General features: G+C 36.0%; 10 protein-coding genes across 13 annotated transcripts in view; 4 read left to right on the top strand and 6 right to left on the bottom strand.

Annotated features, from left to right (window-relative positions):
* The window catches only part of LOC108975258 (xanthine dehydrogenase), an 8834-nt gene extending 496 nt beyond the window's left edge, over positions 1-8338 (bottom strand). The window contains exons 1-6 of one of the 3 annotated variants that reach the window (XM_018943616.1): positions 8323-8338; positions 8004-8236; positions 1369-3969; positions 1041-1309; positions 99-975; positions 1-16 (exon numbers count right to left, since the gene is read on the bottom strand). The exon at positions 1-16 is cut by the window's left edge and continues 152 nt beyond it. In XM_018943616.1, the coding sequence (XP_018799161.1) occupies positions 1-16; positions 99-975; positions 1041-1309; positions 1369-3969; positions 8004-8111 (3871 nt within the window). In that variant the 5' untranslated portion in view covers positions 8112-8236; positions 8323-8338. Of the gene's footprint in view, positions 17-98; positions 976-1040; positions 1310-1368; positions 3970-8003 lie in introns of those variants that run through there. The other 2 variants (XM_018943615.1, XM_018943617.1) reach the window with 2 other exon arrangements.
* A 5245-nt stretch (positions 8339-13583) lies between these two features.
* On the bottom strand, positions 13584-23435 carry LOC108975259 (gelsolin). The gene is made up of 11 exons (XM_018943618.1): positions 23314-23435; positions 19485-19683; positions 19110-19278; positions 16954-17028; positions 16556-16748; positions 15935-16228; positions 14803-15854; positions 14491-14736; positions 14306-14416; positions 14110-14235; positions 13584-13761 (listed from the first exon to the last, which is right to left on the bottom strand). The coding sequence occupies exons 2-11, from the start codon at positions 19511-19513 to the stop codon at positions 13687-13689; spliced, it is 2370 nt and encodes a 789-aa protein (XP_018799163.1). The 5' UTR covers positions 19514-19683; positions 23314-23435; the 3' UTR covers positions 13584-13686.
* Positions 23436-23926: 491 nt separating this feature from the next.
* LOC108975257 (ATP-dependent RNA helicase abstrakt) lies at positions 23927-26171 on the bottom strand. The gene is made up of 3 exons (XM_018943614.1): positions 25254-26171; positions 24658-25189; positions 23927-24583 (listed from the first exon to the last, which is right to left on the bottom strand). Exons 1-3 carry the CDS (start codon positions 26085-26087, stop codon positions 24081-24083), a joined length of 1869 nt encoding a protein of 622 aa, XP_018799159.1. The 5' UTR covers positions 26088-26171; the 3' UTR covers positions 23927-24080.
* A 958-nt stretch (positions 26172-27129) lies between these two features.
* LOC108975289 (pre-mRNA-splicing factor RBM22) lies at positions 27130-28600 on the top strand. Its single transcript, XM_018943664.1, has one exon. The coding sequence runs from the start codon at positions 27254-27256 to the stop codon at positions 28511-28513; it is 1260 nt and encodes a 419-aa protein (XP_018799209.1). The 5' UTR covers positions 27130-27253; the 3' UTR covers positions 28514-28600.
* LOC108975288 (NF-kappa-B-repressing factor) lies at positions 28592-30392 on the bottom strand. Its single transcript, XM_018943663.1, has 6 exons — positions 30374-30392; positions 29911-30304; positions 29557-29779; positions 29376-29502; positions 28963-29321; positions 28592-28905 (listed from the first exon to the last, which is right to left on the bottom strand). The coding sequence occupies exons 2-6, from the start codon at positions 30245-30247 to the stop codon at positions 28689-28691; spliced, it is 1263 nt and encodes a 420-aa protein (XP_018799208.1). The 5' UTR covers positions 30248-30304; positions 30374-30392; the 3' UTR covers positions 28592-28688.
* Positions 30393-31156: 764 nt separating this feature from the next.
* Positions 31157-32616, top strand: LOC108975291 (zinc finger protein 860). The gene is made up of 2 exons (XM_018943666.1): positions 31157-31415; positions 31483-32616. The coding sequence occupies exons 1-2, from the start codon at positions 31347-31349 to the stop codon at positions 32494-32496; spliced, it is 1083 nt and encodes a 360-aa protein (XP_018799211.1). The 5' UTR covers positions 31157-31346; the 3' UTR covers positions 32497-32616.
* LOC108975290 (28S ribosomal protein S22, mitochondrial) lies at positions 32601-34020 on the bottom strand. Its single transcript, XM_018943665.1, has one exon. The coding sequence runs from the start codon at positions 33885-33887 to the stop codon at positions 32718-32720; it is 1170 nt and encodes a 389-aa protein (XP_018799210.1). The 5' UTR covers positions 33888-34020; the 3' UTR covers positions 32601-32717.
* Positions 34021-34373: 353 nt separating this feature from the next.
* On the top strand, positions 34374-37303 carry LOC108975226. The gene is made up of 5 exons (XM_018943575.1): positions 34374-34798; positions 34869-35139; positions 35580-35702; positions 35761-35922; positions 35993-37303. Exons 1-5 carry the CDS (start codon positions 34524-34526, stop codon positions 37019-37021), a joined length of 1860 nt encoding a protein of 619 aa, XP_018799120.1. The 5' UTR covers positions 34374-34523; the 3' UTR covers positions 37022-37303.
* Positions 37148-39361, bottom strand: LOC108975227 (nucleosome assembly protein 1-like 1). The gene is made up of 6 exons (XM_018943576.1): positions 39199-39361; positions 38202-38368; positions 38004-38127; positions 37702-37933; positions 37558-37637; positions 37148-37501 (listed from the first exon to the last, which is right to left on the bottom strand). The coding sequence occupies exons 1-6, from the start codon at positions 39283-39285 to the stop codon at positions 37301-37303; spliced, it is 891 nt and encodes a 296-aa protein (XP_018799121.1). The 5' UTR covers positions 39286-39361; the 3' UTR covers positions 37148-37300.
* A 26612-nt stretch (positions 39362-65973) lies between these two features.
* The window catches only part of LOC108975285 (hemicentin-1), a 449942-nt gene continuing 445591 nt past the window's right edge, over positions 65974-70324 (top strand). For both annotated transcript variants that reach the window (XM_018943659.1, XM_018943658.1), the window contains exon 1: positions 65974-66338. The gene's annotated coding sequence lies outside the window, so the exon portion shown is untranslated. The remainder of the gene's footprint in view (positions 66339-70324) is intronic.

Here is a 70324-nt window from a genome sequence, read left to right as displayed (position 1 = left end):
GTGGCTCTCCAACGGCCTACATAAGAGTTATATTAATATATATTTTTAAGAAGTATTTGTTATAATCAGATATACATATGTATATGAACAATTAGTACCTTTGAAGAATAAACAGCTCTAGGATTAGGCGCACCAGTTAAAAGGCTCACATTGAACTCGCTTGGTATGTCAGCGAATCCTGGTAGTTTATACATGCCAGGTCCGCGCGAATAAAGCGCACCTTGCGGCGAATAAATAAGTTCTTCCAATACAAATAAGCCATAACCTTGCATAAATGCGCCTTCGATCTGTCCAATATCGATAGCTGGATTCAAACTAGAGCCAATATCCATGACGATGTCTGTGCTCAACACTTGATGATCACCGGTTAAGCAATCAATTTCAACCACTGATACTCCAACACCATTGGTATAATAATTATAACAACGCGCATTTGGATTTGTCTTTGGATCGTCACCAACATCGAGCATTTTATAGAATCCACTTGCTGAGAGCCCTATTCGCGCAAAATATGCTTTACTGATCCATTCTTGCCACGTATCTTTCGGATTGGCGTCCTTAATTGGTTTCAGACGCTCATTTAGCTTCTCACAGGCATTCAATACAGCCATACCATTTATATCTGAACCTACACTAGCTGCCGTTGGTGATGTGTTTGGTACCTTGTCGGTTGCCGTTTCGGCAATATGAATTAGCTCCGGTGGTATGGCTAACGCTCGCGCGCAGCATTGTATCATTTTCGTGTGTAGACCCTGTCCGATCTCGACGCCGCCATGCGAAAGCAATACCGACCCATCACCATATATATTTACTAGGGCACCGGCTTGATTCAGATGCATGGCACCAAAAGCAATACCATATTTGGTGGGCACCAGAGAGATACCGCGCTTGCGCCACCGATTGCTTTTGTTGAATTCTGCTATTTCTGCACGTTTCTCGTGGAATTTCGACTGATCTAAGCAATCTCTGAAACACCTTTAGGAAAAGTAAGAAGTTAATTTCAAATCGTCAAAAGGTTTGAGTGAGACCTATGTACTTACTTTTCAATGGGAAAGTTTTCCAACTTTTGATTGTAGTGTGTATAATCACCAGTTTTATAAAAATTCAACTGCATAACATCCAAGTAATCTTTGCCAACTATACGCGCCACATCGCGTACTATATGCTCAGCTGCAAACATGCCCTGAGGACCGCCAAATCCTCTAAACGCTGTATTGGATGGTAAATTCGTTTTGCAGACCCAACCACCAACTTTGACATTTGGTATGCGATAACAATTCTCGAAATGATTCATAGCACGATCAAGAACCTAAAGAAAAGAAAATGGCTTTAGTAATGTAGTAAAATCCGCAAGTGGAGAGAAATTACGGAAAAAGAGAGATCCATTGTACAGCCGGCATTAGTATAGCACTCAATGTCACATGCCGTTATCAGACCTTCTTTGGTAAAGCCAATTTTGTATTTAAAGAGAAAAGGATGTCTTGTGCCGGTTGTCATCATATCTTCATCCCGATCAAGCATGCAGCGCACCGGTCTTCTGAGACGATAACTGGCTAATGCAACTGGAAGTGCTAAGATAATTGAGCGCGACTCTTTGCCACCAAACCCACCACCCAAGCGTTTAGATCGGCATACCACCTTGTGCCACGGCACAGATAACACATGAGCCACTAGTTTTTGTATTTCCGTGGGATTTTGGGTTGAACAAAATAATTCAATTTCATCACTATCTCGCGGCGTTGCCACACAAGCGTGCGTTTCCAAATAGAAATGTTCTTGACCACCCATCCGGCAGCTACCTTCATAAACGTGGTCAGCCTGCTCGAAACCTTTTTGCACATCACCCTTTTCAATATATTGTGGATAATTGGGAAAATATGATTTATGTGCGATGGCCTGTTCAATTGTTACAATTATGGGTGTTAGCTCCTCGTACTTGATATGCACGAGACGCGCCGCACGTTGTGCCAAAACTTGACTATCCGCGACAATTGCACCGATCACCTGCCCCTGGCAATAAACGACTTCCGAAGCAAAGACTTCCTCATCGTGAAACACGGTACCAACCTTATTTTCGTATTCACTCAAATCTTTGCTGGAATAAAATGCGTGTACACCCTGCTGTTTGAGCGCGTCGCTGGCATCAACAGATGTAATCTTTGCGTGTGCTTTGGTACTAAGTACAAGTGCGAGATACAATTCATTTTCATGACGCGGGATGTCATCGCAGTAAATTGCTTCACCTGTTGCCTGTTTCAGCGCAGATGCGTGTACCTTTGGTCTACCGATGGGATCACATGTTGGTTGTTCGACACATACCCTCTCAAAGAGCTGCGCGCTCTTCAAAATCGGTGTGTGGAAGGTATCAGCGCCGCTTAGCTCTCTCTCTGGTATTGTATCATCCTCAATGATACCAGATTTAATTAGTTCTTGACTTATGGCTAAATATGCCTTAAAGAATAAACTAACTACTAATGAACGACGATAGGCGATCATACCACCCGGTGCAGATGGAGCCAATGGCAATTCGGCACATAAGCTTTCAGTCACACGTTCGACTAATACCCGATTCCATTTTTGTTTTGCCATGATTTGTGATGTTTTCGGTGCCATGATCGTTGTGGGCGCCATACCGCCAAAAGCCATATGAATTTGTTGGATTATATTGTTATTTGGTTCGAAGGTCACATTTATAACAGCATTCACGATTGCAATATCATCATCTCTACGGCGCGCTTGCTTAAATGCCACAAAGTGCTGATCTTTTGAGCTTTTCGGAAAGTATATACCCACCAATACTTCATGGGGCAGAATTGTATTCTTGCGATATCCAGTAAAGAATCCAGGACCCATATACACATATCGAGTTTCTACTTTCCCATCAACTAAACTACACACTTTAAGCTTGGCACACGCTGCAGTCAAAATAGGGTTCATATCGGAGATCGGACTTCCAGTCATGATGTTTCCGCCGAGCGATGCCACGTTCCGTATCTGTTTGCCCGCGAAGTAATGCAACATTTTTACAGCACAACGGAAGAAACGTGTTTCGTGCTCCGGCAATTTTTCTATAAGTTCGCGTAAGTACTCATCAATGTCCATTAAGGTAACGGCCGAACCAAATAAAATGCTACCCTCTAATTCTCTTATCTCATTCAACTCCGGTACCTTTATGGGGTTGATGTGTACGGTGTATAGAAACTGCTTAAATTTCATTTCAACACCAACTTCCGTGTTGCCAACAATGATTTTACCATGCGGGTGCTCCGCTTTCAGCTTCAGTAAGTCTAACAGTTCCACTGGACGGTACCATGTCGAGCGCGGGCCTTTGAATAAAAGATTTTCCGCATCGTATTGTGAATTTAAATGCAATTCTGGTGGAAATATGGGTTCCTGACTGGGATCGAAGGGTAAAAATTCACTCTTTTCAAATAATTTTTGCTCTTCATTGTCGTCATTTTGTATTTTATTACCATTTAACTTGCAGCATTTGTCACCCATGGCACAGGCAAATTCCTTTGTGAAAGTCTTGTATCCCTCCAAAATAGGTCGATAACCCGTACAACGGCATAGGTTGCCTTGAAACGCCACTTCTAAATCCTTCATCGATGGTAGAGGCAGGCTTCGAAGTAGTGCGTACATAGACATAACTATGCCCGGTGTGCAAAAGCCACATTGACTGCCATGAGCTTTCGCCAGACGCTCCTGTACAGGATGAAGACGGGTGCGTGTGCTTCCAATCCCCTCTATGGTGGTTACAGCACAGCCATGCATCGCGCATACTGGCATCAGACAGGCGTTGACAGCCAAGTGTTTGACACTGTTGGTTGCGCGATCGACTCGCGAAAGCATAACAGTACAAGCACCACAACCACCTTCCCCGCATCCCAATTTGGTGCCACATAGCCGCAGTTTGTCGCGCAGATATGTGAGTAGAGTACATTCTGGATCTGGTGTCGGATCAACGAGCTGGGCAATAGACAAGATATTAAAAAAAAAAAAATTAAATATGGGAATACATTTTAGAAAGTCAATATTCTTTATTTTAAAATCGATAAAATCTTACGCTTACATCATTCCTGAAGTCACAATGTAATAAATGTTTTATCAAACTGTCTGTGAACTATGTCATACAGCAATTAGCTTAGATTAGGTTAAAAGGTTGATGCAAAACAAAACGGATCCCACTTGGACAGTTGAGAACGTGGATTTACTGTGATACTTAATAGTCCTAAGTATTTATTGAAAATAAACTCAAAAATCGTTTTGATTTTCTTTAGAACCGACGTTTTATACTTATGTAACGAAAGATCTTATTAAACAAATTCGAATATTCCAAACGAGTTTTATGTAAGATACAGAAAAAAATTTTTATATTAGGCTAAGGGAAGTATTAACCCGATTCAACCCATTTATACTATCAGGAATTCTCTCTGAATTTTAATTATATACCTCTCAGGTCTCGAGAGATGTTTTTTCATCACACCGGCTTTCGTTAAGCAATTTTATACCATTTTGGTGGTAAAATTTAATGTATCTGGCGTATTTAGTTTTTGATTTACCGCGTTTTTAGTAGTTTTTACCAGTACCGTTATATGGGAAGTGAGTGGGGTTATCATCCGATTTCATCCATTTTCACACTGTCGGTAGGAGTTCTTACAAAATTTGCGCTTTGCACGCCTACTTTTTCAAAAATGTTTGCCTACAGGTGCCACTTGCTACTGCGATCCTTTTTGACAAATTAAAGTTTTATATCATAATTTAGTGGTTGTATGGCACTTTATACGTTTTCGGTTAATGGCGTTTTACGGGCGTGGCCCGATTACGCCTATCTACTATGGAATGTGCATACCATGTTTCATCGTGATATCTTAATTTTTAATCAAGTTACACCTTGCACAGACGGACGGACGGACAGACAGACAGTCCTCGGATTTTAACTCGTCTCTTCATCCTGTTCATTTATATACACATACATCTGTCTCTTATACACATCTAGATGTGTATAAGAGACAGAAGTTACACCTTGCACAGACGGACGGACGGACAGACAGACAGTCCTCGGATTTTAACTCGTCTCTTCATCCTGTTCATTTATATACACATACATATAATATATTATATTAAAATCTAGCAACATATTGCAAGAGTATAAACACACTGCTAAAAATAAGTTGTTTTGAATCCAATTCTAGAGATGATAACAATTATTTAAACGTCAGATGTTTACATTTTAGTAATAATAACCTTTCATGTTCATTCAATATACATACATATAGTATACGTTAATGGTGCAATAAGGACTCATAAATAACCCTGTGAGAATATACCGCTCATTCCCTACCTGAGGCATAATAAAGAAAAGGTAACAAAACAAAAATATTTACTTTACTATATTTACTTTCAATTTGAACAATTTTGATTTTATATCGCATATCTCTGCCTAAGTCGAATATCGATTAATATGTTAACAATTTCCAAGGGAAACAGAAAAGTATTTCCTTAGCTTATATTAAAAGAAGGCGCTGAATAATTGTGAACTTAAGCGCTTTCCTGCCGGTCTTAGACATACTATACATACAGGTATGTTCTTATGTATTTAATTGTTATTATTTGTGATTGTAGGTCGACGAATTTTAAATGGAAAGCTTATCTACACAATAAGTGTTCGTGTACCCATACAATTGTATGATGATTGTATATATGGTATGCACGTATAGCGATATGTATATACATATGTATACGTACATTTTGTATTTCGATTTAGCATAAAATGTCAGTCACTAAATCATGCTTATCACAAATGCAATAAGTTCTTATTTACATTTGACTTTTAGAAATATTCATTAATATTAGCAAATAAGAGCACTGTTAAGCGCATTCGCACCATAACACATTGATTTCATAATTCACATCCATAAATTGTAAGGAGTGGGTTTCCTTGGGTAAAGAACAGTATTTTTTCAACAATTTTTTTCTCATATAAAAAATGAAATATTTCATCAGAATTTTTTAGGGTTATCAAAGAAATTATAAAATTGTTGGAAAAAAAATTTTAAACTCGGAAAAATATGCACCCACGTTGGTGGAATAACTCCTTACAAGATCGTCTAAAGTGAGAGACACGTGTTTTAGTTAAACTGGAGGATGAAGGATGAGCGATGATATTGATATCATCGGCCTCAACACCCGCGCCGTTAGTTCTGCTTTCTCCAGACTGGATAAGGAAGCAAAGCAAATGGGTTTAGCAAAGAACGAGGGTAGAACTAAATATCTTTTTGTCATCAAATACAGTCGTCTCACTCGAACTTTGAACTTGTAGATAATTTCGTCTATTGGGAATCAGCATAAACAGCAACGACAATGTCGAAATTCAAAATATCTCTTGCCAACAGGTGCTACTTCGAATTAAGTCGACAATTGAGAAGTAAAGTCCTCTCTCAACAAACAAAAACAAAACTCTATAAGTCGCTCATTATTCTCGTCCTGCTATATGGTGCAGAGGCATGGACAACGTCAGATGAGTCGCCGTTAGGAGTGTTCGACAGAAAGGTTCTGCGAAAGATTTATGGTTCTTTGCGCATTGGCCACGACGAATACCGCATTCGATGAGACGATGAGCTGTATAAAATATTTACATATGTATATGACGACATTGACATAGTTCAGCTCTGAAAGTATTAGACGCAGTACCCGCTGCGGGAAGCAGAGGAAGACCTTCACTCCATTGGAAAGACCAGGTAGAGAAGGACCTGGCTTCGCTTGGAATTTTCAATTGCCGCCACTTTGCGAAAAGAGGAAACAACCGGCGCGCTGTTGTTGACTCGGCTATAATAATTTTTTTAGTTGTAATTGAAAAAAATTCTTCGTCCAAATCTTTAAAAGTGGATTCTTAAAGACCTGTGTAAAATTTCATGAAGATCGGTTGAGTAGTTCTCGAGAAATCTTGCCAACCGATTCCTAAAACACAGCTTCGAGAAAAGCGCGTTTAAAGACGGCGCACTTAGTCTAGTTAGCCTCAAGCGCACAAGTTCTCTAGGCTGTATTTCCGAAACTATTATTTGTATTAACTTGAAAGTTTCTTTCAATATTCTAGAGGGTTGTAAAATTTAATAAAACCATACAAAAAATCGATTTTTTGAAGCCCGTAAACTCATGTAATATCTTTGAAATATTTTGTATAATTTTTATGTCAAAGATGACATTTAAAAATATAAAAATGTGCACACACATACATATTTTTATAACACGTTTACGTTTTCGAAGATTGCAATCATCGGAATTCTGAAGATCAAAAGTCACCGAGCCAAGTAGCGGCGCTTTTTAAGTAGGTGTGTCCACGTAAACACAACGACTGAGTAAAGACTATTTTAAATATAATATAAAAGTTATGAGAGCTATAACTTGTAGTTATAGAGAACATTTTTGATTTCAAGAATATTAATTGTCTTTTGAACTTGGATTGTACGAAAAAATGTATTTTGTTCTAAATAAATGCAATAAATCTATAATCTAATTTACACTTTCATGAACAATAACTTCCATGTAACCAATTATTCCAAACTTCGGTCTTTTTACGCACTGTGGGTACATTCGACATCTGATATATGTACATACACACATAAGTAAGTAGAATAAAATTTAAACTGAATATGCTTTCATTCATAAACAGTAAAACACGTATTTACGTATTTATTATTATTGCCGGCCCCGGAGGCCAAAACAGGTCATGCATGTTCTCAGTAGAAGAACATCTAGTCATATTATCACATAGCTTAGCTATTGATAAATAAATTGGCACATTCGGAGAACATAATTGGTCAACAACAGGTTTCTATTCTCTTTTATTTGTTATGTCGTTTCGAACACATAGCGAGCACCTCACACATTTTTTCTTGCTCGCTCTTTGCTCTATATAAAATACTGTTGATAGGTACTCACTGACCGGTCCACTATTCATTCTTTATAGTTTTGAGTTTGATTACAGGTATGTATCTACGCACCTTTTTGCCATTCACGAAAAATATTAACGGCGACTCTTTTTCAATAGGAAGTTTTGACGCGTTTCCATTTACCGCCATGATATGAGCAACGGAATTAGTTTGCGACATTTAATTGTACCTGTTTGTTTAAAAAATTTTCAAAAATTCTGGGAAATGTTTTACTTTACGCTGAATACTTCCACTTCATAACACTTTTTAAGGTTAATGTTCTCAGCTGTCAAACAATTTTTTATCTGTAAAGATAATTCTGTTAAAATGCTGTTAAATGCAATTGCACGTAGTTTTTTGAACTCAAAATTAAAAGCAAAATTGTACACACAACCAGCCAATAGGACTGTCGAAAGCGAACTGAATTCACAAGTGTTTCCACTGTATCGCCAGTGGTGACAACTTGCACATGCCCCTTTCTATGAATATAAACATGTTTGTGAATACAGCTGCCGTTTTGAATGAGACTCGCTCGTGACTCCTCTAGAACCAGTCTTTTGTTAACCAGAATTAGTTTGCGGGTAACCCCTCCAACTGCTAGGAGGCTAAAAGTGATTTTTCAACTTAACAAAAAGTTACTTTGCTCTAGAACACATCAATTTTGTTAAAACAGTCTTAAATTTCCGCGATGCAAGATTAAGAAGCATTATTATTTTTATTATTTTTATTTATTTGGAATTTATCTTATTATTAAAATGACAATAACTAAATTTGCTGACAAAAACATTGATATTGGTGTACAATGGGGAATACTTTTCTGTGATGAAGGTGAATCAATAGAATCGAAAGGGGAGATCTAACTGTTTAGTCTCCTACATTATTGAATATTGTTCAGCAGTTAGTTTGCTGATGGTTCTCGAATCGAAAAAGGCAACGACTACTAAATTCTTCTATAATTTATTTTACAGTGGAGATTTTGAAGTCTCGACGAAGAATGTCACCTTTAATATGAAATGCTACACCCACTAAAAAGAACTTTTGAAGGGCTTGAATTACTTTACAATATGAACCAGATGAGCTCGAATTAAATACGATCAAAGCGGTTTGAGTATTGCCTAATGTTTAGCATAAGCAGCTTGTTCTTTAGACAAACCTTAACCTCAGCTGCATTCTCTTGTGTTTTTTTTTTAAATTTCGATGACAAATTATTTTCTCAGGCACTTTTTAAACTCTGAAGCCCTAATAAAATATACCCTTAGTTTGTCGAGAAGTTTATTATACCCAGAAGGAAACGTTGGCTATTTATATTAAATATAGCCCATTTTGCCATGTCCATATATATGTATATACACGAACTAACCACTAAATTTTTGAGATATCACTCTGAAATTTTTCACAAATCTTTTTCACTCAAAGAAACTGCTCAATTTTTGGAACTGTCTATCATATAAACGGAATTATCAAAATTCGAAATGAAGCTCTTCAAGAATCTTTTGTATTTATGAAAGGTATTTCGTCTTCGGTTAACGTTTTTACTTTCTTTTTTAATTTGCTCCTATAACTATCAACTGTTTACAACCCTGAATAATTGACATAGTGAGAAAAGCGCCAAATGGAGGAGATCATAAAAAATAATTTTGTAGAACAGAACGAAAACGTTTAATTAAAGTAACTTTCCCAAAATAAAATATTTTTTTAAAACTGTGAACTTTTCAATTATATTTAAGTATATTAGTACATATTATGATTAAAGGTATTCGTTTGCAACATTGGTTCACTCCATATTCGTTTTGGACTAGTTAAAAACAGTTACAAGTTGTTTGTTCACACAAATGATGAGAAAAATTCTCAATCTCCTGATTTCTCACCACCTCTACTCAAAGTCTCCCAGCGCAGCTTATCAACTGCTATGGAAACCGTTACTCTTCTTTCCACAAACTAAAAAAAATTTTTTATCAAAATTTAAATTGTTATTATTCCATTTGATACTAAATTATATGCTCACACACTTGTAGATACAGAAGTTGTAGGGCCTTAATCTTATAATCAATGTACAAAGTACTTACTTAAACTCAAATATTGCCAAGATGATAACCACATGCATAAATACATATATATGCATCTAGTATACGCCACGCATACATTTTAAGTTCTGATAATTTACTACATCAATATAATTCAAACAACAATAACAACCTTTCGCACCACCTCGCCACGCATACATTTTAAGTTCTGATAATTTACTACATCAATATAATTCAAACAACAATAATAACCTTTCGCACCACCTTCTTCGGATGCAAAGAAGCTCATTAATATTTGACAAACTATAAAACCACGAGGTTAGCAATTCGACTGATATTTCCTTTAGATTTTATTCACACCTTTATATGTCATTTATTTTTCTTGTTTAAATGATCATTTCGTTTTCTATCCGAAAAACCCATTAGTGATAAAGAATAATTCAGAAGCACTGATGGAAGCTATAGGAAGCTCCACTTTTATATCAATCATAAATCAATCATGCATCACAAACTTGATCTACGACAATCTCAACAAGTACTATATAATCCTCGTAGCACTTCAAGAATTAAATTACTTACAAGAGTTCAATTAGGAAACGTTGCTTTCCGCTAATGCTTAATTTGACGATTATAAAAATATAGAGTATTATTATATATTTATCTATAAGTACCTACAACCTCAATTGGTATTGATATAAGAAAGATAACTTTATCGCAACAACCTATATTTTGAATCTGATCTGGAAGCACTTGGTAATGGGGCACAGTTTTGCTAATTTTTTATTTCATTAATAAAAATAATTCCTAGTCATTGCAAGCTGATTATATATGTATACGAATACACTTCAAAGGAGAGTATTCTTTAATACCTCTTTTGTACACGCGTTGCGTTCGTATGGTAACCTAGTAGTAAAATCAATTCGGTCTGATATGTGGCATTGATGCTTTACCTATTGTTCTTCCAGATTCCACAGCGATACCCGTAAACTGAGGAAGGAGTTGCTAACCGTAAGTCTCTCAGATAAGAAAAGAAAGTCGAGTGGCAATATCGAACTGGGTGATCATGTATCCTGGTTTCGAAAATGTAATGATCCAAGTCGATGTTTTGTATACATCTTTTACACGAGCAGGATTTAGCTCTTCGCTTTTGTATTCGGAGAAAACCATAAAGCTCGTTGTATATTCTTGTGCTGAAAACTGCTGTTTTCTGTTTTAGGGGTTGGAGTTTAAATTTTGTAACATTTTCAAAAAAGAAAATTCTATAGAAAGTTTTCTCTTCATCAGAAAATAAAATTGCACACCTTAATATAGTTGACAAATATTTCAAGCGCGTATAACATGCATACTTATATATTTTTCTAGGAAAAGCTTACATTTGAAGAGCTTTCTGTGCTCCATAAGTCCATATTGGTTTCAGCACTGGCTTGAGAAAACTTTCTGTTAGAAATATATACAGTGAAATTCCCTATTACAAACAACCCTTATAACCGGACACCTCCCAAAAGCGGTCACGTTTCATGACACAACGTTTTCATTAATATTTGCATACAAAATCAATTCCTATAACCGGAAAATTTTATACAATTTAGCTTCCGTTTTTTAATTCTTGGAATGATAGTCATTCATTCACTCCTACCTAACATTGGTTCGCATTTATTAGCTTAGTAGAAATACAGTTCTGAGTTTCAGCTTCTGACTTCAAGAATACATTTTAAACACACGTTTTTGCCACGCCTCCATATGTGGACAGCTCCCATGCTCCTACTGCTGGAACAGAAGTACAAGAATTTCAAATTAGTCTTTATTTTCATTCATAAGTCCTAAGTACTAATCATGCAAACCACTTTGATTGTTTTTAAATAAATTTAACTGAATATATCACAAAAGCTTAAAAAGCTTAGTGGAAATATTACGAATAGTCTATAAAAGTAGCACTCTGTAGGTATTCCGTTACCTACGATATTTACGTCAAACGAAATTACAGTTTTATAGGACTTATACGATATATAATAAACGATATACCTTAATTACGATAATACCGAACGAAAATGGTCGAAATGTTAACGGAACTAAGCTATTCATATTCCATAAAAATATTTTTAAGTTGAGAGGAAAAATTTCGGCCAAAAGCTTATTAACTCATATCGTCTCAAAAGTAAACTTAATATTTAAACAAAAAAGTAAAAGCTAAACTAATTTAACGCTAAGAACTTAATCGACATGCCAAAAAATAGGAAGACGCAAATAATATGTACAGATATACTTTTAAACTGTTTGCCCACTATTGCGGTTATCTCCAGCTATGAATGAAAAATTGGCAAAATCGAGTATATATCTATGTAGACTCGCCTTGAAGTTATTTAATTCCTTGACCGATTTTTTTGACCTCATTCCATTCATGAGATGTTCTTTTGACATTTCTCTTCAGTAAGGTTAGCCATTTCATCATGGAAAGATATACGATCCAACAAAGAATCGAAATTATTAAAATTTACTACCGGTATTCGAAGTCAGTTGCCTCAACTTTAAGAGCACTACGTCCAATTCATGGTCGTCATAATCGTCCTGAAATCCACAGGCACGGTACAAAATGTTCCATGCTAGTGAGACAAAGAAATACACGTAGTATCAATTGAGAAAGACCCAAATTAGTCTCTCACACGTCATTCTCAAGTGTTGGGCATCTCTGTTACGTCGTTGTAGCGAATTTTGCGAAAAGATCTTGGCCTACACCCAAAAAATATGTGGTATGTTTGTGAATCAGGCTAAGCAACAACTTGAAAATGAGCCTGGTATTCATCGAAAAATCATCATTACGATGAGGCTCATTTTTGGGTGAATGGTTGGTTTATTGGCCGGGGGCGTCATTGGGCCGTACTTCTTCAGTGACGAACAAGAGCGGCACATTACTGTGAAAGAGAATCGCTACCGTTCGGATGATATGGACTTGGACAAAATGTGGTTCTAACAGGACGGCGCCACAAGCCACACAGTGAATGTCACAATCGATTTATTGAAAACCAAGTATTTTGAAATGGCCCAGCCAATTGGGCGCCTCGGTCGTATAATTTGACACATTTAGACTATTTCCTGTGGAGCTAAGTGAAGTCTATAGTCTATGCCAATAAGTGTGCGCCGATTGATGAACTTCGTACGAATAAAACGTAACGTAAAATTGCAGCAGTATCGGTCGACTTATGCTTGAAAGCCGTCGAAAATTGGGTTCAGACTTTCTTCTGGACTTCTGCAAGCGTTCCCATGATGGCCATGCAAAAGAAATCGAGTTCAATACACAATGGTATCCCAAATCGTTTTATTTAAACAAACATTTGTAGCGCTCTTATTGAAAACTCCGTTACTTTACTTTTTCGAAGTTATCGACTTTTCAAGAGTGAATACACATGGCATGATTTTAACGTCTCCGAAGTTCCAAATCAGACCCCTATTTTATATTTTTCCAATGAAACTGGAAAACAACTGGTTTTTCCGCTTTTCTTGTGGTCTTGTGGTGACGAATAAAAGTACTACAAATGTTCACCTTATTATAGATTTTTATAGATATGTATATGTATATCAGGTAAAAAATTTATAAATAGATAACTAAGGTTAACAAATAAAAGACATCTTGTCATTCAATTTAAAAATAAATTCGATGTATTTATTGGGTAAAGTTAATTGTTCATTGCTTATTCATAAGGTATTCGAGACGTTATGTGAGGTTAGAAACGCTGTTAAAGCTCATTGGAGTCGAAGATGTCGTTGCTTTCCAAAATTTGCTTCCTAAGGTCTTCAAACGAAGGCGTGGCCTATTACATAAGTAAAAATAAATGAAGTAGACAAAAATATATAAAGTCAAAAATTATTTATAGAAAAGTATAGGGGTTTTAGATTAGTAATATTTATAATATAAAGAGTGAGATTAATTTTGAAGTATAAGAAAAATTATAATCTACGTGTAAGGAATGAATATTTCGTGAGTTACTACAGTTCGATATAGAATTAATAAAATATTTAGGATAAGTACATATGTATATATTATTTATTCTTTTTTGTAACCATGAGTGTACTAATGTGAATGTTTGTTTGTAAATTTGGGAAAAAAACTTGTTAAAAAATATGAATATTGAAGTTATTTCAGGCTAATTGCTACTGACCTGCCAGTAATTAGCTTCCCAGGTCGGGAACATGCGAGTGAAGGCGCGAGGTTCGTGGCTCTGCTCAATGCGTATGACAGTGGTAGTATCGATTGTGCGTTCTGTGGGCTCATCCTTAATATATTTCTAAAATAAAAATAAAAAATATTTAAATAAAGCTAAAATATAAACTCCTTTCAAGTTATAGTATAGAAACCTTTGCCAAATCGAGAATTCTGCCGTTTTCCTCGGCTGTGGCGCCTGTGCCGACCCACATATAGACTTCATCACCGGCATCCAATAGCATAATGTCATTTGTGTCCAGATCCTTTATACATAAGATGAAAGAAATAATAATTTTGAAAGTAAAAACTAATTAAGAGATTATCTAGAAACACCTACAGCTTGTTCGAAGTGTGCAATCTCCTCCACCTGCAAGCGTTCGCCATTCAAACGGCAGTGGAATAGCCTTGGCTCTAGGAGAGGCTTAGTGGCCTCATTCATGCTGCGATCGTAGATGCCCTCACCGTGCAAAAGCTCCCAAAAGTTATCGGGTTCAGCGCCCTCCTCAACCACTTCGACAACAGCATCAGACCAATACTTTGAAAAACGCTCGATGGCCATATCCTTCTCGAACTTGCTAGCGGCCTGCATTTTTGCAACAATTTAATTAAAATTGTAAATTATGAATATCAAAAAAGGTGTAATATTTACCAAGCCAACCCATATATAGACCTTATGCGGGTTCATTGTAGTCAAAGCAAAGACATCATTTGAGGCTAGTGACGATGAGTCCGCTACCACTTCGCTAGCATGCACATCGCTGGCATCAGTGCCGCGTATGCGATATAGTTGTGGATGGATCGGTACAGCAGTGTAAGATGTAACCAATTTTCCTTTGAATAATTTGAGAAAATGGCGGGGTTCATTGTTCTGTGTGGTACGCACCAATATTCCATCGAGCTCCAGCGCCAAGGCCAAGCCATCCTCGAACGCACGTTCCTTTACAACTTCTGTAGCTTTAACACCTTCCCACACGTAGATAATCGTGCCTGATTCGCCGTTCTTGTTATTATACTTGTAAACAATTACATAAGCGGCGAATCCCAACAACGGCATTTTCGGTGTCAGTGAAATAGCATTTCGTAATGTGTCTCCACGTCCGCGATTACTAACATATTGTACCGCTTCTACAATGTCATTTTCACCGTTATCGGGCATAAAGCCAATAGCACTACCTCCGCTCTTTTTGAGTTCTTCAACATCGGTAAGTTCGCTTAATTCCGAGTCGTCTGAGTCATAACCCATGGCAGAGCGCACCAAACGTGTGTGCGACATACCTACATCGCGCCAAGTGGCGAAATATTGTTTGAATGGCGCAGATTCAGCGCCTTCGACCACGCGATGAACTTGTGTCCAAGCGGGGTATTTTTTGGTGCTTAAAAATTCTTGTGCCTTGCTCAAGGCATCCGTTTTTTCTTTTGGTGTCGAGCGACGGCCCACCCAAACGTAAATGCCGGAACCAGTATCCAAAATAAAACAGTCGTTGGTGTCTAGCATTTCTTGACGCAAAGGCTTTGTGGCAATGGGATCGATTTTCAACCCACCACGTGCATCTGATACTTTATATAAAGACACCGAGTTCGCATCGGCCGTCTCAAAAGCACCGTCCTCTTGCTCAGCAGCCTCGTCCGGTACTTGGTTTGGTGCGCCTGAGCCTAAAACTTCAAAAAAGTGCTGCTTGTCCAAATCCGAGCTGAATTCATCTAAAAAAAAAACAATGTTTACATATATAATATATTTAATAATTAGATATGAAATTTTACGGATGAATAATAATGCTTACCTGTTATTTCAACCCTGGCACGTCCGTTATGATCTTGATCGCGAATTTGATTCGCTGCGCTGATCGCTTTCAATTTCTCCACTCGCTTCGCTTGTGGTCCGACATAAACGAGAATCTCATTGCCGGCATCTAAAATGAAGCAATCACCTTTGTTCATCGACGACACGGACAGATTCACTTGACGAACACGCACGTTACGCTTGCCCTTCACCTGGAAGAGACGCTTCTCGCCGACTGCATTAGTCTCCACATGCTTGAAGCCGGTTCCAACGCCACCTTGCTCATAACGCACACCTGAAGACGACATAAGAGAATACAAATAAGATTTTTTAAGTTCATAGATGTGCGATATATGATGATGTAGTGACGAAAATATATATGATATATAATATTACAGATCTCAGAGCTTATAAATACTATATGCAAGTATTCTATTTGTTTATGCTCGCTTTGAAGTTAGTGCGGACCGAAACGAATACATCGTATATTTGTATCAATTATACTAGTGCATAAAAAGTTTTGCAGTAAATCAACGGGCAACTGTGGGGACCTACATAGGCACTCAGTGCTTGCATCCATTCCTTACATTCTTTACATGCGAGCATAGTTGTCTGTACTCACCGTTTCTGAAGTAACTGAGAAATAGCTGTGATTCGTGATCCTGAACTTCACGGTGCTGCACCGGTGCGCCATTAAGCTGGTCATCCAGCTGCACAGCATAAATAGCAGCAGCACCAGCCTCGTCGGTCGATGTTTCCGAACCCAACCAAAAGTGAATATCCCAGGAGAGTTTTTTGTCTTTGCGTTCGATTGTCTGGTAAATGAAGAGAAATTCCAAAGTAAAATAAATAAGTAGAAGCAAACAACTAGAGAAAGAAATATTGTAAAGAAGGGAGAAATGTATGAAATGTTATGGGAATGCTTTGCAGCTTTAGCCACCCAATGGACGATAGATGCCTGCAATATTTAATGTCTAGAAAAACTTTCTTAATTGTGGATTAATAGTTTTATTAACTTACATTTAGTACAATAAATGAGTCTCCGGTATAAAATTTACCATAGTTATTTTTGGGGTAAGCCACAGGTTCAAAGTTCTGAAAACAATGTAATATTTTAGTAAGCTCTTTTCGCCATAGATATTGGGTTAGAAAAGTGCAATAAAAAAAGTATTAGAACTCTCAGCGATACACTAAAAAAAATTTTTTTTTTTGAAGATTACTGGACGTCCTAACCAATTAGGTACCAGGAATTGTTCTAGAAAAAGTTAAGGTATTGAAACATATATGTAATTATTATTTCTATACAGTTAAGCTGTATAGATATTAATCTCCTACAGATAAGACAAAACCCTGCCTAGGTATTTAACTGATCTCTTATAAAATATGACGGTTTCAGTACATCTTGGATAATCTCATCGCCCATGTGATTCATACTATCTGAAATAAGTCCAATCGTTCTTATACTGCCTCTGTTTGGAGTAGACTGCATTTATCTTTCTTACAACTTCAGCTCAATAATGAATAGCTCAGCATAGGAAAAGTAGTTTTACCGGTTATGAGGACTTGCATTCCAAGTAACATTAATTTATTAAAGAAGGTTATGTCGGTTTTTATTATATATTTGAAACCTATAAAAATTACCGCTAATCAGCGGCCAGCATATGGTATAGTTGTAAGGGGGTTTTCAATAAGAGAGCTACAAAAACGGTTCGGGATATCAATGAAATTCTTTATTCCGGATAAAGTATATTCGATGCCATTAAGTATGGTACTCGATTTATTTTGCAGAAATCTTCACTGGCTTGTTGACATAGACCATAGACCATAGACAGGGCGCAGGCCCACAGGAAATAGTCTAACGGTGTCAAATCGCCGACCGGGGCAACCAAGTGACTAGGTCATTTCGTGAGATAATACATTCAACTTCCTTTCCAATGATTTCCAATAAATCGATTGTGACATTCGCTGTGTGGCTTGTGGCGCCGTCCAGTTGGAATCATATATTTCCCTAGTCCGTATCATCCAATTTAGGCCAAAAATATTCGATTATCATTGAGCGGTAAATGAGCGGTAAAATAGCGGAAATGAACCTCCTCGCTGAAGAACATTTTTCGATGAAAAGGCCAAGATCTTTTCGCAAAATTCGTGACAACGACGTCACGGAGATATCCAACACTTGAAAACGACGTGTGAGAGACTGATTTGGTTCTTCCTCAATTGATGCTACGAGCACTTCTTTATCTCACTGGCAGGGGAACATTTTGAATTGTGCCTGTGGATTCAAATTGTCCACTGGTCGCTCAATTGTTGATCTGACAGGGTGATTATAACAACTATAAAATGAATCTAACGCTGTTAAAGTTGAGGCCACTGACTACGCATTTCGGTAGTAAATTTCAATAATTTCGACTCGTTCTTGGTTCGTTCATCTCTCCATGATGAAATGGCAAACCGTGTTGAAGAGAATTGTCAAAAGAGCGTGGAAAAATATGGTGTCGTTTGCTGTTCCTATCGGTCTACTTTTGTAACGTCCTTATTGAAAAACCCTTTACCACGAAGTGACTTTTATATACGAAATGAACTACGACGAGATGAATAAAAGTTTTAGTAGAAGGATTGGATATAGTTTTCTTGTAAATTATATTATTTCCTTCGACAATGCATTCAGAATTTTGACCATCTTTTTTCTCCAATTTTTTTTATACACATGTATTTGTACATATTTATATGTATATATCACACAAGAAATGTTTAATAACATCGCATGAAATATTTTGATCACTCAAGCGAAATGTTTTGATTGAAAAACTTAATGAAGATGTTTTACAGTAAAAACCGCTTTCCGGTCATGAACTTATTTCATCAGTAGGTACTTTCTTTGAAGAAATCTTGTTGCATTTTTGATTGATCTTTTGCGGTTGTAATTCGCTTATCAGCAAAAACCAACATTGCCGATGATTCAAGAGCGTATTGCGTGTTGTTCATATTTTGCATAAACAAATCACTTTTAAAATTTTTTAACAAGCCGCGAAACACGCAACAAAACACAAAAACCGTGAAATAAATAAATCCGTACCGTTAAGTGTTATATGTATCAACACAAACACACATATATGCAAACATTCATAGCATAATTTTTGGGCTGAAACCCCTTTAACCGCCTAATGGTAACTCACCTCAATGCGCCAAATCTCCAAACCAGGCGCTCGGCCGGCATTGGCGAACGCACGATGCATGACGCTGCGACTGGGCGCGAATTTGTCACTTTGTGCCGGGGGCTGTATCACGGACGACTGCGAGCGGAAGGCTGGAGCGCCGGGCAGCAGAATGAACACAGCCAAAATGCTGGAAAATATTATTTATTATTGCAACAAAATGTGGCACGTATAAAACAGTTGTTGAAACTAATTACGACACATTAACAAACATTTCAATAAATTAAACCTATTTTTAAAATTGTAAGTTTCTTAAGTCACTTTGTTTTTGCATAGACTTTATTTCTTTCAATAATGTCGGAAAAATGAGAAAAACGAACTAGTCGACTGAATTACCTGCAGATTACTGCCATCTTCGCTACCATTTTCGCAGCTCCTACCAAACGTAGCCTCAGTTACCGTTAAACCAGAGCTTGAATTTGATTTGTTTTAAAATGAATGATTTTCTGTTGTTGTAATTATATAAATGCTCTCTTTTCGGCACGCTCCACAATGCGATCACGCGATGCTTAATTAATTATTATCTCGGATATACCTGTAATGAGATGTAGATAACAAATTAAAAAGTAAGGAAGGGCTAAGCTCGGAAATAACCGAACATTTGATACTCCTGCAACTAGCAAGGATTAAAGCATATGGCGAATTTTCACCCGATTTTATTCATTCTATTCAGAAATATGCACCGTTATAAGAAATGAACTCTCTCAATTTTATTAAGATAACTCACATATTGGCCGATATATGCAGTATAAAGTCACCTGGAAACTCGAAATTAGTTGTATTAGGTATATGGTATCTAAGGGATGTATTCAAACCATTTTTTACACAGAGATATTCTACCATTAGAAAAGGATTCAATGTGAATCTCAATTATATGTCTGACAAATTGACCGAAGTTTTTTATCCGACATATATTTTCAGATAGGAGCGCATTTGTAGGAATTTTTTAATAGTAATTGACTCCCAAAATTTTAATCTTGATTTTCTCGAAACTTCGTTTTCAGAGTCACCGAGGAAAATTTTTCCGGAACGGGTGGACCTATCGGATTAAATTTTGACGAACCTTTTTTTGAGTGTTACGAAAAAATCAACCTTTTGGCTGGTCCTTCGATTATGTATTTATCTATTGCAATAATTCTTTTGGTTTTTGGATTTAAGGTAATTTCTAGCACAAAAATCTGCATCAACCTCAGACATACATACATATGTATGTGTTCTTAAGAAAAATCACAAAAGAAGTACTTTTTCTGACTTGCAAATGGATATATGTATATATGTAACTGCTTAACATAGAGTCACTTGATAACGACAAAGGGTCTAAGCCGAGGGGGGTTTCAAACTAATTGTTTCTCCTATCTTCATACATAAAATAAATCATTTAATGAAGTGCGATATTTTTCAATATCTTTCCTTAGCTTCCTTTTAATTTATTTAATGATGTATTTGTTTACATTTTTTTTATTTCCATCAAGCTTTTTTGTATGTGTCATTTGAAAAAAAAAAAAGATAAACATATGTTATTCTTTGTTTAAATAACATGTTTTTTGTTTGCTTATATTGCAATTTGTGCTTTGAACATATAATATGAAAAAGTGTGTGTAAAGTTTATTTTTCGTTGACTGACATCACTTCTCGCAAATATAAAACTTATATTTGACTATTTTCTTAAAAACATTGACATTCTTGTACACATATTTTATTGAGAATAGCATCCCTCATAGATATACATACATACATAWGTATAAGATATTGCGAACTGACACCGCAAAGTTATGAAATACGTGTGAACTTCGTCTAATTGTTTTGAAATTTTTATCTTTGTACCAAACTAATTTTTCTATTTCGTCTGCTGCCTATTCATCCCTCCGCCTTAATATTTAAAATAGCCTTGCGCTAAACAAAAAGGTAAGCAATAAGCACGTAAATTATTTAGCAGTTAAGAAATTGAAACAAGGCTTGGTAATACCTTGTAAGCACTGAGCCGTGAGTGAGCTCGTCAATCATCTTTAAGAAACAAAAGAGCAAGCATAACATAGATATGTACATATGTATATCATTGGAAAAATCAGAAACCGAAAGAAAGCGAACTTGTCAAAATTTGTAGCCGCATAACAAGCGTCATAAACAAAGCTTAATAATTTCAATGCTCATGTTTTTATTTGTACTACATATTACAGAGACGACTATTCATGAAACCGATGTCAACGTATACCGCAAAGCATTTACTACGTACTTGGCACTGACACTGTCCTCCAGTGTACATACGAGCTCATACACATATTAGGTCATGCCAGTAGTTGACTAATCATATGTACAGCACTGTCGTTTTACAATTTCTTGCCGGCAATTGAAAATAATAAAATATACGCTAAATAAATATATATAGTATACTAATCATTGCATATGCATGTAAATGTACATAAATATTCCAATGTACATAAATATTCCAATGTACATAAATGCCTACATACATACATAATTTTAATATATAATGAGCATTCTTATTTATAATTAAAAATTTTAAATATTTTTATTTTTTCATATGTACGTATATATTTATATGTATGTAAGTATGTAGATTTAATTTCATTCAAATTAAAAAATAAGAAATATTTAAATTGCAGGATCACGACCCTAAGATTATTTTCGAGTTAGTCCGCGATAAGTCTAGTTCTGGAAAAGTATTGAATTTGGTGCGTCAACAATCCAAAAAAACAAGATTAACTACTAAACAGTCTTAATGAAATAATATACAAAATTAAATATTGAAAGAAAATAGTGTGCTCTGAGTAAAATATAGTAAAAATATTAACTTTTATCTCAATTGCGAATGCAAATCTTAGATATAAATACTTAAAACATAGTATGATTTACCGTAAGCAGGGCTCTAAAGCGCAGAATATGTTTTTCTAGAGGCAAACTAAGAGTTGAAATTCGCTATGCAGTATTAAAAAGCTACGAGTATTGTCTAAAGTACAAACACACAAGCAATAAATATGCAAATACTTTCACCACACACAGAAAGAAATGCATAATTTAACTCTTTCTTTGTTTGATAGCAAACAATTTAGGATTTTTGATGTGCCTTCATATTTATACATACTTATATGTGGCTACGTGTGATTTATTTGTATGTACATACAATATAATTCACTTATTTACATTTATATTTAAGAGCATAGTCTAATGAAGTCGAACTCATATACAAATGTTTCGGCAATAGTTCTCTACATCGAAGTATATTAATTTCACTTTGATTAGCAATGAATCACTACAAAGTGGCATTTGCAATTATTACAAAGAATTTTATATGTATATCGCATTTGTTATTATTTTTCAAACTTCGAAGTGAAGTAAAAAAATTACGTACGCAAGTAAAGCCAATTACTGTCACTCAAGCAGGAAACCGCATAAGATTTACCGGTGGCAGTCTCTGCTGCTGAACGACTTATTTTGTATACATACATATGTATATTGAAAAACAATTGAAAGTTGTCTCAATTAAACCTCTACAGTATTATTTTTTCCTATTAAATTTATTTTCCCCCATATTTCAACTTCATTGCGTTCTTGATATTCCGACATTTCATACTACATATGTAGGTATGTACAAACAATCAATTAAAATTTTAAATAAGCGCAAATCGAACAAAAGTCTTTCTAAGTTCTCCAAGTGTGCGGCATAATTACTTCCAAAGAAAATTGTTCAATTTGCGCCAGAATGAGTATAAATTGCTCACACCCTCAATCCTTTGCTTTACATACCTACATATATTATATACATAAGTATGGACTTGGCTACTATTTTTTTATTTATTGTAAGTTCTATTAGCTTTTATTGAGCTGACAAGTGGTGATCTGTACAATAAGCAAAAAAAAACTTTGCTAAATGCGCAAAACCAATATTTTTTTTTAAAGACGGGTTCAATTACTCTTCACTATAGTATACGGTACAACTTAAAGCATTGCAGATAGATTCTAAAATATTCGTATTCGCTTATTTTATTAGCTTAAACCATTTGTTTATATAGATGAATTATGTATTATGTACGCATATTGATAGGCACCAACAGATTTCTTCCGGGCATAATTAGCGTACATAAATAATCGTCAATAATACATGCTAAAACTTCTTTAAATCACAACACACATCTCAAATATATACCTTTTCCTACAAACGGTTCCCACAAAGCACTCGCGATTTTTCGTCTATTTTAAAATCGTGTTGTATTTCTTTGGTATTAAAAAAATTGACTTTTACCTCTGGCTGATAACGAGGTACTGAACTGTTTATATACTCTGTAGCTGTTTATATTCAATTTTGAAATTCGCCTATTTTAAAGCTATTCTCTCTCTCTCGCTCAATCAATGCGTGCTTTAAATTAAATTCATTTATATGGATTTAACTTCAAACAAATGGAATCTCTTTATGCGGAGAACTTTTAGCGCTAGTAGATGAATCTTGCCTTAAGCGAGACTCAGTGGTGATAACAAAAAATCATCATCTGAGAGCAAAATACGCTTATCAATCGCGCTGCGATGACTTATTATTTCTGAGAACCTACGGATTGATATGAACTTTCATATATTCAGTTAATTATTGTTGTATTTATGTACATACATATTTCCCCTCCGCCGAACCGTAAACCACTCTTGGTCTGTTGACAAACAAAGACGTTTTCTAAGAATTGTTATTAATTCACACGGCTTTCTTATCAATTAATTCAATTTGACACAGGAATGTCCCATACGTCCTATAGATATTTTTAGTAGAGGAATTTCCGGCAACATAGTTAATGAGCTATGTGCTAATATATTTATAAGTACCACTTACATACACTATATTTATATAATAAATTTAATAGTCAAAACTGTATATAAAAGTATACATTTATAAAACCATCAGTTCGAAACCGAGCCACTGTGTGAAACTTAATAATCTGCAGCAGTATTTGATAAATAATCCCTGCGTCCAATATTTGAAGCTTGTTTGCTTTGCACAGCTTCTAGCTTTGGACATTCAGTGATACGATGACCCAAACCTCCACAATAACTGCAACCATGTGAATCGCCAAGATCCAAGTAGTTTTCTGCCTCTGGGCACAGCTCATTGAGAAATTCGGGTACTTTTTGCTTAGCTTCGATTAATAGATGTTTCAAATCCAGTAACACAGATTGTTCGGCAGTTTTATTGATGAATGTGGTGGCAAGTCCTTTCGTATTCGAACGTCCTGTACGACCAATGCGATGCACATAGTTTTCTACGTCGTCGGGCATATCATAGTTGATGACATGTTGCACATTTGGGAAATCTAAACCTTTTGAGGCAACATCGGTAGCAACCAGCACGTCCTTTTTACCCTCACGATAAGCCTCGACTGCACGTGAACGCTCTTCTTGATCCTTACCACCATGAATTGCTACAGCTTCAACGCCTAAAAAATACCCATTATTATTGTATAGTTTACCGTCATACAAAATAGCAAAAAAGAAAATCATTGAAAATTACCTTTCAGCAGAAGATATTCATGTATGCAATCGACATCCTGTTTCTTCTCAGCAAATATAAGCACTGGTGGTGCAGTTTTCTGCAGACAATCCAGCAGGTGTACCACTTTCGCCTCTTGTTTAACATACTCTACTTCCTGTGTCACATTCATCGAAGCCGCACCGGCACGTCCCACATTGATAGTTACCGGTTTTACTAAAGCTGAGCGGGCAAAATTTTGTATTTTCTTTGGCATAGTAGCGGAGAAGAGTAGTGTTTGACGTTGTCCACGGAAGAAAGAAAATATAGTACGTACGTCTTCTTCGAAACCCATGTCTATCATACGATCAGCTTCATCCATACATAAATAACGGCATATATCTAGAGTGGCCATTTTCTTTTCCAGCATGTCCATTAGACGACCTGGTGTCGCAACCATAATGTGCACACCTCTTTGTATAACTTCCATTGCGCTTGAAACTGGTAACCCGCCAATAGCCAAACAAGCACGTATTTCCGGCATACCACATTGTTGTAAGTGTTTACTGTAGTGCTGCAATATTATTAGAAAATATAAATTAGTATTCATTTCGTTATATATAATCATATGGACATACCATAATAATATCGTACGTTTGTTTCGCCAATTCGCGAGATGGACAAATTATAAGCCCATAAGGACCCTCATTTCTTTCGAAAGGCAGTCGATATTCTTGCTCTAATGCAAACATTATAATAGGCAACACAAAAACTAGTGTCTTTCCTGAGCCAGTAAAAGCGATACCAATTAAATCGCGACCAGAAAGTACGGCCGGAATGCCTTGAACTTGAATTGGCGTCGGCTTTTTAATGCCCTTTGCAGACAACCCGTTTAGAATGCCTTTAGGAAATTTCATTTCACGAAAACTGCGTATGGGTGGTGCTACATCATCACCTTCAACAAGTATTCTTAAACGTTTACGTATCGCATTTCGGCGCTCTTCTGTCATAACCGCCAGATAACGTGGTGGACGCCAACTAGTTTTGATAGGGTCTTCATACTGAATACCTTTAGCCAATTCAGCAACACCCATTAAAGCTTTTTGTTGTGTCACACTCTCCAAAATCTTCTCCTCTTCCTTAAGCTGTTTTTCCACAGCGCTTATCTTCTTTGCCTCAGCGATTTTTTTTAATTCCGTATGTTGATCCAGTAAACTGATATTATACTTACGCCCCCATAACTCGGCTTCATTAGCACCTTGGGACTCTTCGTCCCCTTCATTTTCACTGGAGGATTTCGGTTGTGTTGATGCTTCCGAGGCGAGCTGTACAATTCTGCCAAGTTTCATTAACTGCTGTTTTTTACGCTCTTTAACAGGAACATAAGGTACATAAGCATCGTCTTCGTCATTATCTGAATTGTTTTCATTTTCCTCGTGACGATATCGTTTAGTTTGTGGAACTTCTGTCATTTCTCCAACTTGTTTACAAATTTTTTAACATAAATGTTATTCTGAGCAGATATTTTTAGATTTTATACTTTGCGAAATTCGCGTCTTCACTTTGACATCTATTAACGGTGATGCCAGATATATTTTATCTAGAGGGTTACCAAGTCATCGAATTTTAAAACCTGTTCCCAGTACACGTAGTAAACTTATATCTTAATGTTGTCTAGATACAAGTTTACTAATAGCCCTGACAGACGACAGCGACAATATGCATTAGTGGGCTTAATTTACATTTACTTGCGCAATTGACCCATCTTAATGTAAGTTTGTAATGAACAAGATTTTCGTGCATTTAGCTGAATTTACCAAATTCGAGTAGGCAACACTGCTCAAAAATGGTAAATTTTTGCTATTTTTTGACAGATGTCACTTGAAGTCTACTGACTCTTTGCGTTTACAGCATCAGAAGTAAGCAGTTTTATATTTATATTTATTATTATTAATATTTGCTTTTAATTTCACTCTATTATATTTGGATGGAGTTAATAATAAACTAATTTTTTCGTTAAATTGATAAGGATTTTCGAAAATACCAAAATTTCTATTAATAATTTATCGTTTTTGTTTTACTGTTTTTTTTTTTAAATAAACACATTTCACTATCAGCTGTCTAAATGCCATAAAATTTCAATGCGCATTAGTGTTGCTTAAGGCGCATTAATTTTGCTCGTTTGCCAGGGCTATAGACGGTTTCTCCTGAATCGATTAAAAACAACTAGCTATTTTTGATGTACATATATTAATAAAAATTAGCAGTCCCTAAAAAAGTTTTGTGAGCATATTGAAAAATAGTTCAGATTTTTTCAAATATATATTTAAGAATTCACAACTCAAAAAGTAGCCACTATTGCAGTAAAGCCATAACCTACATTATGTTGTGACATGTGTTGCCACTTAAAGCAATTATCCTTACGAAATGTAAAACAATAATTTCGCTAAATATGGCAGCTTTGAAGGATGTGTAGTTTGGCATTTCATTTCACACATACTTCATAAATTTTTTTATTTGCTTTGTGCATCGTGTTGATAAAGATTTTTTCCGCGGTATAAATATTTCGTTTTTCCAGTAAAATATACATTAATTACTTTTATCTCCGTGATTATACATCAAAAAATAAAGATCCAAAATGGCTATGTCAAAAACAACAAATACCTATAACAGGCAAAATTGGGAGGATGCTGAATTTCCAATTCTGTGTCAGACATGCCTTGGCGACAATCCTTATGTGCGGATGATCAAAGAACGTTTTGGTAAGGAGTGCAAGATTTGCACGCGACCCTTTACTATATTTCGATGGTGCCCTGGAGCGCGTATGCGTTTTAAGAAAACAGAAATTTGTCAAACATGCGCTCGTCTGAAAAATGTATGCCAGACATGTCTGCTGGACTTGGAATACGGACTGCCGATACAAGTTCGTGATGCTGCACTTAAAGTAGCCGATACCATTCCGCAGAGTGATGTAAACAAGGAATACTATATACAAAATATAGATCGCGATTTAGCCGATGGTGATGGTACTGAGGCTGCAGGTGCTGTTGGTCGTTCATTGGCCGCAAACGAGATGTTGGCAAAACTTGCACGTACTGCTCCATATTATAAACGCAATAGACCACATATTTGTTCATTCTGGGTCAAAGGTGAATGCAAACGTGGCGAAGAGTGCCCATATCGTCATGACAAACCAAACGAACCCGATGATCCACTTTGTGAACAGAACATAAAAGATCGCTATTATGGGCGTAACGATCCGGTTGCTGAAAAAATTATGAAACGGGCAGCTACTTTGCCCACACTGGAACCACCAGAAGATCGAAATATCACAACTTTATATGTGGGTAATTTGCCCGAAGAAATAACAGAACCCGAATTGCGTGACCACTTCTATCAGTATGGCGAGATTCGATCTATTGCTTTAGTGCCACGCCAACAATGTGCATTCGTTCAGTATACGAAGCGTGGAGCAGCCGAACTAGCAGCTGAACGTACTTTTAACAAATTAGTGTTGCACGGACGTAAATCTACAATCAAGTGGGCACATTCCCAAGCAAAACAGACTGGATTAGCAAAAACAGATAGACGATTTGATGTGCCTGCCGTACCGCCAACTCCTGTGGCAAATCCGAATGATTTCTTCAATCTTCAGCAAGAACAGGTCACCGTGTTACCACCTGGTATGAAGCTACATCAAATACCACCAAGTCTTATACCTGCGTCGTCGTATCAAATGTATTCACAGGCTTACGCAGCCCCATACTCAAATATTCCAATCCCATCTACCTCCGGCGCGGCTTTGGACGCTATTCCTTCACCACCAACTGGTGGTGCACCAGGCCAAGTACACTACCCTAGTCAGGATCCCAGTCGTTTGGGTGCAGTGAAAAAGTAACAGTAATAACTTTAATACAATTTGATTTGTATACCTTCATAATATTCGTTTAGAACATTTTGAATAAAAAGAAATTTATTTCAATAATTCGTCATTTTTATTATAAAAACAAATTTATATGTATATTTATACTTGGTTGGGAGGGTGCAGGGCAACGAGCTACAACTTCCTAAATCTAAATATCTAAATCTAATTTTTCAGTGTGTTCTGGATAGAAACGAGCTTTCGCGTCTGGAACTTGTACAAAATACTTATCGATATAGCTGGGGTTCTTTTTTAATAAAATTTCACTCAGAATTTGCTCGTTGGTAATAGTCTTCTTAGATATAACCAGACGGCGTTCTGCATCTTTTCCATGGCTAGTTGACTTCAAATTGAATTTTCCAGCAATTCTAAAGTTCGAAAATATAAAAATAGGTTTCGAAGTAAAAATTATAAGAACATCTTACTCATGTAGCATTGCCCGTTCTTCCTTCGTGAAAGATGGCTCAAATTGCAGTTCACGTATGTCTTCGGATTCGAGATAATTCTGTAATATCTGTCTGAAATATTTGCGATCTAGTTTACAAGCCTCGTTCCCGAGACCTGCGCGATTATTCTTTAGCAAGTATCCTACTGGCTCTTCACGGCCTTGTGTTTTAGAGCCTAAACCACCACCAGTCCAACCCATTAATTTCATCATTTTATAGCCTTTATTAGACGCATCTAACTTTTTATCTTCTGCGTTGTCTGCCTGTTGTTTGACAACTCCACAAACGATCTCATTATTGGATTTATTGATTTTTATTGTATCACGCATTGGATTTGGCTAAGAAGTGAATTTTCAGTCATAATTACGGTATAATGTTACGCAGTACGTTACCTTTATTGAATAACATTTATGTTGCAGCACATCTAAGGCATTGTTGAAAACTTGCGCCTTTGCAGCTTTTACGTTTTCCTCGCATGCATCGCTTACCAATTTTCCATTTAAGAACATATTAATTTTCCTAAAAAATTTCTTAGATTATTTACTATATAAAACTAACCAATTTACAACGTACTTTGTATTGTTTGGGCCTTCGACTTCCTTTTCTTCATATTCAATATTACATCGCTGTGCAGACATACGCACGCAACTGCGCCCACCAATTAAAAATAATACAAATTTACCGAACGGTAGGCCTTCAAAGAGATTATTACTCTTATGCATGCTAGATAATTTGCTGTTATCAGAATTATTTCTATTAAGATTTTGTTGCTGTCCTGAATGTCCACCCGACCTAGCTGCAATTGTTTATGGTTATGGGTATACAAAGAAAATAATATTTTATTGGACTATATTCTAGACAGCAAGTACTCACATAAATTCTTAAGACTAAAACGTAATTTTGAGTTTGTAGTTTTTTATCGTCTACCTTTGACGCGTGCCTCAGCTGCTTCTGAAGCTGCCACAAAAGTACGCTTAAGTCGCGTCTCTCGGCTTTTCCTATAATCTTTTACAACTTCTTTCGACAACTCGGCCACCAGTTGCATGGTTTCAGATGGATATCGGCAACCCATAAACTCCATATTCGTAAACACTGCAGCAAGGCACACAAGGCGATCTTCCGGGAATTTATCTTTATGCAGCTCCATAAAGTGGCGTCTCATTTGCCAATGCTCGTCACTTTCATGATCAGCGCGGTAGTAGTCAATATCCCAGTCCGTGGGGAATTCTTCATTGTTTTTAATATTCTTGGATGAACTCGCCATAAAATATCAGTTAAAATTTACAGTTTTTATATTTTGGTCAGAGCAATGAAAATGCGGCTAGAAAAAATTGGGTATAAAGAAAACATGAAAGAACCACATGAAGCATTTTGGCTGTGTTCACTTTACATTCCGTGCTGGGTAAGTCATTACTATTCAACTAAAGGCCCATTCACATACAACTTTGCTCGGCTATATTACGATTCTTTGGGCGCCGCGATGTGATGATACCGATGGATAAAGGAGGTACTCAGGATTAAAAAATGTATACACATATACCCTCCTCAGACTCATATTTTTCGAGATCTTTCTGTTTAAAGTTCAAAAATTTGTGAAAACAATGCTCGTTATTTCACTATGTTCAACCCACTTTTCACATATTTTTCAATTAATATATATTTAATTACACTGTACACTTTCAAACATATCAAAAATTTGCAATATTTGTGTATTTTTTAAGAAAATAAATATATTTTAAAAACTATTTTGCACAAAACTTTCAAGAGATTTGTGTGTTTACATTTATGACAAATAGAAGTGTTGCCGTACTTGTACAAAAGCGTACATATAACTTTTCATCGTAAGCAGATGTCAGACGTTAAACGAAACAAAAGTTTTTTTTGAATCTGCCATAAAGGTTCTCACATAACACGCGATTGTATTGTTAAACTTATAAATTGTAAAATGTTAATCAAACTCATAATACTGATGTAATGAAGGGATAAAATTTATTATTTTAAAGTTAATACTCTAAAATTTTGAATACTTTCCAGTTCATTGCTAAGAAATATTAACTCAAGCAATTATTTGCAACATAGCAACCCAGCGGCAAACGGATTGTGAACCCAAAAGTAAATATGTAAACATTTTTGACAGATCAATATTACGGAAAAACTAAAAAACCAAAAAGTTACAAGTGTTTTTGTTTATAAATGTGGTTACAAAATAAATGATATTTTAAATAAACTTGTATAATTTGGAACGCTATTATAATAAAACACATACTTTATTTATAAACATATTGTTTTGTGATATGAGGTATTAAAATATACTCTTCATTTGGTGTTCACGAATTATAAACTTTACAAGCAAAAGCTTTAACATGGATACTGCTGTTCTTGTAAATGTTGAAAACTTCATTCAACCCCAAAAACCATTAGTAGCTCATCAGGTAATGATATAAAATTGATAAAATATTTATTGTTGGAAAAATTTTATTATGTATAATACCTTTAAAGATGTATGTGACCGAGATTCCGGACATGATTGTCGTAGAAACAAGGTTTATAACACGTCAAATGGCAGAAGAAGAGGAAATATTAATGCCACAAACATTGATACTTTCTTCCGAAAACATTAATATACAGGAAAAACCTCAAAATGGCGTTTTTCATAAAACCAAAGATGCAGGCGTTTTGGCAGAAGTCGACATTGCTCATAAATCTATTCAGACTAATAGCCATAACCCACTACGAAATCGTGAACAGCAAACCATTAAGTTTTTTAATCAAGAAGATATAGGCATCCAATGTGATATTGAAAATGACATAGACAGTGAAATATTGCTAATGGATAGTAATCCACTGGAGGAATGCGAAACCGATGAATATCATTTATTTTTAGATTTTGTGGAAAAAAATACCTATCTCTACAGGAATAACAAACAAGAATGCATAGTGTGTGGTGAAATTTGTTCTAATTCAAAACAAACACTATCACATATGGCAACACATTGGGGTCCGCCGGCGCTTTGTGAACTTTGCGGCCAAAATTTTGAACATGCAAATCTGTTAATAATGCATAAATGTACCAACAAAGCAACAAAGAAATATATGAACCGGTTTTTTAAACAATGCCCGTTATACTCATGTGGAGTAATTGTTAAATCAAAAATGGATTTATATGATCATATTAAAGAACACTTGGGTTTGCCTACCTACCGGTGTTTAGGCTGTAAACAGAAGTTTAGAAAAAGAAAGGAGCTACTACATCACTCAACAGTACAAAAAAAGTGTTTGCCAAAGTTCTGGCGATTACCTTTGTTCCAAAGAAAATTAAGTCAAACAAAAAATGGTAAACTTCGCCGAAAAAATAGTTTAAGCATTACAAACAAACAACATTTAAGACTGTATCTTCGAAAAAAATTGCGTTGTCATATTTGTTTACTTAAATGTTTAAATGTGTCTATATTTGCAAAACACCGTAAAAGATGTGTAAAAAAATTTAGTGAAAGGTTAGAAAAGTTGAAATAATAGATAATTTATGAATTCATCAACTATGATATGCTAGGCTATGATATTTAATTCCAAATAGTTTATTGATAATCATAGGTATTTATTAAATAAAATCCATTTACGCTTTATATGTAACTTAAACGTTTTTTGTTTTACTTTTATTCGTTCCTCAGAAGATTTTAACGATCATTACAAATGTACAATCTATACATCCCAAAAAATTAATTAATATTTTATGACTAGGCTACGCCATGCGCTTTGCTTATACCTTCAAACAACTGGCGTTTCTCGGAATTGATTTCCTTAATTGTTTGTGTTGCTAATTCCAACTGAACTTTCTTAAGAGCATGTTTACTGATGTAATCTTCTATGAAGGGTAAGCACAAGTCGTCTAGTTCAAAATCAACTTGTGTTTTGCCAATAGCCGATTGTATATCCTCTTTAACGTCACTCGATGCACGTTTTAGTGCCTTTTCAAGCTCCTTCAATGCCAAATCTTCTTTAGGCTTAATTTCATCAATTTGTTTCAAAATATTTTTGTAATTCGGTTCCATATCGTGTAACTTATATAAGAGTGCAATGAGTTCGGCTGCATTTTGCAGATAATCCCGTCTCACCATATCGTAAAGTAAATCGTCAATGCAACGATGCCAAGCAAAGAAGAATGTCATTGGACCAAAATGTCTCGTAGAACGTAAGTCATCAAATTGCTTGGTTTCGTTGATGTGTTGATATACGCGGCTGCTAATAGTGTGGAATTTGGGTTCGAAGGGGTCAAATTGCACTACCATACGATTCAAAATGAATAAATATTTTTGTTCATCCAAACAACGTTGTAAATGATCGTCTTCAAACATACGTGGAATACGAATACTACGTCCAGTAAGTGGAAAATATAATTGATGCATTCGTTTAGTTATCTCCATTGGTGCGTGTTCTAGCGTGCCGTCCGTTTGACGCACAACAACTTTTCGTTCTGTCTGTCGTAATCCGTATGTTATATCTGTAATAACATATTTTGTGTCTGAGAAGCAGCTTAACGCACTATCGTTGGATATGATTCGCCGTTCATCCTTCTTCATTTGTACGACAGGGGGCATTTGCAAGCGTTTTTTCGCACGTTCAATACTCTTACGAAACTCATCTTCAAGCATGTCTATCGTCATGAGTTTGTAGTCCACCGAGTTGTCTGGCACTGTTGTCTTCTGAAAAATTTTTTCGAGCTGTAGTTGTGTCATGGACTGCAGGAGCTTTTGTGTTTCAGGATCGGTGAATTGTGGTTGTGGATCTCGATCATAAAGTAAAGTTGCAGAGGCTGTGCCCGTATTCCCAGTTGAATAGGCTGCTCGTTGCAAAACATGAGAGCTCGCTCGCAATTTAGCATAATTATATATTTGACGCAGGAACATTATCGTATATATTTTTGGTTAGAAATTTAATTCACTTTTTTTGAAGAAAGTACGAAGCCACAAATTTCTCTAATTTGTTAGAAACAAACAGCTGTTAACTCATTGCATGCGACTGATTACAGGCAAAAGATGTAAAACTTATATCGTGTTACAAAATTAATCGAATATAAAATCGCAATCAATCGATATTAACGTAAAATTACTTTTTAAGAAAACTTGTTAACATATTTTTAACCTTACTAGCTAATACTAAGCAAAGTTACAAATTATGTAAATTATTGAACATAAATATATAAATTTAAAATAAATGTAAATGTAGTACATAATAACGTTGAATAAAATATAGTTAACATAAATAAAACACAAACGAATGATGTCATATTTGCTGAATTTATTTTAAATTATTAATTTTATTTGGTTTTAAGATTAATTTTTCGTAAAAATATGGAGCCTCGTATCTGAAGCTGTATTTCGTGTTGATCATATCTTACTATGCAGTCTGTGATCACCCTAAATTTGCTCCGTATTGTTACCGATAGTTCCATAATACCATTTTGCACACATCTCCAATTGTTTTTAAATGGTAAACTAAATTGTTGGTGCCTTCCAACAAACTTGCAAAAAATACTATAGAAAATGGATTCCGGGACTGACGAAAAAACATCAGAACTGCAAAATGATCTCCCTGAGCAAAGAATACAACGAAAACGTCGCCATACGGATGGCGTAGACCAACAGAACGGTGACACTGCATCTAATACGAATTATGGGGCCGTGGCGGAGTATATACCTGCTGCAAAGCTGCGCGGTGTTGTTGAATACAACAAAGTTGGTATCACAGATTTTCCGGACGAGCTGCTTTACGAAATATTTAAAAATCTAGACTCCTGGTCGTATTACGTACTTATGCAGTAAGTATGCCGGCTTCTTATTTATGACATACATATGTATGTTCATATGTCGGTTTCTATGTCATTTCAGCTGCTGCAATCGTTTTTATACTTTATTGATGGACCGACGGTTTTGGCACCATATAGATCTCAGTCAAAAACTATTACCATTAGGTATACTTGAATTTGTAATGGAACGTACGCATCAAGGGACTACAAGCATAAAATTGAGAGGTCCATCTAGAAAATATACAAGTGCGGAAATATTGAAGTTTAATAAAACGTTGGCGGACACTTTCGCTTTGCGAAGCACACAACTAAGTATTTTGGAATTACGTGGTGTTACAGTAGATCTTAGGAATGTAAGTAATTATACCGTGCACAGGGTATATTAAGTTCCCCACGAAGTTTGTAATGCCTAGAAGGGTACATCAGAGACCACAAAAAATATATAAAGATATAAATGATCAGGATGACGAACTGAGTTGATGTAGCCTGTCTCCCTGTCCGTCTGTCTGTATATATGCGAACTAGTCCTCCGTCCTTCAGCTTTAGATGTACCAATCTGAAATTTTGTACACTTCTGCCCGAGGAGCGGCTAATTTTTTGGATCACTTTAGTATATTTCTGCCTTACAAACTGAATATACAAAAAAAGTTCGTTTGTATTATTTTTCAAGGTAACGGTAAAATTTCCGATAAATTGTTCAGTTCGGATCATATGACATATAGCTGGCATGGAAACTTTTTATTTCAGAACATATTACTAACATCGCTAACATTTCTTATTCGTTTCTTTGTAGGTACGAATTGTGAATTTTCCGAAAAGTTTAAAGCGGTTAGTTTTTAAAGATTGTAATATCTGTAAGCCACCAGAAGAACAAACGGTTTTTTCGGGTATTCACACACACCTAGTGAATTTGGAGGTATGTGTATAAACTATATTATTATGCATTTAGGATTTTATTCATTCTCATCTTAAAGGAACTTGGTATTGAATTCTGCAGTTGGTTTGAACCTTATTACATCATGATGATATCCAAAATACCTTCACTACGTTGGCTTAGCCTCAAAGGTTGTCCACGATTGGGTGATTTTATACCGTATGGTAGCATGGCTGCTCGTTTTGGTTTTAAAAAACTAGAGGTGAGTATATATACTTACTACCATTTTTGAGCATTGCTATTAGCAACAAAATATTGTCTGAAATTTTCAGTACTTGGATTTGCGGTTTACACCTATAACCGATTCAGATGTTCAATGCTTTAATGTGGTGCTAACATTAAAAGAATTACTACTTGAGTGTCCCTTAAATATGCGTGCCAACGATACAAAAACTAGCTTATCGATCAAAAATAAAAGTAAAGATTCTGATAGTAAAGATTGTCAACCGTCCACATCGAAGGCATCAGCCGCACGCGAAGATAGTAATTCGCCTATTAATTCCATAACTGTGGATGCAAATTCAAATACATCCGGACAAGATGGACGTGACAATATAACCTCGGAGCAACAGGACCAACCAAATTGTGCTAGCCCACAACCCTCCACATCATCCTCTTCGTCTTCTACATCGTCCTCATCGCCATCATCTGCAATGAATTCACCCTTCGCATCACCATCGCGCTTAGCGCTAGACAATTCAACAGACAACAACAACGCGCCAGAACCGGCAGGCAATGTACCATCACGCAGCCGATTTTTACCGCGTCCAGATCAAGTTATATTCTTAGATTTTGTAAACCGCCGTCCCAGTATACGGCATGTGCGTCCACCGCCAATATCGGATAATCAAATCGATCAAATGATACAACATCCATTGTTTTGGAATATAATCAATCCATTGGGCGGACGTGAAACTAGTAGGTCGAGCTCTGGGTCAGGGCAAGTACCGCACTTCAGTCATCACCCATGCTGTCGCCAATATCCCATTTCAGATCGAGGAATTTGTTGCTTTGGAAGACCGCAAAATCCAGTGGAGCCTGGGGTGATTTGGATTCGTATTGGCAATCGTCCAAGCGAAAATAGCTTTGTAAGACTTAGTGTAAGAAATTATAAAAAAGTCACCGACATCTCACTGCATCATCTCGTGCAATGCTCACCTGAGCTCATATATCTGGATCTGAGTGGCACCAGCGTAACGCGTGAGGGCGTTAAACGCTTCAAAGCTGGAAAACCTGAATGCCAAATCATAGCCGATCATCTTATTGAGACTAACGACCCGGATATACCGACACTAGATTAATTCTAAAGTACATTTATACACATGGTGCTGTAATATTTATGCTAAACTAATATGCACACACAATACTACATACATATATGAGTATATGTATATTTCTCTTAACATAGTTAATAAGGACGCATAAGATACTTGTTGACATAAATTTTATTCAGAAATATTATTTTGAAAGTATATATACATACATACATATAAAATGCATATGCAGCGGAGAGATGTGTTTTCACAATGTTTAAAAAGATAGTGATAACAATAATTGAATAAATATAGGAAATAATAAGCTTAGTCCTCATTCGCCTCATTATTGGACGATTCCTCCTCATCGTCATCATCATCGTCGTCGTCGTCCTCATCGTCCGTATCCTCGGACTCGGAGTCCGAACTTTGACAATCGGCAATTTCGCCAGTGAAAAACATCACAGCCTTTGGAATTACGCGCTCCTTCAGATAGAAGCCGAGCTCAAAATCATTTTGTAAAATAGCCTAGTCATGCAAGCTAGTTGAATTATAGAACTGTTTTAATTATATGAATTACTTGCATTTATATCGCAATAGTTTGGATCCTCCGTGTCTTCGGGCAGTGTCGGCGGACTAAAGAAGTCGAAAAACGAATTGTATGCTGCAAATTTATTTCTTTTGTTTGATTTCGAAGTTAACAAAAAATATTTGAATTTTATACTTACATTTTTTATCCTTTTCGCTACCGTTTTGTTTCCAATCGATTTTACAACCTTCACATTTGTAAATTTCAGCACCATCATACGAAAGGGGATCATCGACGTCGGGCAGACAGTTCAAAAAGTATGTTTTCGTTAAAATAGTATTCGAAAAAAATTCATTCGGTTCGAAATGAAATTCAATAATGAACATAACTATCGGTTCGTTGCACAATGTCGATCGTATATCGGTGAGATGCTGCAGTTTAACAAGCAAATATACTAAAAATACAACAATCAACCTGCACAGATCCGTATAGGCCACATACCGTTAGTATTTTTTCATCCTTTTTGCTTATAAACTCCGTGTACGACGCCTTGAGTACACGTAACCAAAAGTTTGACAAATTGCTCTCAGTGTTGGCATCGTCTTGTGCCTGCTTGCGATAATCACTGAAAGCGTAGGCAATAAGGTTAACGGTAACAACTGTTTTTTAATTAACTATTAACTACTAATTGAAACTCACTCGAGCAGCTTGGCGCGCTTTTCGAAAATTGCATTATGCTTAACCTCAAATGCTTTTTCCATATTATAAATCTCTTTTTGCAAATCCACGTCCAGCTTAATGGTTTCCAAGTAAAGCTTTTTAAGCTCAGTTATTGTTTTGGACTCGTCCTCACTAAACTTTTTGTCCTTGTAAAAATATAATATTTTTATTAGTAAGTTTCACATAAGAAACCGTTAATTTTATTGCATGTTCCTACGAAAAATAGCAAGAAGATTGCCAACTAATTGAAATTTCATGTTTTTTTCAGTATTAAAGAATAAGAATTTTACATAAAATTTTCGCGCGAAATTATTTCCTTTGGCGCAAAAATATAAAAAAAAAGCACCAAAAACAATAACGAAGCACCGTTGTAGCCTGCTGGTTGTGCTTGATGCTAATCGCAAAAAATAAAGAAAAATAGTCGTGTCTTCAAAAATTAAGGTAAGTGAGTTTTGCTTTCGGCAGCGCCGAAGCTGCAAGACCCTCCATAGGAGCATTTCGTACTGCATAAAGGGTATCAAAAAATCTTTATTTTGGTTTTGATCGGTTAGTTTGTATGGCAGCTAATGCTACCGTGGTCCGATCTGAATAATTTCATCGGAGATTGTAGCATTGTCTTGCAAAATAGTTCAAGCTAAATTACGTGAGGATATCTAGTCAAATGAAATAGTTTTCCATGCAAGGATTTAATTTTAGTGGTACGATAACGACGGTTCCGTCAAATGGGCAGTTATTTCGGTAGAAAAGAACGTGTGTAAAATTTTATATCGATATCTCACAAATTGAGGGACTTTTTCGCTTATATACGGACAGCTCGTGAGATAATTTATAGATATACTTTAAATGCTCTTCGACGTTTCCTTTGCGTGTTGCAAACTTCCTGGCAAACCTAACAGTAAAACAGCGCCCAAGATAGCATTCTTTCACTTATCAACTAGTACATACAGTGAATACTTGCCCTTTGACCTTTACTCACCGCTGTTTTCTTGGCGCTTGCTACTGAATTCTGCTTTGACACTGGAATCTTCGGCAAGCTGCGCATCTTCATTGATTCCATATTCATTTTTTACAGTTATACTGGCTTAGGAAGCTGAAATTAATGGAAATTGATGAATTGAAATGTTTTTGATTAAAAGAGAAATAACATAAATTTTTGTTTTTCAAAATTTAGACACTAAAAGATAAGCTGAAGCTATTTTTGACGATTTGGCTTGTTCGTTTTTATTTCTACGAGCACAAGTAGAATATTTATGCATGAATGCGGTATAAGCTAAACAATGTTTATTCGTCCTTCAGGTTGGGCAGAACTTGTATGTGTTGTTGCTTTGCATGTGGGCGCTGCTCTTTCATGGACTCATTCAGAGTCGTTCCGCGCGACTTCGTAGCAATTTGGGGAAAGTTAAACTTCCAAGCGATCGTAAAATTTGGCGTACAAAAATGTCGTAAAATAGAGTTATTTGCTAATGTATTTGCTGTAACAAAGATCTGGGGTGGGTTGCCCCATAATCTATAATAAATGTTTAAGGTTAGAAAATTTCTCGTCCATCAAATTTAATTTGGTAACTGCACAAATATTTAGTTACCGTTAATCGGTGCTCAATTCTGAAGTGGGCTAATGAAATAAGATATTGAGTTGTCTGAGAATCTTGTATAAGACTCATTATTTTAAAGTTTGGTTTAAATATTTGTCGCGTTTCGCTGTTCCTCTTTTTGTTTAATTTTGCTTTTTTCTTCAAATTTTCAAAATTCGGCCATTATGATGTTATTTCTGGGAGTGCCCTTCGTTCAGGGCCTTGTAAATTATATCTCGAAGATCTGGGTACAAATTCATTAAGATTGGTAGTTCGCGAGAAATCTTGACAACCGAATCAATTTGAGTATTCGGTGCAATATTCTAGCGATTTTTTTGATTGAATAATTCAATAAACACATAGTTATGATTAAACAAAAAAGGAGGACAACTGTCATTTTTAAGCTTGACTTACATCACTTAGTTCTTTAAGGGGCTATATCAGTGTAACCCATGAAGGCGATTTTTGTGAATTTTTTTAAAAGAAAGTACTCCATCGAATGTTTCTGAGGTCTTTGAATATAATAAGGTATTTAAAGTTCCTCAACTGCTGACATTAATTCAAAAAGGTTCTTAAAGTTGAAGGTATTTCCTATTCAATGACCTAAGATTTTTGAAAAATACCAAAAATTAACAAAATGACGTAGTAAAAAGTATCGTTTTTAAAAAACGGTCGTTTTTTTTATGCCAAATTGACAATTTTCAGCCACAAAACCAACAAAATAAGATCGTAGATCATTGTATACGAGTAGTAAATATATTAAAGGATGCTTAGTTTCAATTTGAAGTCGATCGATCAATTTCTCTTTGAGTTATGATGTCGTTTCGAGAAAAATGCGTTTAAAGATTCAACTCCCACGAAATAGCTGCGAGAGGTCGCTCTTTAGAACACTGGCATTCAATAACTATTCAAGACCCGACCGTGCCAATTTCCCAGGATGTTCTTTGAAAACATAAACTATCAAAAAGTAAAAAAAAAATCTATATTGTGTCACACTGGTATAGCCCTTTAAAACAGTTACAGTTGGTAGACGAGGTAAAGCGAGATCTCATTTGCATTGGAAATCGATTATAATAGCGTTAAGAGATTGTTAACAAATTTCCATATGATTGTTTTTCATGTTTTGGAGATTTCATTCATGACCAAAAATAGTTAAAAGTCTTGTAGCATTGGAAACAAAGGCCACCTTTTTCAACCAAAATGCCCTACAGTTTCTTATTACGAATTTTTAACTGTTCGATAACATTTTTGTTGTACTTTAGGCCTTTTGCTTCTTCATTGGTGCTAATTTACTTTTCAACGTGTGTTTTCTGGAGATGATCGTCTGACTGAACAGGAAAATGGTGCTGGGCGAAAGATCTGAAGAATACGGTGGAAACTCGAAGCGAAGTCATCGTTTTCATTGTTTTAAGACAATACGTCCTAAGGGCGAGCACGCGCGACACTCACTTTTCCCAGAGCACTCTCCATGCGAAGTTTCGATTGCCAACTATGTCGAATATTTTCCGCCTGCATACATCTAAAATAACACGTCAATCCGTCGATGATATTTTGGTCCATGACAGCATCTTTTGGATGTTTTATGGGCTCACAATCTTCGGTGATTGTATGTGATTTAGTAAAACACTAACGAAAGGTTGCTTCGATAATAAAATTATACAAACCAACTATCCGATTGGGTCCTTTGTTCCATCTAAGCTCTATATATAGTATATGCATACATAATGACCGAATATTGCAAAATGCTTTTATATGTCTTCTGAAGTTTTGGTCTAACTTGGCTGGCCTCTGTTCATACATAGTTATTCACATTTGGTAATGTACAACCCGAAATCTTATTTTAAAGGAGACTTTGTGAGTGGTATATATGATACTTCTCAAGACTTCGCATGCTCTCAATACTAAACTTCAGGAAGAGTTTGGCGTTTAAAAGGGTAGCAACTGCTCTCAAAGTCGTGCACTGCACTGTTTTGTCTTAAGCACAGCGAAAAAAAGAAACTAATTATGCCTCGAAGTGTAATTAATCCCCAGCGGGCGATTCGGTACGGCCTACTATTGCCACACTTCATGCGGAACGCACTTCATGTAGCTGTAACTGGTTGGCGGTGTCAATGAAGCAGCGCATCGGCAATTATGGCACAAACGCGCTGTCCTGTGTCCAATTGACAAACGCTTATTGCTTACTAATTGAAGATACCGAATGCGCAGTACCGTTCACGGTTTACCATCCATCAGATACTGCAAATGAACAGAAGCAGAACAAATAACGCGCCTGCCGTAGCGCCGTAAGACTCCCCAAGCACCAACCGCTCCGGTGCCGCTGTTGCCAGCTGGCCGTTTGCTCGTTTCGGCGTGCAGCTCAGGCGACCTCCGCTCCAGCGCGGAGGACACGCTTGGCTCAGCAATGTGGCGCGTTGCATGCCACCGGTGGCGGTTAAAGTCAACAATGAGTCACGAAAGCCGCTCGGAGTTACACCGGGCGTCCAGCGAGGCGCATTCAACGAAATCACAAAATACTTGGCCGAAGTGCACGAGGAAAATTCGTTATAAAATGGGCATGGAAAGATAAACCAAAGCGTAAGGTTGTGTGGGAGCAGCCTGCGAACTGAAATGAAACGAAATTATGAGTGGGAATACATACGTGTTTACACATGTACATACATGTGTTCTTGTGTGGGAGGAAAAATTGGCGCAATGGTAAACAAATTCAGCGAAGCGAAAGAAGAAGTCGCCGGACCGTCGCGATGTGCATTGTTGGCGTCACATTTGCAGTTATTAATTTTTTGTGGCGCACGCTAAACACCTTGGGGAAATTAACTTAAAAAAAAAAGAAGATATTTTCATTTATTTTAACTTCGCCCTTTTCGCAATCCCATTTTGCTAAAGACCGGGCAAGAGCGTATGTAACTCATATGGCATGTGAGTATGTCTCTAAATAACGACACTTTCTTGTAGATATTCTTCATCAGATGTCTGCAACCTGTCAGTGTGTTCTATTTTTCTTATTCGCTAAACTTTGAAGAGTTGAACACTGACTGCACTTCATGCCTCTTGCATTGGGCGCTTTCATTTAACGGTCTTGTTACTTTAATAATTTTTTTTCTCTTCGTAGACATAGCATTCATTCTGTTCGATCCCTCCAAAGGAATCCCAATCGTTAAACGAGTCTTTGACATCTCCCGTGTTAACATTTGCTATTGCGGTCGCTTTGAAAGAATCTAAAGTATATTTCCGATATTACAATAAGCGAAGAAGCTGTCCTGCTTTCGCACAAATGGCTCATACCCACATATGTGAACTGCATTAGATTGGGTTATATTCCTGGGCGAAGGGCGATAAGAGATCGCTTTGGCGACTAAGGACTTCAAATCCGTCAGTATCTCCTCTTTCTTATTGGAAACGTTAGAGTGATGGATTGATCTGCACATAAGGGGTAGTATCCCGGGAAGTCGACTTGCAAAGTAGCAGCATGCCTTTGCAAATGTAGGCCAGTCTACAGTACCTTGCACACTCTTGTCATCTGTATCGATCGGACCATAAGGAACGAGGAGTATGCAGTGGGGACCTTCCCCGATATCGGGAACGTTCTACTCGAAGCGGTCATTATAGCTTTGAATAAGTTTAGGGTTGAATCGATAAAACGATCGTAGCGGAATGTTAAATTGCGCGTGCACAACAGAATGTGAATATCGTACTAGCTGAGTTTTCTCGACACTTCTTTGGATTCTGCTGAATCCTGGTTGTCAAACATCTTCTGGAAAAGCTGGAGAAAGTGGGCTGTTAGGGGATTTCCTACGTAAACGAAATTGCTCTCATTGAGTTTTTTGATAACTGTGAGCTTGAGCACTCTGGAACCCTCGCACATTTTGATTTCATTTGAAAATACTCCAGATCCCGTGAACTTTTCGCTCTCAGCAAGGTCCAGATTTCAGTGGTTGGACTGGACACTATCCGATCGGGATTTATCCAAAAAAATTGAATATCTTACCATATGCCAGATGGATTATCTGTAGGGAAGTATATGATATAGAATCATCTCTGCAGTTCTTCTTCGAAAGCCCCGCTTTTGATATTCAAGTGAAATAGCGAAAATATATATTGTGATAGATTCAGGGCGTTTTTGATGATAGCTGATATCCAACAACAGGGGTTTCTAAGTGGGATTCCCTCCCCAATGACGAGGAATCAGCCATTTTAACCTTAACCCTAACCCCTAGGCTCACATATCCTTTCGCGTATGTAATTTGCAAAAATAGAAACAACGGCTCCAGTATATATTTAGGTCGGTGACACTCCTTACAAGCTTACAATAACCCCATATTTTGTTAAGTAAATTTTAACCCGGATTGAAAAAAATACATTTTCATGTATGTTAATACAATGTTGAGATGACCATCATCAAATTTTTGTTTGAGTATCTTAGAAACCTTCATACTCTTTCTTGTGTTTCCTCGCTTGTGAGATGAGATAAAAGTATGCAATGATGCAGAACACTAAAATGACGCTTGCAGCTCATTGCAGCTGCGAATTAAATGTCACAACTAAACTAAAATTGTTGTACGTGTAATAAGTTTTCTCCTAAAGCTTTATTTAAAATGGATGGGAGGCTGTGTGTGTGTGTGTGTGTAACAATGGAGGCGACGTGCGTGTGAGCACTGCGTAGGAGTATGCATTTGTGGATGTGTGCAATTCCAGACAATATTACAACTTATTGCCACATCCGTTTCCGCAAACGATTTCATTGAAGCGGAAATAAAGATATCCAATAAACCGTATTATTACCGCTATTTTGGTTTTACATGAATAGTTTCGCATTTAGGTGCGCTTGTTTGCATGGCTGTGTGTTTGTCTGTGTATGTGCTGTCAATTATGAATACATGCGCTAGCAGTTGGTGTTGTAGTAGTAATACGATTTCAAAGCTTTTTTGTACCATAAATGATTTTTCTGATTAACTTTTTTGAGCCTAATGCTTATTTCTTGTAGGGTGTTGGCAGTAGGGTGGGGTGTTCCAGATTGCTTGAATATAGTGCGATTCGTATTATCTTATTTTGTTTTTAATAGTTTCTTGATACAATTGAATTACGGTGCTCTTAAGTTTTTCTGAACTTAAATCTTTGTGAAAAAAATATTCACGGCTCTCTACTTTTTTTTTTTAAGAAAAAACAGAGAAACTTCAAATTTAATGGGCAATGTTTATAATCATTAGAAAGAACATTCTTTGGCATTTATTTTTTGAAGATCATCTCTTTCAAGTGTTGGCCGCGGCTACGTCTCAGAATCGTTTCAGTATTTCGACTGGTAACTGGCGAATAACACGTGTGATGTTTTGCTCCAAGGCCAGAATCGAAGTGGGAATTAGAATTTACATATCCTCATAGAAAAATGTATAACGGTGTTATATCACATGATCCTGGAGGCCAATCGACCCGCCCAAAACGTGAAATTATCTGTTCACCGACATGTGCTCTTAATAAAGCTATCTTGTCGGTACCAAATGTCGCCGAGATCACGATCTTCAATAGTCGGTTATCTTCAGGTTGCTCTTCGTCCCAAATGCGACAACTTTGCTAGGTTACATACCCATTGAGCCATAAATGGGTCCCATCGCTGAACAAAAGTTGTCTCGAAAACGTCAGATCTTCTTGTGAATTTTTCAAGGACCCCATGAAGCAAAGCAATGTCTTGAAGGTCGAGCGGTTTCAAATTTTGACGTAAAAATGTAAGATCTTGTGAACAGCGTCGAATCAACTCTATGCGGTCTTCGTGTACACTCTCAGCTACGACTGCTACATTTTATTCCCTAAAGTACTTCCAAGATCTCTAGAATAACGCAAAACAGTAAATGCGAGTTCTCACACATCGACTGAACCAATTGGATATTTGAACATTCGAATCAATGATTTGATGAGTGAAGTGATGAGAAAAATGAAAGCATGGTTGGTTATAAAATAAGTAAATTTTGTCGAAAAACAGCGTCGCGTTAACGGTTGTCGAACAATGCTTTCCGACCATGAGGATGTCATGAAACGTATTATTACTGCCGATGAGTCTTGGAACATCGGAAACATTCGATCCTTCGCTCCAATATCGTGGCAAAGTTCAAAACTCCACTCACTTTTCTTCCATTGTGGAGGTGTGGTGCTCATTGTATTCCTTCCGACCGGTCAAACCGTCAACAACGAATGCTATTTGAGTACTGTCCGTCGCTTATTAGTAGCTATTCGTGAAAAGGGGCCGAAATTATGGACCGACAACTCTTAGTTTTTGCATCATGATAGGGCACCGTCGTGCCGCGACCACCGTATTCTCCTCACTTCTGGCTACTCAGCAAATTCAAACGAGCGGTTCGGGGAAACCGGTTTAAATCGGTTGAAGACATTGAACGTGAATCGCTACGCGCGTTGAAGGCTTTTTCGGAAAATGACTTTAACTAATGTTTGGAGGATTGAAAGAAAGTTGGCACAAGTGTAATGATGATAAGAGGGATCGTTTTGGCGTGGACAACTTAAGAATCTTAAAATTATGAACATTCTTACTATTTTTTGCTCTTAGGAGCACTTAACATATATGTACGTAAAAGTATTTACACAAATAAGTTTGCAACTAGATCCAATTTAGCATTTCACAAGTATGAGTATGAGTACGTAACGTTGTCATAGACGCCAACTTGATCTCCGTGAATCGTATATATGTATGTATGTATGTGTGACTAACATAAATGTCTGTTGCTAATTTGTACATTCATTCATTACTTAATTTCTGTGCAGCTGAAAATACACATGTATGTATATACACATGTACATATATGCTTACACACTCTGACAAATTTATCACCTTCATTAGTGGCATTTTGAATCTTTTTGAATGGCGATAATAAAATTTGCACTTTGGCTGCAAGCGAATGTGGGGTGTACACGCCGCCATTATTGCAACGAAATCAACAGCAATATTCATGCGCACATACAATTACACATACTTAATACATAGATATACACATGTGCGCATAAGCAGCGTGACGCCTGACAGAAGTGCAAAGACAGCAATAAAGTTTTGAAAAAAAAAAGTATTTCTGAGAACTCTGCTCACAATACATACGTGGCTTGACTGTCTGCAGGTGTGCATATCTGTAGGTGAAAGTGTTTGTCATACACATATATAAATGTATACCTTTTCTTAACTCCCTCCTCTTGCCGTTGTCAAATCTACTTCCTTCACTGTGGCTTCCAATGGCAAATGACTACAAATCGCACAAATTGTACGCAATAATTGTAAACATCGCTGATTTAATGTTGAAAAGATGTCGAAAATCTGCATTTAAGCGCCGGCGGTGGGGTGAGGTAGCGGCCATAAACTAGTAGCGCGGGTTTTATTGCGAAAGTTTTCCCAAGTTTTCATGCATACGAAATATGATAATGTAGCTCATTATAAACATACATATGTACAGATATATGTAGTATATATGTAAATACATACATACTTATACATACAAACTCTTGTCTAGCTTAGTAGTTTAGTCTACGAATATTTATTAAATGTATATTAAAGAAAGATTACTGTTTTTAGGAGCGTAAATCGGATGTAAATGTGTTAACAATTTATTAGTTAATATTTACATGTATTGTATATAATATACATACATATATATCTTTTCCATACAAAATCTCTTAAAATCGCCACCTATACAAATTYCATAGAAAAATTGCATTAAAACTATAATTGAATGATAAATTGGCAACTACTAGCGGCTAAGAGGAGTCAAAGAGATAATTTGCATTGAATATCTGTGATTCTTACAACTACAAAAAATTCACATACCTATGTACTATATGTATATGCATACAGTATACATCTATTCAATGAAATTACGCTCAAAACTAATTGAATGAAAAGTAAAGGAAAGAGAGACAGAGATATTATATTAGATATTTTTTTTCAATATGACAAAAAATACATTGTGATAAAAAAAGCACACGGAAATTGTAAGTAATTTCCCCAGGTAAATGATATTTAAAAAAATTCATTTTGCGAAGTTGCTAGAGCTGTTCTTAATTATCTTGCCAAAGATGAGCGCGATCTGCCGCGATCTGGCGCGATTTGTCAACCAGTTTGTTTACAGCAGCTGCATAAGTCGGTACACCTAAGTAGTCCACGCCAAAGCAGCTCAAAAATCAATGTAATTATGCTCAATGTTTCTTTGGGTATTTATGGTTTGGTGCATCAGGAATTTGTTCTGGAAGAACAGACGATCACTAAGTAAGAATGCTTGTTCTATTTGGCCGTATTGAGTTGTTTTGGTGAGAACATCCATCGAAAACGGCTGGAATTGTGGTAGAACAATTAATGGATTTTATAAGATGATAATGCACTGCATTTTAACCCAAAAATACAATGAATATCACAATCAATCTGGTGAATATGAGATTTGGATCCGTTTGATTTTTTCTTGTTCCCCAAACTGGAATTGTGGCTCCGTGGAACCCGTTTTCAGTCGATCGTAACAAAAAATTCGCTGAAGGAATTTTCGAGGACGGAAAAAATCCTTGGAGGGGTGTATTATATCTGGTAAAAATTACTTTGAAGGCAACAAAATAAAACTCTTGAATAATTAAATATTTTCCGTTTTATTTGCAATTTCCGGGTACCTTTTTGGAACAATGTATGTATTATATACAGCCTTAGACAAATAAATAGTAGACTTCTCAAAAATGATGCGGAAATTTTATATAGATCGAAGCCTCTCATATATCTTTTTCGTTTTTTTGATTTCGGTTTTGAAGTAGTCGTTTACTGAACTTTGACTTCATTCTTGGCATCATAAATCATCAATGGATTGGTAAATAGCAAATGGAGTGGTATATATACATATTATAGTTTACTGCTAAAAAAAGAGTCTTTTTGGAATAAAAAAGTACTATATCAATCATTATATTAGCATATGTACATATTTTAAAAATACATAGTAAAATTTTTAAAGAAAAAGGAATTTTTGAAAAATCGATTTCATTGCAAAACAACGATCAGCGATGGTGTACCGGATTACATATGATTAGATATAATAAGTATGAAATAATTGAAAGGGTTCAATGAAATATAATGTTTGTGTCATGAGAGGATTTTTTTGTTTCGCGAATTATTTTCTTTAGGACGTCTTCGTACCAGCCTGCTTGATACATTTTCGCCACACTCTTTATTGATTTCAATCGTATTTTTTCGCGAGGGATTGAAAGGACTGAACTCATACTTTTTGATGATTGAGCTGAGTAGTAGAAAATAGGCAGTTGGAACAGACCCCGCCTTTTTAAGTTATTTCTCCCATTTTTATTAATCGAAACTTTGGATTGTCAATGTTCTTTTATTGAATCTAACTTAAATTTTCCAGATTTGATACCTTTTATATGCATTTTTCTTCTAGCAAAGTGGTATATTTTGGTACTAACAATCATTTGTACTATATATTTTCCATCTCATTTTTATGGAGTTGGATTCCAATTTTTTCAGTGACATTTTGAATCTAGCGCCCCTTGGTGGCCTATATGCCGGTGAATTCTGCTTATAATCGATTGCCCAGTGAAAATTTCATGACATTTCATCGATTGGAAGTGAAGTTATTGCGTTTCATGTGCCAACTTTAAATTTTGTTTTGAAAGTGGTAAAACTTTTACCAAAAAGTTTCAATTGATGAACAAGAGTGGTTTCAACGTTTTCAAAGTGGTCGTGAGGACATAAGTGAAGATCAACATGTGGGTCAATCAAAATCCGTGATCACCAGATATTCCATCGAAACTGTGCGTGAATTCATCAAAAATCAGCCGAAATCATCATTGAAATTCATGGAAATGGAATTAAGCATCTCCAAAACATCGATTTATCGCATTTCGAACGAATATTTGGGCTTACAAAAGGTGTGTGCACGGTTTGTTCCGCACAAATTGACTGACGACCAAAAATTGGTCTCATCGATCGACTCTTATGACCGATTGTTTGACCAAAAGTCACATTTTAACCATTAGGCATTCCCCGTGCCACTTCTTCCTTCTCGGAAAAATGAATTTGCCCATGAAAGGAAAGCGTTATGCAGACGTAGAGACCATTCAAAAGGTTTGCATCGGGATACTGGCGGCCATACCGGCCAACGAGCTAAAACACTCGTTCGATATGCTTTTGGATCATGCAAAAAGCTGTATTCAAGCAGAATGAGACTAGTTTGAATAAAATAGATTGATTTTGTCAAAAAAACATTTGTTCTGTTTTTGTTTTAAGTCCTGTTTACATTAGAACGACCTTTGTTGGTTAATTTAATAGAAATTGGTTTTGCCATAATTTAGTGTAAAAATAAAGAATTTTACGTGAGTCGTGACAAACTAACCTAACTTATGTCAGAACACTCTAAATCAAATATCATATATAAGACTCAAACTCTCGGTGAGCTTCGGTATGAACAAATAAATGAAACATACTTTATGCGGCATGTTCAGATTATCTGACTCCTTTTTGATGGTCTGGGCTCTGTTGAAATTTTTACCAATCCCCAAGATCTCCTAGTGCAGATACAAGAACATCCATAGCATTATTAACATTACTGCTACTGTACTCACATGTGTACAACTTATTAAGAATATTATAATTCTTATGCAAATCACGAAATGTGCTACCTTCCACCAAGCAAATGTAACAACTGCATTGCACCGTTATACCGAAGGATTCATCTGCAGTGCGAAGAAGAAATCGCTTTTGGCGGAATTCAAACAATTGAAAAGGTGAAATAAATGAAATTGTGCATGTGCAGCGTCAAACAGAATCGCAGTCAATGCAATTCGTATGTAATGGCATTGACGACAGTGCTGATGCACCGTTACTGTTGCTGCTGCTTCGCCATTGCCACTGCCAGAGCGAAATGAATACGTAAATTGTATTATTAATATGAAAATAATCCAATAAAGCTTATTTTGTATGCAATTTGGCTTAGGAGAAAACAAAAAGAAATCAGTAGATTTACGAAATTTCACTTGAGCACAGCGACGTCAGTCGACGGTGACAGTGTTAGCTACATAATTGAGTTGCTGACAGAGTTCGGCTGCAGATTCCTCCGCAATCATGCCTGTGTATGTGTGTATGTTAGTGTCTGAAGATATGAACGTAACGGTAGGTTTGTTGGTGGTTTGAGCAAAGGTTTATATTGTATATATGCAATATGCAAATAAATTTATGTGTGCGTGTGTGTATAAATGTGTCAGTTTGATGTTGTTGCGCTCTTAGCTGCCTAGAAGTCGCAACAGGAAATAGTTTAATTAAAGTTCCAGGAAAATCATTATGGGTACTTGTCGTTTACAGGTGGTAAAATCCAAACGGCATACATTCTATATATGTATGTATGTAGTAAAGATGTATGAAAATGCAGTGGTTGACAAAATGGATGAAATCAAATGGTAACCCCGTTTACTCGCCATATAACGGTACTAATAAAGGTGTGATAAATCAATAACTAAATCTGCCAGAGCTGATATATTTGCTCGTTCGAGATGTCAAGAGAGGTCTTAAATGGAGCCGGGGCCAAAATTGGAAGATGGCTTTCAAAACAATTGATGGAGTCGTTTTTTGTTTTAATTCCCAAAATCGTTTTTTTGGGCTGTTACACTAAGTGTGCCCTTTAAGTAACACGGTTAATCTGTATCATTGAAGCTTTTTCATGATAAGAACACATTCGAATGTTCGCTATTTAGCATTCACACTTTGAATCGATGGATGAGGTCTTACTCATTCTTAGTTTTTTATTAAAATACATTTTATGAATTCTAAGGTTTATATTAACTTCTGCGGTTACAACTTTAAAAAATATATTTAACTTTAAAATATTTTCGCTGCTTTCAATAACTACATGTTCCTAAAGTTTGCAAACCGCTGCATTTAGTTTATCTGTGAAATTGCAATTAGAAATTTTGTGTACATCCTTTCTTAACAATTTCACACCTAAGAATAAATAAACTGTTACATTCATGCATGCTGTACCCGGTGGGTAAATCCATTAAGCACGAAGCAATTTCATAGCAATCAAAAAATGTCATGGCGTATAAGTAACATTTGCTGCTTGCGAATATAAAAAGTTATAACAAAGTTTTGTTTATTAAAATTTTGAAAGATGATTTTGAATTTTTTAAACAACAAAACTTTTAAAAATAGCGGTAGTCAATTCATGACTCGTAGAATCACATTTTTGTCGTCCTTTTTATGAAAAATGTTTAAAAATAAAAACAAACAGGAAAAAACGTTAACTTCGGTTGCACCGAAGCTAAATACCCTTCACAGGTGCATTTCTGTTACTAACTTTGTGTTCAGTTTGTATGAAAGCTATATGCTATAGCTAACCGATTTGAACAATTTCTTCGGATATTACATTGTTGACTTATAAAATTATCTGTACCAAATTTCGCGAATATATCTTGTTAAATATGAAAGTTTTCCATACAAGAATTTGGTTCCGATCGTTCAGTTTGTGTGGCAGCTGTATGTTATATATATATATATATCCGATATCGACAGTTCCGACAAATCAGCAGCTTCTTGTAGAGAAAATGACGTTTGCAAAATTTCAGAACGATATATTAAAAACTGAGGGACTAGTTCGTATATATACGGACAGACAGACAGACGGACATGGCTAAATCGACTTAGCTCGACATATTGATCATTTATATATATACTTTATAGGGTATTCGATCTTTCTGGGTGTTACAAACTTCGTGGTAAACTTAATATACCCTGTTCGGGTTATAAAAGTAATACTAATATTTAATTTTTTTTTAATTCAAACAAAATAGATTCAGTAAAAACCACTAAAATACCCTCCATTGGTGCAATTCTTATAGGCTGAAAGGGTGTAAGAAGACCTTTACCCTGATTTTGTTCGATCAGTTTATATGGCGGCTTTATGCTATAATGGTCTGATTTAAACTATATGTTCCGACAACCTTGAATAAATTATTTATGTCGAATTCCATGCAGATATCTTGTCTAATGACAAACAAAGACTTGATTTTGCTCGTCTAGTATGCATGGCAGCTATATGCTATAGCGATCCGTTCTAAACAATACGTACAATCATACTCTTGCCAAATTTCGTAAAGCTTTCTGAACAAATAAAAAAGTGGATTTGATTTTGATTGCTCAGTTTACATGACAGCCATATTCCACGGTGGTCCGATAAAGGCGGTTCCAACCAATTAGCAATTAGAAAAAAAAAAATTGATAGACTAGTTAAGTCGACTAACTTCGATTCTGACACCTGCTCTATTTTTGGAAACTGTTTTCAGTTTGATTAAACGAGAAAATCGCCAACAAATATTATTCAATTTCGTTTAAAAAATAGTTCAAAATTTTCTCTATAATCTCCCTCAACTATCTACTTTTAGAATCTTTAAATCATTGCTGGACTTACCCACAGACATGCAATAGTATAACAATTTGGCCTGTAGGAAATATAAGAACAGATACAGAGCATTGCATTGAGAAACTTCAGTATTGCTTACAATATTCTTTAATTATATGAGAAAAAAATTATTTGAATAAATTAAATTTTGTTTAAACTTCCTTAAAAGCAATTCAATTGCCGTTTTTACTCACCACTAAATCACTCCCATTCGGGCTTTATGCAAAATGTACACTCATTTAACAGTAAATGCACAACAACTTATGCAAGTTGTTACGCCAAAATACAAACTGACGCCCCTCATGAGCAGCTCAATGTGTAAGTCTGCTTGTGAGACTGTGTGTGTGTGTACTTGTTGTGCAGTGTGCCTTAAGTTGCGGAGTAAACTTGGCGGCATAAAAATTATAGGGGAATGAAGCCAGTGGAAAACTAAAATTCTCCACACTCCGTTGAAATCTGCACACACTTATCCCCACACGCACAACAGCATAAGCTGTTAGCACCTTAGTTACACACACGTTCATACAAATAGGCGTGCAAATGTGGTGCTGTGTGCGTGTATTATACACATATGCGCATCTGAGGTTATGCATGAAACATCTCGAAAATTATAATATGCAAAATTGCTTTTGCTTGCATTTGTGAGCTTTCTTCGGCGTGTGTATGTATAAGTGTGTGTAGCTGTGCGCCGGTATGTGTCACGAGGCTATACCGGCGTCTTTGATGAAATGCATTTAGTGCGCTCCAGTGCTTGCTGATTACGCTGCTCCTGCAGCGAATTCTTCCATTCACTCAGCCCAATTTAGGAATTACACTGCTCCGCATATACATATATACATACATACAAGCTTGTGCCGTTCGCACGTCCAAATATGTGCGTACAATTGTATGGGTGTGTGTGTGTCTGGGGCGCTTCTCGACCTTTTTGCTTACAGCAACACCCATACATATTACATAACTCACACCTTCTTTCCCTCCATCATTGTATTATATTAGTTTTTGGTTATTTCAAGCTTTTAATTTAATCTCACAATGACGTGAGATAGAGTTTTTAATTAATTTAACAAAATCTGTTGGCATTGTAGCCAGGGTTATTTTGGGGTCAAATCTGTTTTCGTAAACTGTAGCCAATGATAACAATTTAATAAAGTAATTTCTAAATGAGAAAATGCAATGAAAGCAGATTTTTTTTGCGAAGTAGTGACGTATTCTTCTACAATCTTCTATAGTAAAACAGATCATGAGACTTAAAGCCAGCGAGGAAAGTATTTCATTAAAATGTGCAATAAAATTTAAACTCTTTTGTAATAATTTTGAATTTTGGAAAAACGTTCGGTTGTCTGTCAGTATTTATGTTCTAACTTACATTACTTAGTTGGTGACAAGGGTCGTCGAAAAGTATGTAGAAATTAAGCATTAACTATTGCCAACAATTAGAGGCATCATTTCTTTCAACAAAGTCACACACCTAATACGATAGTATTTTTATTACAATTACAATATTAGTAATCATATCAAAACGAGTTTGGACGGGAACACTTGGTCTTTTCACCGCCTTGAAAATGTTCGTTGTATGTTCATGTATTTTTTTGCTACCACCAGCTATCACTGCGTTAAACACTTTCAGAGGTTTAGTATTTTCACCCCTTTCAACAAAGTACCCTAGCACTTGGAATTAACTCGAAACTCTTGTCATTCATCAAATAATTATATTTCTGTATACTCCAGTGCTATCTGTCTACCCGATTGTTCTATTTTTGACGAAAATATATTGTGGGGACAAAAGATACATAGCTCTGGCTATCATTCTCTATTCCTATATCTTCGAGGGGAGAAAGGAAAGTAACGACTCGCTTCAGCTTGAGGCTTCCTGACCACTGCATCGTCTTCCAAGTGTAAGTGGTTGCCATAAAGGTAGCAGTAGATTTACTACTTTGGAGCATAGATTCCTTCAGAGTGGTGACCATTCACTCCGACAGTAGGGCCGTAACATTGGCTTTGAGTTCGCTGACAGTAAAGACTAGTGAAGGGATGTCTAGACTTCTTATTTCTTGTATTAAGCCATTTTATGATTACATTGGTATGGTATTTCAGTATACTCTAAGGCTGATGAGCTCGTTAGGGCTGGTACTTCAGTTTCAATAACTTCAGAGTGGGAACGGATAGGTGCTGCGTTGGCTTCTTGTGATTTACTACTGCACAGTTGGGCATGGTCCAGAGCGGTAAGTTTTAGTCAACTACCAGCTGCTGTGCAGTTGCAAGATCCTTCTGGCCCGGGAAAAATCGAAAAAGGTTTATGCATCGGCAACCACGAATACCACTTTCGATGTAACAATTAGCTGTACGAGATATACGACAAAATTGTGCAGCGAATTAAGAGACAGCGGCTGCGCTGGCCAAGTCCGAATGGATGAAAACACTCCAGTGCTGAGAGTATTCGACACAGTACCCGCCGGGGGAAGCAGAGAAAGTGACCTTCAGTCCGTTGAAAAGACAAGGTGGAGAATAACCTGGCTACACTTGGAATGTCCAATTGGCGCCAAATGGCGAAAAGGAAAAAAGACTGGAGTGCTGTTGTAAGCTCAGCTATATATAATATAAGGCTGCACTATGGAGATAAACCCCTTAGCAGAAGTTAAAAATTAATATAATATATCCTAGATCCTTAGATTTTTTAAAGTTCGGCTAACTGCTTGTAGAGACCTTCGTTGGAAAAAGCTCTGTATTTTGAATAAAAATCGTTCATATTTAATCTTGCCTTGGAATGCCTAATTGATTTTAAGATTTTGTTAAACCATCTTAAGCTTTGTACTTAATTGATTAAAGTTTTTTATGTCATATGTACATTTTTCATCAAAATTCATCAAATTTTTAATGCACCGCCGCTAGACTTGACGATATCAAGCTTAAACTGCACTTTTCGATTTCATTTAAGTAAATAAAAGTGTATTTCAGTTTTCACTTTTTTCCACCAATCGCCAGCACATGCATTATGCAAAGCCTTACAAACCAATCATCTCCTCCGTTCACCGCGTGTTTGTGCTTGTGTTTGAGTTCGTAAAACTGTTTGTCAATATTTTTCTATGCAAATTATGAAAATAAATTATACAAAACAATCGACGAAACCGAAAAACAAGTCAATAAAAAATCACATTACACTCCACATGCCTCAGGGTCGGGGCGGCTGAGCGAATGCAATGCATAATGTTAGCAAATGAGCGATAATGGAGATTGACAACGAACACCAACGAATACACAGTGGCAACGCACTCGCAGAAGCGTGGGCAATAAATGACTGGGAATCACTGTGTCCGCGCCACGATTGCGACGTCGGGCAGCACGAACACGCCCATATAATCAAAAACGCTAAGTGGGTGGAGTGAACAAGCCAATAAAAAATTAAAATGAAGACAATAATAACAATCACAAACCACAAATGTCAAAATAAATTATCAATAAATTTCGCGGAGAAAGAAATGCAAAGGACGATTGTGTGAAAAGCGTGTACATTGACCACCCATTCGTTTGCCATCCGGTCCAACAGTAAACGCTTGCTTGAAGTTTTTTGTTTTTGTTTTAATTTTTATTTTTTTTGGCTCCGCGGAACAATTGTGGTGGCACATTGTACATACCGATTCCAAGTAAATATACATACATATATGTACGTTTGTCTGTTTAAACAGTTATCATAAATAGCGCAGTAAACACGCTTACCATAAATAATACGCAATTTGGGGCTGCTGGAAGTATTAAAATGCGCGCTACTGAATTATATAAGAGCCTTCTCGATTCTGTCATACAACTGTAGTATAAATGTTGTCTTTAAGGCTAGTTCAGAGCAAGGTTTAGGTTGGGGAATTACAATGATCGGTTCAAAAATACAAATCTATATCTTATATAAAACTTTTATGAATAATTTTATATGTTTTTCTATGTATGAGTAAAAAGTATAAATACTTTGTACATAACTTTAAATTTCTGAATTTATTCTTCAAATATTTGTCGTACTCCTCAAAGTAATCTCCCTTGAATATTTTCCAATCCTCGAAACAGTTGCTAAAGTCAATTTCCGGAATATTCTTCAATGCGCGTAGCCATTCACATTTGATGTCTTCTCTTGACTCAAAACGGTTTCTACGGAGCTGTGGTTTGAGTTTGCTGAAGCGCTAGAGAAGTCACACAGAGCTAAATCAGGCGAATACGGTAGTTGCGGCATGATATTGGTTGAAATTTTGCGAAAAACTCACGAAGAATCAATGCAGTATGCGACAGTGCCTTATCGTGGTGCAACAACCAAGAGTTAGCTTCGGGCAAACGACGCATAACACTCAAATAGTATTCCTTGTTAACAGTTTGAGCGGTCGGTAAGAGTGCTCCACACCTCGAACAAAACTGGCAACATAACCTTAATTTTGGACATTTTTTGACGTGCTTTTTCGGTTTCGGCTCACCTTAGCCACGATATTCCGCCGATTGATCATCTATTTCCGAGTCTTAAGCATGGGGTCAAGACTCATCGCAAGTAATAATAGGTAAATTAACATCTAGGTAGTCGGAAAGCATTGTTTTACAGAAAAAATTTAGTCATTTTGGAACCAATTGTGCTTTCACTTTTCATAGACCTTAATCATCTTTAAAAAAATCTTTCACTGATACTTCCGATATTCCAACGTAGCCAGTAAGATCTCTGACTTTTACTCGTCAATATTTAAGCACAAATTATTTTATTTTATTGATTTGTTGATAATCAGTTGATGATCCTGGACGTGGTTCGATATCAGCGCGTTCTCGGTCCTATTTGAATAATTTCTACCCTTCGAAAATACCTGCTGGTGACAAACAATTATCACCGAATGACTTTTCCAATAATCTGAACTTTTCGGCACCAGAAATTTGATACCGCGCACAAAATTTTGAAGGAACTTTTTTGACATTCAGTTATAAAATCCATCAGAAAAAAATTTTGCCCGAAAATAATCAAGCTTTAACCAATAATATATTTTATACTGTTAGATTTGCGAAAAACTCGCACGAGACCATTTTGTAGATAATTAAATTTTTTAAAGTAATTGTAAGCGAAATTTGAATTTTTCAGTTTGATTATAAGAAAGAAAAAAATAGAACTGTAGGAGGGAGGACTTTCCCGTTAGAATATTTGAAGAGGCTTTCTTGGTGGTATCTAAGAACCTATTTCTCAGAGTACGAAAAAAAAAGTATACTATTTTTGACCCACACCAATATCTACTTTTGTAACTATAACTTTCTCATGTACCTAAGTGGTTTGAAAGAGATTATAACGGTACTGAGAATTGATGGTTTGCGACTTCGATTGGTGGATTCAAGGAACCCGCTGACAAATGAACACGAAGATTGGAAGAAATTCAAATGAAGAAGCATTTCGACTTTGGTCTAAACTAGTTGTTATAGAATTAAAAAAGAAGAAGAGGAACAAGTTGATATCTTCTGTGCGAACGTAATACTAGATGTGTAGGGCACATTATAAAACGTTAAACAAAGTTTCCCGCACACAGTACAATTTCATTCCAAGTCTACTCCTGTTCAACTAAATAAATCGAGGTGGTGTCAATGACAACAACACAACAAGCGCAAAAAACAGTGGTGACCATAGTAATGACCAGCAATAACAGCAGGAGTGAAACAACTACAAAACATATAAAATGTAATGAAAACAGTTAAAAGCGATAAAAAAAAACTACGACAAAAACCGAACAAGAAAGCTAGATAATAAAAAAACACGGAATAAACAAATACAAATCCAGAGCAATAAACAAAAAATAACATCAGCACAGTGACAAAGGAGGATGAACTCAAAGCGTTCGCAATTTGGTGAGGAAAAAGTTCACAAGCACAACGAGGAAACAACAATAGCGCCTAAGAGCGAAGTACGAAAATGTGTTCGCATAATGACCAAAATGGCGTTGTAAAGCGTAAAGCAATAACAGCGCGAAAAATCATGTTTAAGCCATAATAAATATTCATTTCCTCTGAGTTGCAGTGCTTCTTCTTTTTATTTTTAATTTTCAACAGACTCTTCAAGTCGGCTCTTCTAAGTTTTACTCGCTAACTTTCAACATTTGTCAGCATCTCTGGTAAGCGAGTACTTCATGCACCAATGATTCTTCGACCCTAAAATTAAGTGTTTGTTGTAACATATGGGATGGAAATGAAGCCAAATTGATATTTGTTTGGATAATGACCGATTTGGGAGACCTGAAACTATGTTAGGATAGGTTAGGTTATGAGGTCGATCTTAAGAGGGATCTAACTTCGACAGTTGAGAACATCGGCTCGCATATACTAGATAATAGAATCCTTACAGATCGACAAAGCCTTTGAATCTATCACAAATTTGTTCTAATGTCAGTTTCAGCTAAGTCTTTTGAGTCACCAAAGGTAAGATTGCTGAGTTTTAGTCTCAGTTTTGCTATAGCTAGACTATGAAGGAGAAAGTACCTGCGTGTTTCCACCTCAACTTCCTTCATATAACTTTGACAACTAGCATCCGACAAGATTTTTAGCCACACCGCAAGAATGCCTATTAAACAGTGTACAGTAAGAACTTCTACGGTTGCGGCAAGATCAATTTTGTTCAGGATAGGTAGTTCAGTAGATCTCCTATGTTCTACTCTAGGCCAGAAGGATTTCGCAGACGGAGCTGGTTGTCGACCCAGTGCTAGAACGCAAGACGCAAATGGAGCTGTAACTTGGTCCCATTCCGAAGAGAGCTGGGTAAGGGTACTCCCTCTGGTTAGTTCATCGGCTTTGCGGTTGCCACCAATTTCGCTGCGACCAGGTACCAAAATGAGTTCGATGATAAAGTGATGTTGATATTATTTCTAGTGAAAGCAGACACTTTTGTCTGGAAAACTATAGCGGTTCGGGAGCCTGAAGCTAAGATTGACGAAGAGTTCTTTACAGAAAACTCGTCCTCCAACCTTTCCTACTAGCTTCGACTTATCCGTGAAAAATCTCACTGCGTCTCCTTTTCACTGAATTCTAACCACCCATATCTCCCCGTTGGTGAGCAGAGAAAAATCCGAAAAAACCTTACAATTAACTTGATCAAGAACCCGATCTCCAGAAAGACATTTGAAAAAGGTATTGGCGCTGAGGAAGATTTTTTCAAATAAAAAATTATAAAAAAAAAACTTACAACAGATAAATACTGGTAATTGGTATCAAAAGGAAGGGACCGATTATACTAAGGCATATTATGACAATATTAAGCTTCAACTTTTAAGATGAGGTTGTAATTATAGACAATCATACGCAAATTTTCGCTAGACAAGTTTTTACCTGACTCCAAATTCATATTGAGACCAAAACTTTATTGGATAGGTGGATGCGAATAAAATATATGCGAAACCGTGTTTACCAAACGATCTAACATTATTAATGTATTTACGAAGTAATACTCTACAGTTTAGGAACAGTTAACAGACATATGGGAGTATTTCACCACCAAATTTCAAATATATATACGATTTTTGGTTAATGTCACGATTCTACAGAAAGCTTTTTAATAGTGAAATAGTGATTCTCGCAATCGCAATCTGCAGAAAGCAGATTTACATATTTGCTATAACGTACGATAAAAAGTAGTTTTTCTATTCAACGCCTGATAACAGCTACTGATAAAGTATATACGAGAAATGAGAAAATTTGCGAAGTAAGTGTGTTCTTACTTAAAATTTAACAGTGTTCATTCAAAGTGTGACTGTAAGCATTTGCACCTCTCTTCTATGATTCTTCTTTCTTACTAAAATAAGTCGTTTGTCACCCAAGCTACAATATACGTGGTCAATTATTGGACGATGCATTTGAAAAAACATAAATGTAAGTTCTGGTTTCTTCCAACAAACATCCATTTATCAGTTTGATTACTTTACCTTTATTTGTATGCTTATTTAATTTATTTACCACAATAATAAAGTTTACTAGTTTATATCAAAAAATGGCACTTTTAGCTTAACATTACATCACATATTTTTAATATATAGTATACTTACATAGTTTATCAATTTTAACTGTAAGTTTTAATACTTAAAGTAGTACACGTATAGTTTAAGAGAAAAATTCCTTGTATTTCAGCTTTTCATTTATCTAAAGGATAAATACGTTTTACGATTCACTTAATATCGTAAAAAAATTTCAGCATTGTCTGTGACTGTGGAATAAACAGTGCTGTTATTGTAACTGCAAATGTTGATGATATTAATATTATCCTGAGCAACTGTTGGCTGATTGCTGCTAACTGAGAGAATAACGATGAAATTTCAGTTCATTCTGTTAACATTATTTGCCTCTTCACTCATGTTAAATATTTCCATTGAGTTTTATGTAAACCGCCAACATTTTCATGAATGCTAAATGCGATAAACTCAAACAGAATGCAAATGCAGGGCAAACAGAGGTCAGTTTAATAGTTGCTCAAATATCACGCAATTGATTTCTAGTATGGAATTTTGATTAGTAATGAAAATTGTGTAAAGAGGAAATACTTTTATAAATTTTTAAATATTTTTTGTAATAATTTGAGTTCTGGATTCCACATATATAAAAATTTAAATAAGTTTAATTTAGATATCGATAAAAGTGGTAAATGTTAGATAGAAACTACTTATCGCTTGTTGCTGAAATCAACTATCAAATTAGCTATCAAAATAAAGCATTATTTATGGTTACGGTGACTACTTATGACATAAAGACAAAACTGAATTTTATCAAAAAATCTAGCCTAAATTTGCGTTGATTATGAAAATATTTTTATGGAAAAATAGAGAACAATCAAAAAGTTTAGTTAATATTTCGTTTTCCAGACGATTATTGATATTGAAAGATGTATTCGATGACTGCTAATAATTCTATGGAACATTTACCACAACTTGTCACTTTTCTCATTTGTTGAAGATGTCTTGAAATCGTCTCTTTACTGGAAATACACTCTGAACGGCTGAGGTTTTTTATAAGACTTCTAATTGACTGCGAAGTTCCGATCTATTAATTTTTGATATTGGTTGGAACAACGTCCTGTCTATATAACAGCCACTACACCATGATAGTCGCAAAGAGAGGGACGCAAGAGGCACAAAACAGCCAAAAAATGTCATTTGGGTTTTTATTAGTTAAAAATGAAATAAAGTGTGACCTACATTTAGGGTGAATTTGAATAAACAGCTTACTTTATTTGTGTTGGCTTTATTGTTGCCTAAATAAGGTCATCAATGTAATTAAGCAGATACTAACTCCACTAATTAATCATCTGCGCTGAAAAATTAAGATTTCATGACCTTTATCTTACAACCGCCACGCCGCAAAAATTTTACTAACATTAGCGTACCTCAGCAATTGGAGGTCTGTTCAACAACCTATGCAAATATGTTTGCTTCACTCCCAACAACTGTTAACTCCGCTAATGGAGCTACTAAAACTCACCACACAAAAGAAGTCAAGATGCGCGCCTGTAAGTATGCAGCACTTTGTCCTTTTGAAGGGTACTATCGTGAGCATTCGGCAACACTAAGCACACTCTCACATGCTCTCCGCTTTGTGTCGGTGTGGAGCGTTGTGTTGAGTTTTAGGAGCAACGCGCTTTTTTCCCATTACTCTCGTTTCCCCGCCTCATCGCCTTTGTTGGCATTTTCAAACTGTTGCATCAACGAGCGCTTTTCGCAATGCGAAATCGAAACTACAAATCAGTGTAGACGGTCGATTGAAAGCGAATGGTTGCCACTAGTTAGCGAGTGCACCATAAAAACTTGCGTACATACGTGGCGGTAAAGCGCGATAGTGCAACAAATAACGCGTAGCAATTTATAGGGAGACTGTAAGTGGTAGGAATATATAAATGTGTTGCTATGGCGGTGTACGGGATATTTTTTGTTAATTTCCAGTAATGACTAGCAGTTTCCATTACAAATTGTGTTAACTGTAATGTGCTGCGAGTCGAAACAGGTGGCTTATGGCCACCCCAACCCCACACGTCACAAAGCATGCTAACATACATACACACATACATGCCATTGTCGTGGCTTATAACGAGAGATTATCTACTTTGGCAAATTGAGATTGAGATTTTCCCTACACATTTCGTCGGTGCTGCGCCCTCAGTTAATAGCACTCACTTGTACGTCAGCAGCACCGCACTCGCTAGTGTGTCAGGTCACTGCCATTATACGAGCAGACCACACGACATACATACATACGTACATACGATGCATTGTAGTGCCTCGTGCTGTTGTGCGTTTGTTTGAGTTGGAGAGTGCAAGTGAAGTTGGTAACGATTTTGGTTCGCTTGCGGTGCCTGTGTCTCCTGCATGGCGCTCGTGCACATTACCCACTCGCCTACACACTTACATACATACGTACAGGCACAGAAAATGCAGTTAGTTGCAGCTATTCGTTAACGGTCGAAATTGGTCGAGCCTTCACACCAAATGCGTGTTGAGTAACTGTAAATGCAAAAACCGTAAAGAACAAAAACAAATATGTTCGTTGGCTCGTACAACATTTTCTTCGTGTGTTATCCTCAGGATTGCAGTTGGCATTTTGGCATTTATAACTAAGCTGCTGTGCTCAGTTTTCATCCTGTCGGTTTTGTCGCTCTTAAACTCATCGTCATACTCAACGACGAACAAGGCAAAGGCTACGGTAACGGCAACGACGACGACGACGACGACAATTGCGTGTTGTATTTTGATGCTACATCTCTTGTTGTTATTGTTGTTGTGCAAGTTCCTTCCATGCGTGCCATATACATGTATGTTTGTAGTGTTGGTGTTGGTTGTGCGGCGAATAATTTCACTTCGAGCACTACGAGTCGAACATATTCGAACGTAGAGCCGAGCGCACGTCGTTTTGCACGGCTTGCGTATTCAGCACATCGGTAGGGCACGAAGTTGCGAGGCATTTGTTGGTTGCTGAGCAGCCGTGGCTCATTCACGCCGGAACGTTGCGATTGTTAGTGTCGAATACGTCGCTTGTACGCGTTGTTGCCATTGCGCTTTAGAGCAAAATTTCATTAAATAAGTACGGCATTTAAATTTGTACTCGGTCACACGCATGTATGCATGTGTATATGCTGCGATGCGTGCGTGCGGGCGTGTTTTGTGTGCATTCTAATGCGTGAGTGCAGTCAAGTGTGGATTTGATGATGTGTGTGAGTTTAGCAGAAATGATTACTTTAATTACTATTATTTAAAAAAAATACAATAAATTACCATTAATTAAAACTATTAATTGTTAAGTGTGAGGAAAACGTTTAAACAAAAGTGTTAAATATTGTCGTGCAAGCGTTGCAATTAAAAGTGTCGCGTTCTATTTCCGTAAATAACACATTTTCAACCTCCCCACTTATTAGCAACTGCAGTGGCGAGTAAAATTTCACACATTACCAAGTGCTGTCGAACACACATGCATACATACAAGCCAAAGTGAGCACAAGTGCATAATAGAAAAGCGTATTTTCGTTGAGATTTCGTGTTGCGCCGTGTTTTATTAACCCACAACTTCTTACATACTTACATGCATACGTAATAGCAACAATTGTACAATCAAATTAACGTTCTAACACATTATCCGGACACACGCACATAGACACAGCGGAATGTTAATGTTTGTACTGCGTGTAATACAGGGCGTATGAGTGCTCCAGTTCCACTAAGCAGATAGTTCTGATTTAGCGCACAAAACGCAGACCTACTAACACACATAGATAAAGATATACATCGTTATACTAGATATATATACATATATACAGTAAATACAAGTGGCTGCTAGTGCGCCAGGCGAAAGTGTTACTAAATGCGTGTGTATGTGTGTGTGTGTGTGTGTGTGCGTAGTGCAGTGAATTTTTCATGAGCCAACGAAATTTGTGTTGCTGATTTAACACAGCCAAAACAACACTAATAACGGCCGAAGAAAAACGCAAGAAAACAAAAAAATAAAAACGCCAAAGCCAAAAAAAGGAAAACAAAGACACTAAAGATAAAAAATAACAAAAACAATAACAAAAAGGAGAAGAATAAATCAAAAACAACAACAAAATAGAAGCATAAACCGAGTTTCTATTTCACTGCTATTTTGTGTGCAAAATATTCGCTGCTTCTCGCATTATTACTACTTGCCTTGTTGGTGCTGACGTTGGCGCTGCGCTGACTTGGCACGCATATTTTTACAATTTACGCCATAATTCAATTCGTTTTTCATTTTTGCCAACTCATTCAAGCTCTTTTTAAGGATACTCGCTCGGCTTCAGGCGGCAAGCTTAGCATAGTAAACGGCGCGCCGTCAGCGCTAGTACGCACTAACACTTAGTCACGGTTTAGCTTGCATGCGTTTTTTTGTTTCTTTTGTTGTTGTAATTTGTGTGCATAGCGTGTAAATTAAATTATTTACGGTTGACGCACGCTGACGTGCTGTAATTTATGCGAAATAGCACCAAAGCGCCTAAATGTAGGCAACACTGCAATTCAAATAATTCACAGCTATTTGACGCTGCGGCAAACGACTTTCCACAAGCAGTGTTTTACACTTGCGAAAGCAATTTCAGCAGAATAAAAATAAATAAATAAAATTTAGAAACAAAAACAACAAAAACACAAATACAATATTGAAGTAAAAACAACAAAAACAAAAATAAAATTTTGAAGTAAAAACAATAAAAATAAAATTTTAAAAAAGTAAAAAAAACCACAAAATTTTACTTACGATCAAAAAGTATAAAAAAAACAAAATTTTACTTAAAATCAAAAAAGGATCATCCCAACAATAGTGTAAACTAATTGTGATTCCAAGTGCTTGCCACCAGCGACTGCAACTTTTATTTGCTGACACTGACAAAACGTAGCCAGCTATATCCCCAAATGAAGTGACAAAAGAAATTGCTGCAGAAGTTCTGAAACAAGTGCGAAAGCAGTACAGCAAAACAAGAATAAATAAAAGAAACAAAAAAAAAAAAAAAAGAATTTAGTGCAAAAGTGAGAACACAGTGTAAACGCTAAACAACAGGTGAACTTTGCAACTTAAATATTAACCTGCGTCTCCGAGGAAAATTTCATGAGCACTACATGCTTGCAACCGACACAAAAGCTGCTGAACTGGTGAGTTTCGTTGTTGTTTTTGTATTAGTTTTTCTTTTTTTTGATAAACTTTTGCATTCACTTTTTGTTGATTGCGGAAGCTGTAGCCGTTGATGTTGTTGTTGCGTTTTCCTTTTCTGCTGTTGTGCTATTTACCGTCGTGCTTTATTACAGCTGAGAGTTCGTAAAACACTTTAATTAATAGATTGATTGCATTGGATATGAAAGGAGGCACACTTATTTGGTGCTTATGTGCTCAGTGTTTGGAGTGCAAGCTTTGGATAATGCAAAAGGGCGAAATAATAAGAAGAAGTGATTTATTGATAAACTATGTTTGGAGCTTGTGTTTAAGACTTCAGCTTAGGTTATAGAACTTTTGTGGTTGAATACTAGGGACTGAAAATAGTTCACGACTTTTATGGGAGATATGTGTGAATTCTTAAATTTTCATAAATATTATATAATTAAAGTGGTAAAAATCAGAATTTTTTTGTTGAATTTTTTTATTCGGTTTAAAAAATATTAAGATCGAGTTATTTTTAATGCTCTTAAAGTAAGCCATATGAAGAAATTTATCTCCTCTGTAAAATTATAAAAAAAAACAATATTTTTTTGTTGAATTCTGTATAATAAATATTTATTTTTTACTACCAATTTAATAAAAAAAAGAACAAGCCGAAATAGCGAGTAAGAAATAGTCTAGTTTTGCAGAAACTAAATTTTTGCACTTTTTTTTTATTAAATTTGTAGTATACAAAAGTATTATACCCAATTTTAGAAAAAAAATAATAATAAACAAGAAATAGCTTTGTTTTGTTGAATTTTGTATACTACACATTTCAAATTTTTTTTTGTAATTTATTCACTATCTAGTTTTGCAGAAACCAAATATTTGTAATTTAATTAAAAAAGCGTTGCCGTTTTTGAAAAATTAAAACTAATTTTATGAACGAAATATATGCGTGTCAAGTGAAAGTATAATTATTAAAAAAAGGTATATACTTTCGACAAAATAGGCAATTTTTAAAATGCCGAATTGAATAAAAAATACTATTTAAAAGAAGTGTATAGTATAAAAAATTAAAATAAAATAATCGAATATTTAACACGGAATGAAACGAGATTATCACTTCTATGGATGTTATCAACGAAAAATCGTATAAAGCTTTTTATGTAAAAATAAAATTCAGCAATTTATATCAATATTTCTTTTGGTTGCTATAATTTTCTGTGTCCAAGCAAGTTAGGTCTACAAAAATTTGTTTTCGTAATCACAATCTGCTATATTACAGAGTCCCTAATACTTTGTGAGCTGAAAGCCTAAACGTAGGCAACATTTTTTTTTATTTATTTGTAAAAGTAGAAGTCTAAAAAGGTGAATAGTTATGAAAATCGGAGGCTTTCTAAAAATGTGATTTTACATAAAGAAGTTTGAACGGTGATGCGGATCTATGAAAACAAGTTCCTTTGATTTGTATATTTTTTTTCTAGCTTAACGAGTGTAATCTGGAAATCGTTAATAATTTAAAAATTCCTCCCTGAATTGTTTGTAAAAAAAAACGTTATCTTAGGATGCATTAAAGCTATAATACCGTACACTTTTGACAAGCGATTCGATCATTAATGCACGGCAAGAGGAACATAATTGCCTTAAAAATTAAATGAAAAATTCAGGGAACCTTTATCTGCACCTTCTGCCAAATCTTTTTTTTTCTGACTAACCTCTTATGTGTTCAGTAATTTGGAAAAGAGTCTTTTGAATTATGTTTGGAAGCTAAAGCATGGAAAGAGAGAAAAAGAGTTGACTTTTACTATATATCGACTTTTATAATAACATATTTCAAATCTTGTTATGAAAGCTAACTATTGGTAAGGTTATCATCAAACGTAGGTATCCTAAAGAATAGCTAAACCGCATGCACTTCGTAACTTAGTTAAATCTGGTATCGCAAAGAACCAAAACTGGTCCGTGTGCTTATTAGCTTACCAGACTAACATAACCTAATTATTGTAAATGTTATGCAGTTTAATTTTTTATTAAATGCAACTCATTCTAACCAAGCTTAAGTGTGCTTTAATCTTCGAATATGTTATTGCTTTAAAAATATTAAGAACTTGCACTTGAACAATTTCTGCCAAAATCGATACACCAATCATCCTTCATGGAAGTGCTTCAGTTTTGAGTTTTTCTACTTAAACCCACACACACACATGCACTTTTAAACTCGCCAGCCGAACTCGAACCCAGCACCGCACTTATTAAACGGCAATCTGTAAACAAACAAAATTGACTTCTTTTTAATTAACCGTCCTTACGTGATTAACAACCGACGCGTCGTTGTCTTCATGCCGCCCGCACCTTTAATTGGCGCTTTTTAATGTCGCACGACTTGCTGCTGCCAGTGCTGCCGCTGCTGTCGTTACGTTTATATCGTTTTCGCCGTTCAATTTGCCGCGTCGTAATGACAACGGGCAGCAGTCCCCAGCGAGCGCGCGCACACAATGTCCTGCTAATTTTTCATGTCACAAATGAAAATGCAAAAACATGCGAAAACAAAAATCGCACACATCCACATGCACGCATGTATGTACGCATATATGTGTGTGTCGGTTTGTGTATGTGTATCGGACAATTGCGCGCTGAAGCTGTCATCCGTTGGTCGTGTGCGCGTTTTTTTCGTCCGCGTCATGTGCCGCACTTAATCATATTAACCCGCAAATAGAGTGTGGCAGCGTGCGCTTGCATGTGTAGGTGTGTATTATTACTCGTGCTCGTGCGTGTGCCTTTGTTGGCGTGTGGGTGTCACCATCACACATAATAAAACATTTAAATGATGGCACTTAATTTAATTGTTCCTGCCGTTTCATTGCATCTGTATGCATGTGCGTCTGTGTATGTGAGTGTGTGCGGCTTTGCATTGTTCTGTCAACGCTGCGATCTGTGGTCAAGCGTCACAAAAAGCGGAAGAAGCATAAAGTAGACAATACAAACAAGCGTGAGCGCTCGAGGTTTTAAAAAAGTAGAAAAGAGAAATCAAAAATTAAAGAAAATAAAATAAAAATAATTACAATTGCAGGCGTATAATCACTTTTATATATTATACATATGTATGCATGTGTGTAATACATATAGCGTTGATAGTTTTCATAAATGCATCACATAAAATATTGTCCGGCAGGCATTTTACCGGCTATTGCCACAAATTTTAATAAAACATTAATAAAAGCTAACGGTGGACAAATAACTCAAAATAATAAGCATAATGGGAATAGTGATAAATGTTCAGCGCGTTTCATACATAATACATGGTCTAATTAAATTTAACTAAAATTGAGGCGATCAAGTATACATGCAGGCGTACTCACGCACACATAAATCAAAATTTTTTGAACTGTTTTTATTTTTTAAAGCATTTTTTTAAAGAATTTTTTTATTGTAGGTTTTTTACTATTTTTTTTTCAATTTTTGTAAAAATATTTGTTTTTAGTTTTTTTTGTGAAATTTTTCTGCATAAAAAATATACATATGTCCGTTCATATTATTTTTCGTGGGATTGAAAATAGATTTGGATTTCAGAATTTTTTTTTTAATTTTTAAAAAAATTTTTCTTTTAATTTTATTCACATTTTTTAGAATGTTTTTTTAAATAAATTTCAGATTTTTTTAAGTTTTCTTTAGATTTTTTTTTAATTTTTTGTTTTCGCTTAAAAATTTTCTCCAGATGCGTATCCATGTCATATCATTATAAAAAAATTTTAGTAAACGCATTTAAATGCAAACAAACATACATAGTTACACAACTCAGTACAGATGTGTTGCGTGTAACCGGAACTCCTGCTGGTCGCATCGACCACAACAGTTTAATGCTGTGGTTAGTGTGACTTTTACCAAAAGTGACTGACGTACAACACGCCAACACGCTTATTGGCGTGTATTTTACAATTTTTTTTTTATTTTTTATTTTAATTTAAAAATGCATGAAAACCCCAAATTTAAATCTCAGCAA

This window comes from Bactrocera latifrons, unplaced genomic scaffold (assembly GCF_001853355.1).
Source record: "Bactrocera latifrons isolate USDA-ARS-PBARC rearing strain unplaced genomic scaffold, ASM185335v1 scaffold_63, whole genome shotgun sequence".
In the NCBI taxonomy this organism is placed as follows: domain Eukaryota; kingdom Metazoa; phylum Arthropoda; class Insecta; order Diptera; family Tephritidae; genus Bactrocera; species Bactrocera latifrons.
The sequence above is the reverse complement of the archived record's forward strand: the minus strand, read 5'-3'. Positions and strand labels throughout refer to the sequence as shown.

Bases quoted from the DNA above. Each gene is read 5' to 3' on its own strand.
- LOC108975290 (XM_018943665.1), bottom strand. From the start codon at position 33,887: ATGTTCCTGCGTCAAATATATAATTATGCTAAATTGCGAGCGAGCTCT.
- LOC108975226 (XM_018943575.1), top strand. From the start codon at position 34,524: ATGGATTCCGGGACTGACGAAAAAACATCAGAACTGCAAAATGATCTC. The intron at 35,140-35,579 runs GTAAGTAATTAT...GTTTCTTTGTAG, and splicing joins TTACAGTAGATCTTAGGAAT to GTACGAATTGTGAATTTTCC. The intron at 35,923-35,992 runs GTGAGTATATAT...TGAAATTTTCAG, and splicing joins TTGGTTTTAAAAAACTAGAG to TACTTGGATTTGCGGTTTAC.
- LOC108975291 (XM_018943666.1), top strand. From the start codon at position 31,347: ATGGATACTGCTGTTCTTGTAAATGTTGAAAACTTCATTCAACCCCAA. The intron at 31,416-31,482 runs GTAATGATATAA...ATACCTTTAAAG, and splicing joins AACCATTAGTAGCTCATCAG to ATGTATGTGACCGAGATTCC.
- LOC108975259 (XM_018943618.1), bottom strand. From the start codon at position 19,513: ATGGTAGCGAAGATGGCAGTAATCTGCAG. The intron at 16,229-16,555 runs GTGAGTACAGAC...TGTCGTCTTCAG, and splicing joins TCTCAGTTACTTCAGAAACG to GTGTGCGTTATGAGCAAGGT. The intron at 14,417-14,490 runs GTAGGTGTTTCT...TTATGTATAAAG, and splicing joins TTGCACACTTCGAACAAGCT to GATCTGGACACAAATGACAT.
- LOC108975227 (XM_018943576.1), bottom strand. From the start codon at position 39,285: ATGAATATGGAATCAATGAAGATGCGCAGCTTGCCGAAGATTCCAGTG. The intron at 37,934-38,003 runs GTATGTGGCCTA...GTTAAACTGCAG, and splicing joins AGGATGAAAAAATACTAACG to CATCTCACCGATATACGATC. The intron at 37,502-37,557 runs GCAAGTAATTCA...TTGCATGACTAG, and splicing joins CAAACTATTGCGATATAAAT to GCTATTTTACAAAATGATTT.
- LOC108975289 (XM_018943664.1), top strand. From the start codon at position 27,254: ATGGCTATGTCAAAAACAACAAATACCTATAACAGGCAAAATTGGGAG.
- LOC108975257 (XM_018943614.1), bottom strand. From the start codon at position 26,087: ATGACAGAAGTTCCACAAACTAAACGATATCGTCACGAGGAAAATGAA. The intron at 25,190-25,253 runs GTATGTCCATAT...ATAATATTGCAG, and splicing joins AAACGTACGATATTATTATG to CACTACAGTAAACACTTACA. The intron at 24,584-24,657 runs GTAATTTTCAAT...GGTATTTTTTAG, and splicing joins TGAATATCTTCTGCTGAAAG to GCGTTGAAGCTGTAGCAATT.
- LOC108975288 (XM_018943663.1), bottom strand. From the start codon at position 30,247: ATGGCGAGTTCATCCAAGAATATTAAAAACAATGAAGAATTCCCCACG. The intron at 29,503-29,556 runs GTACGTTGTAAA...GAAATTTTTTAG, and splicing joins GAAGGCCCAAACAATACAAA to GAAAATTAATATGTTCTTAA. The intron at 29,322-29,375 runs GTAACGTACTGC...TTCACTTCTTAG, and splicing joins ATAAATGTTATTCAATAAAG to CCAAATCCAATGCGTGATAC.